General features: G+C 49.8%; 2 protein-coding genes across 4 annotated transcripts; one reads left to right on the top strand and one right to left on the bottom strand.

Moving 5' to 3' along the window:
* Positions 1 to 4,381: 4,381 nt before the first annotated feature.
* Positions 4,382 to 13,358, top strand: PPP1R14D (protein phosphatase 1 regulatory inhibitor subunit 14D). 2 transcript variants are annotated; one of them, XM_069949801.1, is made up of 4 exons: positions 4,382 to 4,703; positions 6,833 to 6,922; positions 9,985 to 10,017; positions 10,332 to 10,389. In XM_069949801.1, exons 1-4 carry the CDS (start codon positions 4,521 to 4,523, stop codon positions 10,338 to 10,340), a joined length of 315 nt encoding a protein of 104 aa, XP_069805902.1. In that variant the 5' UTR covers positions 4,382 to 4,520; the 3' UTR covers positions 10,341 to 10,389. The 2 variants fall into 2 exon arrangements, with proteins under 2 accessions (XP_069805902.1, XP_069805901.1); XM_069949800.1 differs by lacking the exon at positions 10,332 to 10,389 and adding an exon at positions 13,028 to 13,358 and having other exon boundaries at positions 4,387 to 4,703.
* A 7,276-nt stretch (positions 13,359 to 20,634) lies between these two features.
* ZFYVE19 (zinc finger FYVE-type containing 19) lies at positions 20,635 to 44,247 on the bottom strand. Of its 2 annotated transcripts, none has more exons than XM_069950371.1 (11): positions 44,144 to 44,247; positions 28,748 to 28,869; positions 28,174 to 28,230; positions 27,831 to 27,976; positions 27,588 to 27,736; positions 27,298 to 27,409; positions 26,918 to 27,136; positions 25,293 to 25,369; positions 23,140 to 23,259; positions 21,887 to 22,038; positions 20,635 to 21,275 (listed from the first exon to the last, which is right to left on the bottom strand). In XM_069950371.1, exons 1-11 carry the CDS (start codon positions 44,171 to 44,173, stop codon positions 21,197 to 21,199), a joined length of 1,263 nt encoding a protein of 420 aa, XP_069806472.1. In that variant the 5' UTR covers positions 44,174 to 44,247; the 3' UTR covers positions 20,635 to 21,196. The 2 variants fall into 2 exon arrangements, with proteins under 2 accessions (XP_069806472.1, XP_069806471.1); XM_069950370.1 differs by lacking the exon at positions 44,144 to 44,247 and adding an exon at positions 32,592 to 32,728.
* Positions 44,248 to 64,489: the final 20,242 nt, after the last annotated feature.

Below are 64,489 nucleotides of genomic sequence, written 5' to 3'. Positions count from 1 at the left end.
GACTGCTTTATTGCACCTTTTGTCTTTTACTATGGCAGATGGTAGGTGACTCAGACGGAGGTGCTCGCTGCTGCCCCCTCTGGTGGACGGCGTTATCCTAGTTTACATCCCAGAATAACCTAGAAATTTCTAGTAAAAAAGGAGGAGTTAGTCTAATTAGCTTCCAACATATACCCGGCTTTCCCTGACCTCATGATCTCGAGATTTTAAGGGTGCGTTTACACAGATTTATAGGACAGATTTTTGAAGCCAAAGCCAGGAACGCATTTGAGAAGAGGAGAAATCTCAGGCTTTCCTTTATGACCTGTTCCCTGTTTATAGTCTGTTCCTGGCTTTGCACGCGTTCATGCGGCTATTTTAATGTATTGCTATCGGCCGCACATCCTCTTTTTACACACGGCCAATAGCGATAATTTTAGAAGGCGCATGAACGATGCGATCAGCCAATGAGCGGACGTTTCCCTGCTCCTCAGCTGATCGCTGACACTCTCACATGGGCCGGTTATCAGCTGTGTAAAAGGACTGTAGCGTAGAGTTGCTGTATTTAAAGGGAATGTGTCACCTAAATCTTCTTTCACTCATCAGCCTGGCTTCACACTATGTTTTTGCAAACTGTTTTTTTTCATCTGCTTTATACAAAAAAAAAAATGACGAAAAAACAGATGAATTTGTGTGAATCCGTTTTGATCAGTTTTTTCATTAACTTATAGGAGTATAGGATATACAAAGGAATCATGGTGAGAAGGCCATCCGCCTGAGGCTACAGAAGGTGGACACAGAGACCATCCCAACAAGGAACAGCAGGGGGCGCTACCACTGACATAGATGTAAGCTATCTCATAGCAGAAATAGAATGTATTTATAGCTATGGATGAAACATTTCTTTTCCTTCATACCCCCTTTAATTTCCTCTGATGTTATAATAATAGGGACCAGGTATCCCCCTCTCTGTAGGGATCATGGTGGTGGGGACTTCACCTGTACGTATAGGTCAGAGGCTTCTTGTGTCTCACTGTAGTAAAAGCCTGCAGGTCTCATCCGTAAATCTAGTCAGTTCTGTGCCTGAGGGGAGCAGCCGTAGATAATCTAAATTCTTGTTAGTCTCATTCCTTTAAGCCAATGGGTGTTGTTCAGCGACCTCCCCCTCCCCAACACAGCGACATTCCTTTACTGCCCAATTTCATGGGGTCCCTGCTCCTCTGTAGACAGGAGGGATGACGTCCCTGCAAACACCAACCCACCATTGTCTAGTGTGACAAAATCTGCCAGATTTGTGGAATGACCTCTGTGAAGGTCGCAGGGTATGCCCAGTGTGGTTTCCCCCCATTAGGGCAGTTTCTGTCCCTTGTTGCCCATGTTCGCGGGGCTGACTGTAAAGCAGAATAGAAATGGACAATAGGTTAGAAAAGAACAGGCTCTAGTGTCTGTAATCAGTAAAACATATCGAGGTGATGCATCCCCTGTCATCACTTTCATGTTGTCTGAACCACTAGTCATCAGGGCGATCCCCATGGCTTATCCCCACCCTGCCAGCATTGATGAATGGATCTCCTCCTATAGACAGACAGGGACAGGTCGATCAGCCAAGGCTGGTGGGGTGCAGAGAAGCCACCAGGGATGGTTCTGATGACTTGTGGTTCAGGTATAGGCCGTCCTGTAAGATCAATGAATGAGGTCCAGGAGCACGTCCTTCATCTAAACAGTTATGCACTTGTGTGAGGCACAGGAGCAATGATAAATCCTGTGCCTGTGTGTCTACCCTAGTTTACAACTTATGTCATTATCGACATGAAAACTGCCTTGTGTATGCTTTCCTCCCTATCTTAAGTCTATATGAGCTGCTCTCCATGTATGCTCTCCTCACTATCTACAGCCCATGTAAGCTGCTCTCCATGTATGCTCTCCTCACTATCTACAGCCCATATAAGCTGCTCTCCATGTATGCTCTCCTCACTATCTACAGCCCATGTAAGCTGCTCTCCATGTATGCTCTCCTCACTATCTACAGCCCATGTAAGCTGCTCTCCATGTATGCTCTCCTCACTCTCTGCAGCCTTTATGTATGCCCACCTGCGTTAGGTGCCCACCATGTATGATATCCTTCCTATCTACATTCTGTGAGCTGTTCTTCATGTATGCTCACCTCCCTATCTATATCCTATGTGAGCTGCCCTCCATGTGTGATCTCCTCAATATCTACATCCTGTGTGAGCTTCCCTCCATTTATGATCTCCTCAATATCTCCAGACTCTGTGAGCTGCCCTTTATGTATGCCCACCTCCCTATCTACACCCTCTTTGAGCTGCCCTTGAAGGAATTTTCTCCCTGTGATGGGGCAATTGCCATCTGCCTCATAGGGGTTGTCGCCTTCCCCAGGACCAACACAGTAGGGTTTCCCTAGGTTGAACCTCTTAGGTTGTCTTCTCTTAACCGTTACTATGGATGATCTCCTCCCTATTTACAGCCTGTGTGAGCTGTTCTCCATGTATGCTCTTCTCACTATCTAAAGCCTGTGTTAGCTGTCCTCAATGTATGCTCTCCTCCCTATCTACAGCCCGTGTGAGCTGCCCTCCATGAATAATCTCCTCTCAATCTACAGCCTGTGTGAGCTGTTCTCCATGTATGCTTTCCTCACTATCTACAGCCCATGTTAGCTGCCCTCCATGTATGATCTCCTCAATATCTCCAGACTGTGTGAGCTGCCCTTTCTATATGCCCATCTCCCTATCTACAGCCTGCGTGAGGTGCCCACCATGTATGATATCCTTCCTATCTACATTCTGTGAGCTGTTCTTCATGTATGCTCACCTCCCTATCTATATCCTGCGTGAGGTGTCCACCATGTATGATCTCCTTCCTATTTTCTGTCTGAGCCATTCTCCGTGTAGGCTCACCTCACTATCTACAGTTTGAGCTGCCCGCCATGTGTAATCTGCAACATATCTACATTCTGTGTGAGCTGCCCTCTATGTATACTGATTTCAGACTGTGATCTTCAGACTGTTGAAGCTGCTCTTTATGTATGTTCTCTTCACTATCTTCAGACTGTGCTAGGTGCCCTCCATGTATACTCTATTCACTATATACAGCCTGTGTGAGCTGCCCTCCATGTACGCTCTCTTCACTATCTTCAGACTATGTTAGGTGCCCTCCATGTATACTCTCTTCACTCTCTACAGCCTGTGTGAGCTGCCCACTGTGGAAGCTGCTCTTTATGTATGCTCTCTTCACTATCTTCAGACTGTGGGAGTTGCTCTTCATGTACGCTCTCTTCACTATCTTCAGACTGTGGGAGTTGCTCTTTATGTATGCTCTCTTCACTATCTTCAGACTGTGGGAGTTGCTCTTCATGTATGCTCTCTTCACTATCTTCAGACTGTGGGAGTTGCTCTTCATGTATGCTCTCTTCACTATCTTCAGACTGTGGGAGTTGCTCTTCATGTATGCTCTCTTCACTATCTTCAGACTGTGGGAGTTGCTCTTCATGTATGCTCTCTTCACTATCTTCAGACTGTGGGAGTTGCTCTTCATGTATGCCCACCTTCCTTTCTTTAAGCAGTGAGCTGCAGCCTCCATGGATCAGACTTGTTTCTCCAGCACATCCTACTATATGTATTGGCTGCTGTCGGTCCAGTCTGGGAAGCGGCCTACAGTACATGGCTGATCATAATGACCATGTGTAGTACCCAGCTTCATCTTACCAGGTTATTACATTAGTGCAGTCATTCTGTACTCTACACAACCCTGATCTCAGCAGAGTCTGCAGGTGCCGGGACTTGTACTCTGTTTCCTGCTGCATTTACAGCCGGACCTTGGTTGATGTTTTACTCTCTATTTCTGAAATGATTAAACACGGCTTGTCTGTTAAAGGGGAACTTCGGCAAAAGAAACACATTCTTTCAAATCAACTGGTGTCAGAAAGTTATATTGATTTGTAATTTACTTCTATTTAAAAATCTCCAGTCTTCCAGTACTTATCAGCTGCTGTATGTCCTACAGGAAGTGGTGTATTCTCTCCAGTCTGACACAGTGCTCTCTGCTGCCACCTCTGTCCATGTCAGGAACTGTCCAGAGCAGGAGAGGTTTTCTATGGGGATTTTCTACTACTCTGGACAGAGGTGGCAGCAGAGAGCACTGTGTCAGACTGGAGAGAATACACCACTTCCTGCAGGACATACAGCAGCTGATAAGTACTGGAAGTAATTTACAAATCTGTATAACTTTCTGCTCTCTAGCAGCCCCCCACCATAGCGCCCCCCTCTTTCTGAATGAATGGGTGTAGTAGAGGTGAAGCCTTATCTGGTGTCACGTCTCACATGTGATAAGATAATCCGTGAACATTTGATCCCTATCCGCACCGGGATAGTGAAACTGAAGAAGCAGCCAGGGACTCTGCTTCCTCGTAGCCGCTCCTCTTGTACTTTTGTCCCAGTTGTTTTTTGTCCCTGGTCGGATCACATCCCTCCTGATCCTCGCCCGTCCCCGGAGACCCTGTTGTGTCGGGAGAAGGGGGGGCGACTATGGCTACCGGCGACAGCCATCCGGCTCAAGTCACCTTCCTGGCTGTGGAAAAACAAGACGACAACGTGACACCGAAGAAGCTGGGGAAACTCACCGTGAAATATAACCGCAAAGAGCTGCAACGCCGCATCAAACTGGAGGAGTGGATCGACGCGCAAATCCAGGAGCTTTACCAGAGCCAGGTGAGTGCTGATCCGTGTATTACTGAGACTACCGGCAATATGAGGCTGTGTACCCACTTGGGCCAGGTTCACACTGTGTTTTTGCAATCCATTTTATGCAAAAAAAAAAAAAACGATTAAAAAAAAACAGGTGCATTTGTGTCCATTTTTCCATTGACTTCCATCATAAAAAAAAACCCCAGATCAAAACGCCTCCTTTTTTTTAGCATACACAAAAACATGGTCGACCACATTTTTGCGTATGCTAAAATAAGGATGCGTTTTGATCTGTTTTTTTTTTTTTTTATCATGGAATCACTAGAAAACGATCAAATTGGATGCATCTGGGTTGTTGTTTTTTTTGCTTAAAACATTTGAGAAAAATCAATTGCAAAAATGCAGTGTGAACCTGGCCTATCCCTCCCATTGCCTCCATCACATAATGATTTATACATATTTAGTGTACGTCACTTTCTTATATTTTTTTATTGTAGTCTTATTTTTTTATTTGTATTTAGTGTTTTTGGCATTTAAATTGTTTCAATAATAATTCTGACAAATGAATGAATTATAGCTCCAAAATATCAGCTACTAGAATGAAGGGTAACCTGTTTTACAAGTGCCAGAGATTTGTAGTTTACTTCTATTAAAAAATTCCCAGCCTTCCAGTACTTATCAGCTGCTGTACGTCCTGCAGGAAGTAGTGTATTCTTTTCAGCCTGGAGAGGTTTTCTATGGGGATTTTCTGCTGCTCTCAACAGTTCCTGACATGGACAGAGGTGGCAGCAGAGAGACTGAGATGAAAAGACCACTTCCTGCAGGACATACAGCAGCTAATAGGTACTAGAAGACTGGAGACATTTATATAGAAGTAAATTACAAATCTATATAACTTTCTTACACCAGTTGATTTGAAAGATTTTTTATTTTTATTTTTTTTGGTTGAACTACCCCTTTAAACAAGTTTTTCTGATCTACAAAAGAGAGAGAATACAAAAACAGTTGGCTGTTTTATGCAAATTTTGTGTGACTTCCATTGACATTGATGGGAGCTGTGTTATTGATGGAGCACCAGGAACTTCCTGCATATGACTGCAGTGACAGTGACCGATTTCCTGTATCGATCCTCACAGCGATGCAGAAGCCCTTGTAGCGGCCTGACTTCATCTATGACAGCATGTGCACTAATGCACCCAGCCATCCTACAGTCATTGTCCCCAGTGCAGTTTACTATACTATTTCATCCAAGGGATCCTTTAAAAAAAACATATATACATTAAAGGGGCACTCCGGCGAAAATATTTTTCTTACAATTCGACTGGTTTCAGAAAGTTATTTAGATTTGTAATTTACTTCTATTAAAAATTCTCAACACTTCCCGTACTTATCAGCTGCTGTATGTCCTGCAGGAAGTGGTGTATTCTCTGCAGTCTGACACAGTGCTCTCTGCTGCCACCTCTGTCCGTATCAGGAACTGTCCAGAGCAGCAGCAAATCCCCATAGAAAACCTCCCCTGCTCTGCACAGCTCTTCTCGGAACGCCCAACAAGTGGTGATGAGATTCTATAAACCTCTATGGGTCTTTCTGCAGATCTGTACACTGCGAGCCACACAGAAAGGGAGGAGGAGCGCTTCTGCCCATCATGTAGTGACTGGTGGGAGTCTCAGCTCCCGGGACCCCAGGACCGAGACCTCTGACATATCACTGTAAACGCTGGGTCCCTTTAAGAGGTCCACACCAGCTCATGCATGTTCAACTTTGCTCTCTCTTTATCTGAGCCCCATGAACTATAGTGTTTTTTCTCGATTTTACTTCCTCACTGTTGGTAAAGTAAATGGAGCTGTTATTGGGGTGTGGGGGGGGGGGCATAGAATATTACTAAATATAACATGAAGCCATAACATTCTGGTTGCCATCTGCTCAGTTCCACTGATGTTGATGGAGCTGAATTGCAATACCTCACACAACCATGGGTGGTGCTGTTTTTGCAAGAAAGTGGCTGTGCTTTCTGTAATTCTAAATAGCCCCTTTAAGGCCCCAAATTATCAAAAATATGTATCATTAATGGTTTCCTTACCTATAACCTATAGCTAAGAGTATACGTTCCTCCAGGATAGTAATGACATGTCTGCTTATATGTCCTATAACAGGAGGATCTGCGGGATGAAGCCGCTGAGCCCGACATTGAGATCGATGATCTACTGGATCTTTCATTTGAGGAGCAAAAATCCAGACTTCAGGTACCAGATCTGTAGATTCTGTGTGATAATGTAAAATACGGGACATTTACATGTTATATTATATCCCACAATGTCAGATATACAGAATACAGCTGTTATCCAAGTGCCAATGCTAACCATAGGTTACAGGAGAAGTGGCTGTCCTGAGAGAAGTTATCGTGTAATAGGGCCTTAAAGTGAATATACCATTAGATGTTTTTTTACATGAATAGACCGGTGTGGGGATGAACATGGCCGGTCAGATGGATCCAGATCTCTGTGGAGAAACATGGCCGGTCAGATGGATCCAGATCTCTGTGGAGAAACATGGCCGGTCAGATGGATCCAGATCTCTGTGGAGAAACACGGCCGGTCAGATGGATCCAGATCTCTGTGGAGAAACATGGCCGGTGAGATGGATCCAGATCTCTGTAGAGAAACATGGCCGGTCAGATGGATCCAGATCTCTGTGGAGAAACATGGCCGGTCAGGTGGATCCAGATCTCTGTGGAGAAACATGGCCGGTCAGATGAATCCAGTTCTCTATAAAGAAACATGGCCGGTCAGATGGATCCAGATCTCTGTGGAGAAACATGGCCGGTCAGATGGATCCAGATCTCTGTGGAGGAACATGGCCGGTCAGATGGATCCAGATCTCTGTGGAGAAACATGGCCGGTCAGATGGATCCAGATCTCTGTGGAGGAACATGGTGGTCAGATGGATCCAGATCTCTGTGGAGAAACATGGCCGGTCAGATGGATCCAGATCTCTGGGGAGAAACATGGCCGGTCAGGTGGATCCAGATCTCTGTGGAGAAACATGGCCGGTCAGATGGATCCAGATCTCTGTGGAGAAACATGGACGGTCAGATGGATCCAGATCTCTGTGAAGAAACATGGCCGGTCAGATGGATCCAGATCTCTGTGGAGGAACATGGCCGGTCAGATGGATCCAGATCTCTGTGGAGAAACATGGCCGGTCAGATGGATCCAGATCTCTGTGGGGAAACATGGCCGGTCAGATGGATCCAGATCTCTGTGGAGGAACATGGTGGTCAGATGGATCCAGATCTCTGTGGAGAAACATGGCCGGTCAGATGGATCCAGATCTCTGGGGAGAAACATGGCCGGTCAGGTGGATCCAGATCTCTGTGGAGAAACATGGCCGGTCAGGTGGATCCAGATCTCTGTGGAGAAACATGGACGGTCAGATGGATCCAGATCTCTGTGGAGAAACATGGACGGTCAGATGGATCCAGATCTCTGTGGAGAAACATGGCCGGTCAGATGCAGGATAACACTGTCAGTAGGACAGTGCACTATGCCTCATTCACTTTCCCCCTACTGTTGTCTCCAGTTGGGCGGGGTTTTGAAACTCAGTTCCATTGAAGTAAATGGAACTTAATTGCAAACTGCACCTGAACTGGAGACAACAGTAGGGGGAAAAGTGGCCATGTTTTTGTAGCGCTGGATAACCCCTTTAAGCTCCATTTAATTCAATGGAACTGAGCAGACAAACCCTGCCCAAGCTGGAGACAAGAGCGGTGCTGTCTCTGGAAGGAAGTGGCCATGTTTTTGTAGCGCTGGAGAACCCCTTTAACCCCCAGACGACCCTGGACGTACCGGTACGTCCTGAGCTATGAAGCGCGCTCCGGAGCGGAGCGCGCTTCATAGCAGGTGGGGGCCGGCTGCAATCAGCAGCCGGGACCTCACCGGTAATGACACACTGCAGCGATCGCGCTGCCGCGTGTCATTAACCCCTTAAACGCCGCGATCGCGGCACGATCGCGGCGCGACCGCGGCGTTTAAGTGTAATTGACAGGGGGAGTCCCCTGTCACTTACCGATCGGGACCCCCGCAGTGTGACTGCGGGGGTCCCGATCGGTAAAACGGACGCCGGAGGTCTCTTACCTTCCTCCGTGCGGTCCGATCGGCGATCTGCTACACTCAGCCTGCACAGGCAGGCTCAATGAGCAGATCGCCGATAACACTGATCAATGCTGTGCCTATGGCATAGCAATCATCAGTGTCTAAAATAAAAGTAATGTATGTACAAGTCCCCCAAAGGGACTTAAACTGTATAAAAAAAAAGTTAAAAACACCAACACACAACCCCAAAGCCCCTCCCCCAATATAAGTTTAAATCACCCCCCCCATTTCCCATTATATAAATAAAACATAAAAATAAATAAATAAACATATAATATACCGTAGCGTGCGTAATTGTCCGATCTATTAAACTATAACAAGCGTCATTGCGAACGGCGTACACGAAAAGAGGGGAAAAAGTGCGCGGATTACCGATTTTATGTTACATTATATATAAAAAAAATTTATAAAAAGTGATCAAAACGTTCGATCTTCAAAAATATGGTATTAATAAAAACTAGAGATCATGGCGGAAAAAATGACTCCCCATACAGCCCCGTAGGTGAAAAAATAAAACGGTTATAAGCGTCACAATAGGCCCATTTTATTAATATTTAATTGCCAAAAAAAAAAGGATTTCATTAAAAATACATATATAACATTAGAGAATCTGTGTAACCTGCATATGGTTGTGTTCGGACTGACCTATAGAATAATAGTATCATGTCGCTGTTACCATATAGTGCATTACGTAGACACAGGAACCCCCCAAACGTTACCATATTGCATTCTTTTTTACGATTTCACCTATTTATATCTTCATAAATAATATATTTGGGGTTCCATCATACATGTTATGGTAAAATGAATGACGCCATTACACAGTACAACTATTCCTGTAAAAAACAAGCACTTACATGGCCTGTAGGTAGAAAACTGAGAGTGCTAGAGCCTAGAAGGGGAGGAGGGAAAAACGAAAGTGCAAAGATCAAAATTTGCGCGGTCCACTGGGTCATTTTGGGCCTGGTCCTCAAAGGGTTAATACATGACTGTAGACAGCTGAGAAGTAGATCACATTGATGGCAGTGTCCCGTGAGGTTGCATAGAAGCGCTCTACAATCTATTAGTATTATTTTGCCTATAGCTCCTTCAATGTGTAAATCTGTCCCATCATTCTGTATTATCTGATCTCTTCCTTATATTTGTATTCTCAGGATATCCTCCAGGACTGTACCAGACCCACAGAAGTAAGTCACCTATTCTGTAGATTATTATTATTCTCTATATCTACACTGCGCATTACTGGAATATAGGGGCCCAGATCCGCTGCCATGATGAGCAGTGATCAGCGAGATCAGTACGCGGCCCAACCAATCCTGGGGACGGGCTGTATGACCATCACCATAGCTGGCCGCACATTCCCCTTTATGCAGGAAGATGTGCGGCTGATGATTTAAAGCTCATACAAAAGATAGAGGTGACGGACATTACACTGTATCACATGACACAGTCCCCGTACTCCTTATACTAATGTGGGACGAACCTTTATTAAATTTAATAGGGTCTGTGAAGTTTCTGGCATCTTACCAGATAAGCAGAGCATGCTGCACCTGACTGAGCCCCCAACCCAGGTGTGTATTAAACTTCATAGAAGCGTAGCTACCTCCCATGGATCCTTAAAGGGGTACTCTGGTGAAAATCTTTTTCTTTCAAATCAATTGGTTTCAGAAAAGTATATAAATTTGTAATGTACTTCTATTTAAAAATCTCCAGTCTTCCAGTACCTATCAGCTGCTTTATGTCCTGCAGGAAGTCGTGTATTCTTTCCAGTTTGACACAGTGCTCTCTGTTGCCACCTCTGTCCATGTCAGGAACTGTCCAGAGCAGCAGCAAATCCCTATAGAAAACCTTGATATCCCTATTGAAACGTAACCAATCCTAAGTAGTATGCTTTATAATATACAATACATATCTGTATATGGATATTTTACTTTTACATTAAAATTTTTGTTCTTAAGTCTTTGATATGGTGGGACGCAGGACTCCCTCCCCTCCCCACTTCCCTCTCTTCTCCTTTGTTTCTTATACAACTTCCCCCTCCCTCTCACCTCAGACCCTCTATATTTTATATCTAGAAAAGACTGTTATGACTGTAACCTATATCTACATTATGTATTAGGGTACAAACCCACTTGCCGGATCTGCAGCGAGTCCCCTCGCTGCGTATTTGCAGCGAGACTCGCTGCAGATCCCGGCCCTATACTTTCAATGCCAGACAAACTCGCAGCAGGGATGTACATCCCTGCTGCGAGTTTGTCCGCAGCCCGCTCCGTTAACCCCCTGGCGGCTGGACACTATACATTACCGAGTCCCCGCTCCTGCTTGCTTCGGGGCTCCCGGTGTCTGCACATCCCGCTCGGCCAATCAGTGCGCTGCGGCGGGGCAGCGCACTGATTGGCCGGGCAGGAAGTGCCGGGAACCGCCGAAGCAAGCAGGAGCGGGGGACCCGGTAATGGGGGTTAACGGGGCGGGCTGCGCGAGTTTGTCTGGCATTGAAAGTATAGGGCTGGGACCTGCAGCGAGTCTCGCTGCAAATACGCAGCGAGGGGACTAGCTGCAAATCCGGCAAGTGGGTTTGTAGCCTTATAGCATGTACAGTTTTGAACTGAATCTATAATGGGGTCCCGACATCAGACACGGCAGCGCCAAAAATGGCAGCGCCAGACACGGCAGCGCCAAAAATGGCAGCGCCAGACACGGCAGAATACATTACAAGGATTATGCAAATCAGAAAATGAGGAATGGAAAATTCACAGCGAGCCTACTACATATGAGCCTGCCCTCGTAGTGCCAGAAGAAGAAACAGCAGCCAAAATAGATGATGTGGATTATTCCAATCATTTTAATATCCATGAGTCACTATTCTCACCTTCTTCTAATAACTTCATGCCATCATAGGGTGAGGCCGAAATCTGAAATCCCAAGGTTATAGGATATCGCTAGCAAACCCAGTGACCGACGCATTTCACCCAGAATTAAAGAACACCCCTGATCAATCCAAAAAATAGTTTTTTTTATGTTTATCACATCACCTTCTTGCTATACTCCCCAGTTACCAAGATATAGGGGGTGTCGCTGTTTGGTTGACTACCTGTACCTCTCACTGTATAGTCAGATGGGCGGGAACTTTATGTCAAAATGGGTGAAAATATTAGGCTGGGGGAGGGGTGTATATGAGGGGGCAGGAATAATGCTCATAAAGCTCCTAATCCCACCCTATAATCCTAGTGTTCACATCTTATTTTGCAGTCAAGTTCCCGTCTATCTGACTATTAGGTGAAACGTACAAATATGCAAAAAAAGGGTCCGTGGAGCCTCAGTTACAGGTCTTAAAACACGGGAATAGCCAGATATCCCTGCAGGGAAGGGAGCCTGTTGCCAAGGGGGTGACTCCTAGTGGGGAGATCACCAAAGGCCCCTTAAGTCCCCACTCTGTGGTGAGTATTGTGACATGACAAGGGTTACCAAGCCAGGCATCCATTTGCAGACAGCTGTTTCAGGATATTGCCCCTCATCAGTGTGGAGTAGGATTCTGGCTAATGGGGGCAATGAGAAATAGACCATATTACATATTTAAATTTAAAGGGGGCAATGTATCAGTGGAAACTCTTGAGTAAGTACTCCACTGGATTTTTTGAGTTCAGTGATTGCTGTGATTGAAACGTACAAATAGTCAACCAAACAGTAAACCTACTATATCTTGGTAATGGGGGGGAAAGTAAATACATTATCATTCTAGGCTACCAGGTCACCCCATCTGGTAATCCCAAACTACTAGGTCACCCCATGTCACCCCTATCAAGACACCCCAGGCTACCCTATCGGGTCATTCCAGGCAACCAGGTGATCCCAGGCCACCTCAGGTTACCCCATCAGGTCAACCCAGGTCCAATGGCCACCATGTCACCCCAGGCTACCAGGTCATCGCAGGTTAAAAAAACATTCCTACCACTCAGTGCAACTAAAGGCCGTCTTACTCTGCCACATCAGGCTGATATCTCCCTGTGTAATAGATCCAGCAGTCGGCTGGTCGCTGACTTTCACCGTCTGGCTGTACAATTATCCGGCCATGTAATAGGCTCAGTAAGTGAGCACTGATTTAGCAGATCCCTTACGCGGCAGGTCAGGCCTTTAGTATGGTGAACACCTGGAGAGTCGGCATGGTAAGGATGCTACATATCATGGTTTGTATTGCAGGAGTTTATGGCGGAGCTGCTGGAGCGTCTAAAAGGATTGCGGAAAATATCGGACTTACAGCACAAATGACGGACAACAAACTTTCAGACCGGGATCAGAATTGTGGACGGGAGGATCAGCAGTATATAGCTTTATGGTGTAAGACTGACAGATGGGACCTACGATAAAATATACAGAATATAGCGAGATGTTACATAGAGGCACAATAATGTGTGTATGGCAGGACTGCAGTCTTCTTATTAGTCTCCATCAGTACCTCACCTCCAGGATGTATTAAAGGGGTACTCCAGCATCAGGTAAAAATATATAAATATTTGCTTTCAGGGTCTTAGTTCTGTATTCTTGGTTTTACTTCCTAATTCTTCAATTGCTCAGTACTAAAACTCCCAGAATGCACTGCTTTCCCTCAGGTCTCTATCCATTAGCACTCCTGCCAATTCCTCACCAGAGTGGCTGCAGAACATCTCATATCACAGCAGACTATCACACAATCAGGGAGGATGCTCATTCCCTGTCTGCTATGTTGTAATCGCACCTTATTCTCTTTACCTGCCTGTTTGATCTTAGTTATTAGGTCACTGGGTCAATCTGCATTACCAGACAAAGGTGTTGTCTTTGGGAAATATTACCACCCTTTCTATTATATATCCACAATTTGTTACTACCATTGGCTCTATTTCCCTAGTAGTTATACGGGTGGTGGAGACAGCGGGAGCTCATGCCATTGTCCATGCTTGTGGAAATAAAAGGCTGTTAAAAAAAAAGCCACAATATGTTGAAAATCTATTATAATCTGAAAGCATCATGTTATAGAGCAGGAAGAGCCATGCAGATTGATATATAGCTTTGTGACAAAATATTCAGTAGAACTTGTAATTTATTCATTTAAATCTCAGCTTATTCTGAGCTTAGGAGTCCAGTGGGCGGTCTCAGTTGTCAGGACTGCCCACTGGACTCCTAAGCTCAGCAGGAGAAGTGTAAATGCATAAATGAGAAGTTATATTGTCATATATATCATACTACTCAGCTCCTCTTGCTCTATAACATGGCGCCTACACATAGGACTGTGTTTTTGCATTACGAGTTTCCTTTAAATCCAACATTAGGCTACAATCTCCTAAAGTGTGACTCACTGCATTGTATAGCAGGAAATATAAATGTGACTGATAAAACGACCAATGTAATTGGACATAACAGGAATTATTGGAGAAAGAGACTGATTATTGGACAATTTTGCAAGGCCCTATAGATAATGAACACTACAATAATAGATACATTGTTGTACATTTCTTTTAATGACCTTATATTTCAAAATAATTTAACTTTATTACAGCTGTGGGTACAATTTTTTTTTATACATTGTCACTCTACAGAGTGCCCCTTCAAATGGTACCTTTCATTTAACATGTCCTGAGGACAGCAACTGATGACTAGCTGGAGCGAGGTCTATGTGAGCGAGATGGTCCTATAGACTTACATTAGGAGACCGCCTCAATCAGGTGACAGCCCGGCGGCTTCTCTCTGCGTGTTTGGGGTCTAAACACTCCCCTGAGCGATCATAACTATGGAGCCATGCAGTTTGCAGTGCCTTTGGTGGGAACGATCAGTCTTGTTGATCACGAATAATCCCTGAATCAGGCACTTTGATCAGGCTCCTCGGATGATCGCCGACACCTTTACACAGAGCTGATTATCAGCTAAAGGCGCATTTCTAGCAACACTCGATAATCGCCCCTTAAACAACTGCAGTGTAAACAGGCTAAGCTCCCCCACGTCTGGTGTTAGCAACCACAACCACATGGCTTTACTGTGTCCCTATATCCTGGTGTATACAGCCACAAGGCTTTACTGTGTCACCATATCCTGGTGTATACAGCCACAAGGCTTTACTGTGTCCCTATATCCTGGTGTATACAGCCACAAGGCTTTACTGTGTCACCATATCCTGGTGTATACAGCCACAAGGCCTTTACTGTGTAAGGGCGGGTTCACACTACGGAATTCTCGCGGACAATGCACGCCGAATTCCGTCAGCTGTCCGCCCGCACATCTGGGTGCCTTTCCGCCGGCCCCATAGACACCATTCTATGGGCCGGCGTATTCCGCTATACGCTGAAAGAAGTGTCATGTCACTTCTTTCAGCAGATCGCGGAATACGCCAGCCCATAGAATGGTGTCTATGGAGCCGGCGGAAAAGCGTGTGCCCGTGCGGGCGGACAGCTGACTCAATTCCGTGGACATTGTCCGCGAGAATTCCGTAGTGTGAACCCGCCCTAACATGTCACCATATCCTGGTGTATACAGCCGTACGGCTTTAGGCTATGTTCACACTACGTATATGCGGCCGGACATTTACGTGTAAAACTCGTTGCGGCCGGCTACGTACGGTCCGCGAACTTACAACCGCAAGCTACGTACGCTTCCCGAGCGGCGTACGTAGCAATCTGACAGCAGTCTTTTACTTGGAAACCTTCGCCTAGCCCCAGACACCCCACAGAACCTTTTGGATCGGCACAAAATGCTTTAAAAATGAAGAAATCACCACTCCGTACGGGACCGCATGTTACGCTACGGGCGTAAGTTACAGCATTTCCGTGCCGAAACAACGGTCTGGTTCATTTTTTACGGCGCCGCGTACGATCCAGGCGTAAGTTCGTACGTAGTGTGAACTGTGCGGCCGTAGATCGCATACTTTCCATTGTACGCAAACTACGTAAATCTCCAGCCGCTTATTCACGGAGCGGCCGGAAACTTACGTAGTGTGAACGTAGCCTTACTGTGTTACCATATCCTGGTGTATACAACCACATGGCTACTATCTACTGTGTAATGCTGCGTTTACACCAAGCGATAATACGCCCAATCGATCATTTAACGATTTTAAAGCAACAATTTGGTTTTTATAACGATCAGCGTTTAGACGAACAAATCGTTAGAAAATTTGTAAAAAAAAATTGTTATTGCGAACGTTTTTAAGATCGCTTAAGCCCATCTTTCACATAGGGTGAATGTTTGAAAGGCTATTTACACTAAGCGATTTTTGAATTTTTATCAAACGACGATTTGAGAACGTTAAAAGATCAAAATGAACGATTTCTTGTTCGTCGCTTGATTGTTTGCGATTATCGCTCAAATGCGATCGGAATTGCGAAAATTCTAACGATAATCGTTCTATGTAAATGCAGCATAACATGTCACCATATCCTATTGTATACCAGCACCGGAACATGATGAAGACAGGGCCCAAAACTGGCTATACCCACAACCAGACAATGTGATGTGTACGGGGATCTCCCGACTCTCCCCGGATAAGCAGATATTGGTGAGAGAAATCGGCCATGTTACAATTGCACCATCTTTCTGTTGTTGGGAACATAAGAAGCTGCAAGCACTATTCCTATCTATCACTATCTATACATGCACGCTCAGCTAAGCTGAGAGCACACTACAAGCATGACATCCATAGAGATTTAGTAGTGGATTTTAGCATGCCCCTTTGACATGACATGACATGCTGCAGACCTTATCCAGGATTAGAAATCACCATTGGCAAACAAGCATTTGGCTGCCAGCTGTCCGACATGCATGGCCGACGTATTTCCTGACTATCCTATGATCAGCGGTGAATCATGGATTTTATAAGGCAGAGGAGTAATCACCAATGCTTTGTCCTGAGAGGAATATTCATAGCAGACAGCGGACGTCACCTGAATAATGAATGTTTGTATCTGTGTCCTGTGCTAGTGACTAACGTCTATAGAGAACAACAGCCCTGGGACTGACTAAGCGCTCCGGCCTGCCAAACAAGTCTGTGCGACCAGCCGAGCCGACGCGTCTCAACAGGTAAAGAATCTGCTCCGTGCCGTCCCATCGTGTCCAGAGCGGCTTCCTGCAGGTGTCCTGTTATAAGGCCCAAAATAATATGGATGATGGTTATAAGGCTAACCTAGGACCCCCGCCACTGTGACGGCATCCAATACCCCACCTGTCATTCTCCATCCTATGAGTTACCTCAGCAGGGATCGCCCGCAGCAGCGTCCCACCTCAGTCAGTATCTGGTCCGCGGGCCGTCACTGCTGAGACAAGGGTCTTGGAAGAAGAGTAATAAGTAGAAGGGGCCGGATGACATCACAGCAGGAGAAGCTACAGACTGAGGGTGCGTGCACACTATGGAACCCACACAGAAAACCTGTTGTGGATTCTGTCGCTCATCTCAGTCTGTGCCATAGACTCCATTCTATGGCCCGGCCGATTCCACCGTCTGCTGAAAGCATTGACATGTCAATTCTTTCGGCGGATGGCGGAATCGGCTGGGCCATAGAATGGAGCCTATGGCACAGACGGAGATGCGCGCCGCCGCGAGCGGGGATGAGCAACAGGGTCCACAACGGGTTTTCGGTGCGGATTCAGTAGTGTGCACACACCCTCAGGAGAAATAACCAGAAGCACCATAGGATGAATCTGCAGACAGGATCGGTGAATGTAACCAAGGCCTCGGATATACTCACCTATGGATGTTGTGCCAAGGACACAGCATCTACTCCAGCAGTATAATAGTGGTCTCACTGTGAGTGGACATCCAGGGCCGTGAACCAGCCCCTGGGTATAGCATAGTGAAGTTACATGATGCCGGGTGTTGGACTGTACCGAAGCGGAGACTTGTGCAAAGAAGATGGACATCGGCAAGTAATATATAATCAATAATTTATTGCATCTCAGAGACAACGTGTTTCGAGGTCACATGGGGCCTCTTTGTCAAGTAAGAAGAGACGTCTCCTGACTTATCGTGTCTCTCCTGATTCGACAGAGGCCCCATGTGACCTCAGAAATGTCTGAGATGCAATAAATTATAGATTATATACAGACGTCCATCTTCTCTCTGCTTCAGTATGGTCTAACACCCGACATTGTGAAACTTTACTACGTTCTACCCGGGAGCTGGTGTAGTTCCTGGCCCTGGATGTCCGCTCGCAGTGAGACCACCAAGTAGATGGTTTGCCCTTAGCGCAACATCGATAGGAGAGTATATACGAGGCTTTGGTTTGTTGTTACCAATCCCGAAGAACATCTTCTCTTAGCGCCAAGTCTCTGCTTCCACGCTATCCAACATCCTGCACAGTACATCTTCACTATCATAGCAGGGACTGCAGAGATGACTTACCTATCCATGTGACATGTCATAGGGACATGTCAGGGGTCCAAATGCCAAGAACCCCCACCCTTTGGAAGACCTGTACAAGTGGTCTACACATTGAATGAAAGACTCCGAGAAACAAGTGGTCTTTGCTATTAGTATGACCCTTGCTGTTCTCTACATTAAGGGGTTGTCCAGAAAGCAGAAAACATATGACTGGTTTTTTTCCCCTGACCATCCCTTTAGGTAGCAGTGTACAGAAAGTGTATCTTCTTGAGTGAGCTGCTTTGTGTGATGGTTGTGCGGGGGAGGGGAGTATAAGTCAGGTAAACATCATGGTTCCTCTGTTCTTCTCCCCGACAGGTGTGTGGCTTTCTGTGAATAGACACTTTGTTATCTCACGGATTGCTCAGTTAGGGTAAAATATGCTGGAGCTCTCCGTGGGAAATCTTGTTCCGTTTCAGGATTTTTACCCCTGACATAAGGCTGGGGGCTACACGTGGCGATTCCCAGTCAGTGACCCCATAAGCATGTCATCCATACTGGGTTTATATAGGGCGCAGGTAGGGCTGGGTGATATGGCCAAAAATGAAATCTCTATTTTTTTCTTGATTTCAATCTTGACTTTTTATTTATTTTTTTTGCTTAGTATGATGGGTGTTGTAGTAGAGGCATAGTGGTTAAGGGGTGTAATAACAGTAGAAGCATAGAATATAAGGGGTGTATTAGTAGTATCAGCAGTGAGGGTAGTGGTAGCAATGGTAGATGGTGAAGTATTGGGGGTAGTAGTAGAGCAGTATTAGGAGTAGTATTGGGGGGGTGGCAGTAGTAGGGCACTATTGGGGGTAGTAATAGAGCAGTATTAGGAGTGGTATTGGGGGTAGTAGTAGAGCAGTATTAGGAGTAGTAGTAGAGCAGTATTAGGAGTGGTATTGGGGGTAGTAGTAGAGCAGTATTAGGAGGAGTAGTATTGGGGGTAGTAGTAGAGCAGTATTAGGAGTAGTATTGGGGGTAGTAGTAGAGCAGTATTGGGAGTAGTATTGGGGGTAGTAGTAGAGCAGTATTGGGAGTAGCATTGGGGGTAGTAGTAGAGCAGTATTAGGAGTAGTATTGGGGGTAGTAGTAGAGCAGTATTAGGAGTAGTAGTAGAGCAGTATTAGGAGTAGTATTGGGGGTAGTAGTAGAGCAGTATTAGGAGGAGTAGTATTGGGGGTAGTAGTAGAGCAGTATTAGGAGGAGTAGTATTGGGGGTAGTAGTAGAGCAGTATTGGGAGTAGTATTGGGGGTAGTAGTAGAGCAGTATAAGGAGTAGTATTGGGGGTAGTAGAGCAGTATTAGGAGTAGTAGTAGAGCAGTATTAGGAGTAGTATTGGGGGTAGTAGTAGAGCAGTATTAGGAGTAGTAGTAGAGCAGTATTAGGAGTAGTATTGGGGGTAGTAGTAGAGCAGTATGGGGGTAGTAGTAGAGCAGCATTAGGAGGAGTAGTAGAGCAGCATTAGGAGTAGTATTGGGGGGTGGTAGTAGTAGGGCACTATTGGGGGTAGTAGTAGAGCAGTATTAGGAGTGGTATTGGGGGTAGTAGTAGAGCAGTATTAGGAGGAGTAGTAGAGCAGTATTAGGAGTAGTATTGGGGGGTGGTAGTAGTAGGGCACTATTGGGGGTAGTAGTAGAGCAGTATTAGGAGTGGTATTGGGGGTAGTAGTAGAGCAGTATTAGGAGGAGTAGTAGAGCAGTATTAGGAGTAGTATTGGGGGTAGTAGTAGAGCAGTATTGGGAGTAGTATTGGGGGTAGCAGTAGAGCAGTATTGGGAGCAGTATTGGGGGTAGTAGTAGAGCAGTATTAGGAGTAGTATTGGGGGTAGTAGTGGGGGTAGTAGTAGAGCAGTAAATGCGGTCCTCTGGGTGTGGGCCAGCGGGGATCTTATAGGTGGGTGGTTGTTATGGGGGCGGGTGGCGGCTACGGTCCCACTCTGACCTGCAGGAAGAGCAGCTTGCCCGGAGCACCACTGCTCTCCCTGGAGGTTGGTGGGCATTTTTTTTTCTTTTCTTTGAAAATCGAAATTACGATTTTCAAAGAAATTGAAATCGATTCTCAAAATCTAGGCGAATCAATTTGATTAATCACCCAGTCCTAGGCACATATGTTAATATAGGCTCTCTGTTACAAAACTACAATTCCCATCATGCTGTCCAGGCATGATGGGAATAGTAGTTTTGCAACAGCTGGGGGGCCTGAGTTTGGCACCTATGATATAGGGGTTTCCATCTCAAGTTCTCTCTCTCTTTCGATAAGCTGCATTCCTCTTTGCAGCTGCCACTTGACACTGAGTGTAATATTATTACTGTGCCCTATGTAGTCACTGATATTACTATATACCCGCCCCAGCCGGCAGCTTATGGAAGTTGTTCTCGGCCTTATACAGCAGCTCTCCCTCCATCCAGCATGATCTATAAATGCCGCTCAGACATGAGGCCTTCTCTATCATATAGGTTTATTGCACACGGTGTCTCCACCCTCACAGCCGGCGTCACAGCTGGTAAACCTGGGTGGTGCCCGCAGGCGTTCTTTGATGTAAATCTTTCCTATACGCCGCGTACAGTCACATGACTGTCAGTTATAAATAGTTATAGGACGGTCATGAATACATCGCTGAAACACTGTACCAACACCGCAGCGCGAGACAATACAAAATCCCAATACAGAGAGAACAGACTGACTGTAGTAATAGACGCACATGGCACAGATGGAGACTAGGACCCGGCTGCCGGCTCTCACACAGCTACATCTCCCAGCAGATGTTGGGACATGCTGAAAGTTGTAGTTCTGTAAGAGCGAGAGCGAGAGCACCGTACATTAAAGACAGCCAGGTTAGTAGATTTTTTTTTTATATATATATATATATATATATATATATATATATATATATATATACACATACATACATACATATACACACACACACACACATACACTCCAGTACGAGGCATTGATGGAGCGTTACGTAAACAGGTTGTGTCTATGAGCAATAGTCTCTTTATCTCCCCTTCTTTTTTCGAGGGGGGCGATAAACTGAGGTGCGATGCTCCTTCCGGTCAAATTCATCATGTCCTTCCCTGAAATAGAGAGAAAGAGACTAGTCACTAAGATGCGGGCTGTAAGAACACCATAAGCAATGGCTAAAGGACCATTACAACTTATGTATCCACAGCACAGGTGATAAATATTTGATCGTGAGGGTCAGTCCCTTGTCCTCCAAAAGGAAGGGCAGCCCACATGCCTGACCACCGCTCCATTCACTGTCCATAGGGATAGACAGTGACTCTGTGCTGCTGCTGATCCCTTCACCTGGTGGGATGAGGACCCATATTCCTGTGAGCAGTCAGACACCCCACCAATCAAATAATACGTATGAGTAGGTGATAAGTTATCATTATTTACACTTAATTTTTAAACATACTGCGCCCCTTGCTGGACCCTTTAGATATAGGTTAAATGGCCGCACAAAAGATCCCATCAGCCAATGAATGAGCGTCTATTGGGGGCGGACTATTGAGAACCAGCATTCATCCTGTGTATAAAGGCCTATAAGACTCTGATAGTAGTCAGTCTCCTGCGGCAAGCACAGAGAACACACTCCGTGAGCGCTTCTCCTAGCTCTGGCAAAGGTGGGGGGTCTGAACACCTAGGACATAGGACAGCTAGCTGTCAGAGGAGCAGCCCCTACCTGAAGCATCTCTTACAGTAGAGGTCATCATCGCAGTCGTGACATCGTATGGCGGCGTCCTCATTACAGATACAGCACCAGGGCAGCTCCTCCTCCTCATCGACGTCCACCCCTCCTCCTCCTCTAATACTGGGCCGGATCTGTGCTGCAGGCTTATATAGGAACATGAGGATAGATTGTAACCAAACAAGACAATTCCAGAATTTCTCCCCTCTACCTGACCTGGCAGAACATCTAATTGCCTTTGCCTTCCATTAGATTGAGCCTTAAAGGGGTACTCCGGTGTAAATATTTTTCTTTCAAATCAACTGGTGTCAGAAAGTTATATAGATGTAGAATTTACATCTAATTTAAAAGCTCCAGTCTTCCAGTACTTATCAGCTGCTGTATGACCTGTAGGAAGTGGTGTATTCTTTCCAGTCTGACACAGTGCTCTCTGCTGCCACCTCTGTCCATGTCAGGAAATGTCCAGAGCAGCAGCAAATCCCCAATAGAAGTTCGACTGTCCAGAGCAGGAGCAGTTCCTGACATGGACAGAGGTGGCAGCAGAGAGCAGTGTGTCAGACTGGAGAGAATACACCACTCCCTGCAGGACATACAGCAGCTGAAACGTACTGGAAGACTTGGGATTTTTAAATATAAGTAAAATAACAAATCTATATAACTCTCTGAAATCAGTTGTCTTGAAAGAAAAAATTTTTCGCTGGAGTACCCCTTAAAAGTAACCCCTTCCCAATAGAGGCCATAGATGCACACGCTAATGTCGGGAAGGCTACATACAGTGGACTGAGGATCACAGACCACATCATACACAGTGGGTGCTGGTTGAGTTTTACACCCACAAGTAATAGAGATAACTCAGATCCTGGCTGTTTAACCCCCTAGATGGTACGGTCACCAGCGACTGCAGCATCTAAGGGGTTAGACACCATATGGTGGCCTACTCAACCTCCCGACCACCCTTTTCTTATAATGTGATTTCCGGGTTGAGCATTTAGTCTCTTATCCAGGGGTCGGCCATCTTAGTTCTCCTAGTGCACAGTGTACTAATTGAGCGCAGTCACGGCTATGCCCTGTAACACTATTAGTCTCTTATCCAGGGGTCGGCCATCTTAATTCTCCTAGCGCACAGTGTACTAATTGAGCGCAGTCACGACTAGGCCCTGTAATACTAGGAGAATATTCTAGGACTACTCTCTCCACTTCCATAACTTCCCCAGCTTTTCCTATATAAGACGGCGTTCCTGACATACCCTGGGTGCTGGTGGCGGTATGTTTCCCGGTTTTACTTCTTTGCTGTTATGGGCGGTTCTGCTCGGATCGGAGAGATCATTGTAGCCGCTTGCTTCATCTAGGACTGCTTCTTCAGAGAGCTGTGAATGGTAACGTCATTGGACGTGGTCAATAGGCCCGTATTTCGTATAGTCTCAGACAGCCTGCTTAGCCCTGTTCTCCCCATACACGTGCACGCTCACCCCACCTGTGCATGCATGCTACATGGGGAAAGGTGTGAAAGCAGCTACCAAATACCCTTTATGTCCCTGAGAACAACAGGATAAGGCAGATAAAATCCAACATGGCGGATCATTCTATACTGATATCAGGAGGCCCCAGGTTTGGCCGATCCCATCAAAATCAGCAGATTTGGTCAGCTTTAATGGTGCGTTCACACAGACAGATTTATCTGAAAGATTTTTGAAGCCGAAGCCAGGAACAGACTATAAACCAAGAACAGGTCATAAAGGAAAGACTGAGATTTCTCATCTTTTCAAATCCATTCCTGGTTTTGGCTTCAAAAATCTGTGTAAGCGCACCATTACTTAATGTGCATGGACAGCTTGAGACATCCATGGAGTGTGAGACGTCACATTGTGAGACCGCTATCACATGTATATATGAAGTAATAAGGCCGGATGTGAGCGGTAATGCCACCACAGAGCCGAGCAGAAGTAACATACAGTAGGAGGAACTAATCTGCACAGTATAAGGCCCTGTTCACATGGCGTATGAGACCGGCCGTTCCCTGACCTGGCCGGGTCACGGAGCGGCCGGTCTCTGCAAAGATCATCCCGGCCGGTACTGCAGTAACAGCCGGATGATCTTTCGGGCGCATCAGCGCGCGCTTGCATCAGAACTCCTCATAGCACACAATGAAGCTTGCGGCCGCATCCGCTCGCTTCATAGTGTGCACTGACTTGGTTTGCTACGGCAGCTATTCACTGAATTGCAGCCGCAAAAAACTGACATGTCAGTTCTTTGCGGCGCCGTGTGGAATCCCGGCCGGAGCGTATACTATGAGTATATGCTCCGGCCGGGATCCCATAGAAGAACATGCAACAACGGCCGTACTTTTACGCTGTGTGAACAAAGCCTAAAGCAGTATATACAGTATAGGGCAGGCTATACAGTATAGAGCAGTATATACAGTATATAGCAGTATAGGGCTGTATATATCAGTATATAAAGTAAAGGGGAGTATATAGCCAGGGCCGTATTTACCACTAGGCACCCGTGGTCCGGTGCCTAGGGCAGCACCTTGCAGGGGGGCAGCACCAGGGAGCAGGGGGACAGAAAAAACGAATTTTTTTGTTTTTATTTTTTTAGTTTCCTTCTCCCGTTCAGACTTGCCAGTAAATCTGGTGTCTTTTCCAGGGGGGGGGGGGGGGGGGTGGGTATGGTGGTATTGGTCAGGTCTGGTATCGCCAATAGGTGCGTGTAGATGGGGTGTCTTCAGGTTCTGTGCCTAGGGCAGCAGCAGCTGTTAATTCAGCCCTGTATATAGCAGTACATACACTATAGGGCAGTATATAGAGTATAAAGCAGTATATGTAGTATAGGGCAGTATAATGCAGTATATAGCAGTACATACACTATAGGGCAGTATATACAGTATAGGGTAGTATATAGCAGCACACATTTTATTTCTCTCCTCTGCTCCAGGGGCACATCCCAAACAACCACCGCAGATGATGTCAGAGGTCACCCCTCCTTATAGAGGATACAGGAATGCTCGGCCATGACAAACACTGCAGTGTATTGGGGGGGGGGGGGCGAAGACATAACTGAGTGGGTGTGTGGCCACAAGGTGCCATCAGGCCCCGCAGTTCTTTATCACCCCTTACACAAGCAGTTATACCTATATGGCAGAGAGAGGACTCAGGACAAGCTGTGATACACTGCCCCCATCTGCTGGTTATGGAGCAGCCTGACACCTGCTGGCAGTGGATGGGACTGTTGGTAACTCTGATTCTGGTTGTTGCGGGGGTGGAGGTTGTGCGGCAGACCTACGGAAGACTCCAGGCCTGACATGATATTACCGATATTACCTGACATTGTGTAACAAGAGATCAATAAAACAGTATGTGCTTTCCAGAAATGTATAAATGTCCCCATTAATGGATCTGACCTGCTTTAGTATCCTCTGGATGGCTTCCTCCTCCGTCTCTTCATCGCTGTCCGGTAGTTTGATGTTGTCTGTAGTTACTGGAAGGGGATGAAAAAAAATGAATGACTGCAGCCTGATATAGTGAGAGTTATAGAGAGTGAGAGCTATAGTGAGAGAGCTATAGAGTGCTATAGTCAGAGTTATAGAGAGTGAGAGCTATAGAGTGCTATAGTGGGAGTTATAGAGAGTGAGAGCTATAGAGTGCTATAGTGAGAGTTATAGAGAGTGAGAGCTATAGTGAGAGTTATAGAGAGTGAGAGCTATAGTGAGAGAGCTATAGAGTGCTATAGTGGGAGTTATAGAGAGTGAGAGCTATAGTGAGAGTTATAGAGAGTGAGAGCTATAGTGAGAGCTATAGTAGGAGTTATAAAGAGTGAGAGCTATAGTGAGAGAGCTATAGAGTGCTATAGTGGGAGTTATAGAGAGTGAGAGCTATAGTGAGAGAGCTATAGAGTGCTATAGTGGGAGTTATAGAGAGTGAGAGCTATAGAGAGCTATAGTGAGAGTTATAGAGAGTGAGAGCTATAGTGAGAGTTATAGAGAGTGAGAGCTATAGTGAGAGAGCTATAGAGTGCTATAGTGGGAGTTATAGAGAGTGAGAGCTATAGAGTGCTATAGTGGGAGTTATAGAGAGTGAGAGCTATAGAGTGCTATAGTAGGAGTTATAGAGAGTGAGAGCTATAGAGTATATAGTAGGAGTTATAGAGACTACTAGATACCATAGTACAATCAGAGGACAGTGTTGGGGTCGGCTGCCGGTCACTACAGACGGCTCCATTACTGAATCCCAGGATATAATCCATCCTCAGTCACAGAGCAGGAGGCCGCGCTCCTCATCCAGTCTCATCACCTCCATATGTCAGACACAGCTTACACTTCTCATACATCGCATAGAAAACTCATTCGGAAACTTGAACTTGAGACCTTACGTGAAACCTGAGGCTTTGTGACCCCGCGGGCTCCGCACCCCGGCTGTCACTGTAACCAGAGAGCCTACCACACCACCGACATAGAGGGAGACAATGGCCGATAACAAGAGCGGAAAAAACATGGGGATGTACAGAATCTATCACTGCCAGATAGCTGATGGTTATACTATGATAGTACTATTATACTAGCCTGATAAGTGAGGATCCTAGAGGCGGGAGATCAGGCCCCCCCCCTTATGATATATATATGTCTGTATACACCTGTCTCCGGATCCCTCCTTATGATATATATAAGATGTCTGTATATACCTGTCTCCGGATCCCTCCTTATGTTATATATGATGTCTGTATATACCTGTCTCCGGATCCCTCCTTATGAGATATATATATATATATATATATATCTCATAAGGAGGGATCCGGAGACAGGTATATACAGACATCATATATAACATAAGGAGGGATCCGGAGACAGGTATATACAGACATCATATATATATCATAAGGAGGGATCCGGAGACCGGTATATACAGACATCATATATATATCATAAGGAGGGGTCCGGAGACAGGTATATACAGACATCATATATAATGTCTGTATATACCTGTCTCCGGATCCCTCCTTATGATATATATATATGATGTCTGTATATACCTGTCTCCGGATCCCTCCCTTGTAGCGCCGCCAGCCTCTTCGCTATCTCCAGCATCTTCTCTTGCCTCGTGTTTTCGTCCTGTAGTTCTGCTGCCGCTTCGCTCAGGATCTTTTCTTTTTCCCTTTCCAGCTGTGCGGCGTCCAGTTCGGTATAGGAGCCGCTCCAGCCGTCCGCAACGTCCGCTTTACTCAGGTCTGTGCCCGGCCGAGGGGGGAGGTCTGGAAATATAGACATGGCGGCCGTCAGTATAACCAGGGATCATGGTTACTGTGTTATATCTAGCTCAGACAGGGAGCATGTCATACAGCTGAGAACCACTGTCAGCGCTGGGATGGGAGATCTTCATCCCACAAGTGCAGTTATGGGGGAGTTCTATTACCTTGTGGAGAATCGGGCTGAAGCGTCTGATCTATGGCCACCTCCTCCCTCAGCTGGGTCAGCAGGTCATCCGCCTTCTGGGTCTGGCTTCTGGTATCGGGTGGCTGATGCTGCTACAAAGTAAGGAAGAACGATTGCAAATACATTGATACACTGAAGACAGACACAGAGCCACAACATAGTGAAAAGAAAGAGAAGCAGACAGCGCCATACACTGTATAGTGGCCATGCTGGGTTGCTGCAGCCCACCACTCATTTACACTGGCGTCTCAAAAGAAAACTTATTACTACCGGTTTGGCAGCTCTAGATGGCGGGAGCCTCCCCTGTAATGCAGCCAGCCGATCCTCCATTTCTTGCAAGGATGGGGCAGGCGCTTGGGTGTCCTTACGTAAAGCTTCTATCCTGGACTCTATTTCAGCCGTGGAAGGGACGGGCGCTTCTATAACATAGGAGAGAAATGTCTGCTAGAATAATGGATTAGACAATAAATATTACCGCCTGGGTGCACGGATCCCGCAATGGCCGCTACTCACTGGGTTTGGTTTCCTGCTGGAGCCTGGCCAGCCGCTCAGCTATAGCGCGGTCTTCTGGCGACAGCCCCTGATACCTGGTGGTGCCCACAACCTGCGACGCTCCGTGACCTCTCTGCATCTGCTTGGCTTCCAAGGCCGCCATTCTCCTGAAACAAAGAAAAACCGAATAAAGGGGAGCCCCGAGTTCATCACGACCCGGTCTATACCTGAAGCGTCCAGGAGGGGGCGCAGTATATGGAGAAGTTACATGTAAACAATGATAACATCTTTTCCATGTAATTTCTACATAAGCCTATACGGCAGGAAAGCTCTTCTACAGTACAATACATAGGGTGAGACTTACTTCTTGTAATTCTCCGGTGGAGACCATTTGGATGCGTCGTTCCTCGGCACATTGGTGCTTCAAAAAAATAAAGAAGAAAAAAAAAAAAAAGCTGTCACCCAAGTATATGGCGTCATAATATATTATCACAGCTACAATATGGCCACTAATCCTGCCCCACATCAGAGATTTAAAGGGGACGTCAACATAGATTTTATATGAATGTGAATAAAAGCTGTAGACTCCTCCCCTGCCAAGAGCGACAGATAAGCTTCAAAGAACGGGTGACCCCTCTCCATCAGCTGCTTAAAGGGGCTGCAGAGCTTGTACAGTGTGTCCACCCACTGTGCTATTAGTAGGAGGGGTGCGATACTCTGCAGGGTTGTGTCAGTCAACTCCTTGCACCGTGGCCAATAATAGTACAGTGTATGCAGGAACATGACGACTAAGGAGGCTGCCGGACTCCTCTGCCAATCTAATATTACAGCCCGAATGACCCCCCAATTATAATGTAAGAGGCTGGATGACCCCCCCCCCATAACGTAACAGCCCGGATGACCCCTTTAGTGTAATGTCTCTCCCTGTCTATACTCACTTGCTGATAGCGTCGTGACATTTCTTGCAAATCTTCTGCTTGGCGCTTCCGTGTGCAGGTAACACGGCCGTAAAGGGGAGGCATCCAGCACAGAAGGAACGGCCGCACGACTTACAGCCACACTAAGTAGGAGAGAGGATACAGATCACATGTTATATCACATAAGATTCTCTTACACACACACACAACCTGGCAATTACAGGGGGATGTATGGTGGTCTCATCCCTAAAGCAGACGTGGAGGAAGAGAAGGATCGGCCAAGAAAAGACTAATGGCCGCTCCCCCCACCCCTCTCCACTATAAGCACATGCACGCTCCCCCCCTCTCCACTATAAGCACATGCTCCCCCCCCACCCCCTCCCCTCTCCACTATAAGCACATGCACGCTCTCCCACCCCTCTCCACTATAAGCACATGCACGCTCCCCCCACACCTCTCCACTATAAGCACATGCACGCTCCCCCCACCCCTCTCCACTATAGGCACATGCACGCTCCCCCACCCCTCTCCACTATAAGCACATGCACGCTCCCCCCACCCCCCTCCACTATAAGCACATGCACGCTCCCCCCTCCACTATAAGCACATGCACGCTCCCCCACCCCTCTCCACTATAAGCACATGCACTCTCCCCCACCCCTCTCCACTATAAGCACATGCACGCTCCCCACCCCTCTCCACTATAAGCACATGCACGCTCCCCCACCCCTCTCCACTATAAGCACATGCACGCTCCCCCACCCCTCTCCACTATAAGCACATGCACGCTCCCCCCACCCCCCTCCACTATAAGCACATGCACGCTCCCCCCACCCCCCTCCACTATAAGCACATGCACTCTCCCCCACCCCTCTCCACTATAAGCACATGCACGCTCCCCCACCCCTCTCCACTATAAGCACATGCAAGCTCCCCGCAACCCCTCTACATGTGACCTAGCTATCTAACGTATATGGTGGCTTACAGGGAATATACCAGGAGTATATCTGACCATGGGGGTCCGACCACTGGGACCCCATGATCATGAGAACCGAGGTCATCTGCTGCCCAGAGTGCCCAGTGCTGCCCCCTGCCTAGACTAGCTGCATGGTGTTACTGCATACAATACCTGGCAGTGCTCCCTGTACCTGTCCTCCATATACCTGCCTGTACTACCTGGGCTGCTGCTATGTCTGGCCTCCTTACCATCTGCGCGCGTGGCGGCCTGTGCTAGCTGGGCCATCTGCGCGCGTGGCGGCCTGTGCTAGCTGGGCCATCTGCGCGCGTGGCGGCCTGTGCTAGCTGGGCCATCTGCGCGCGTGGCGGCCTGTGCTAGCTGGGCCATCTGCGCGCGTGGCGGCCTGTGCTAGCTGGGCCATCTGCGCGCGTGGCGGCCTGTGCTAGCTGGGCCATCTGCGCGCGTGGCGGCCTGTGCTAGCTGGGCCATCTGCGCGCGTGGCGGCCTGTGCTAGCTGGGCCATCTGCGCGCGTGGCGGCCTGTGCTAGCTGGGCCATCTGCGCGCGTGGCGGCCTGTGCTAGCTGGGCCATCTGCGCGCGTGGCGGCCTGTGCTAGCTGGGCCATCTGCGCGCGTGGCGGCCTGTGCTAGCTGGGCCATCTGCGCGCGTGGCGGCCTGTGCTAGCTGGGCCATCTGCGCGCGTGGCGGCCTGTGCTAGCTGGGCCATCTGCGCGCGTGGCGGCCTGTGCTAGCTGGGCCATCTGCGCGCGTGGCGGCCTGTGCTAGCTGGGCCATCTGCGCGCGTGGCGGCCTGTGCTAGCTGGGCCATCTGCGCGCGTGGCGGCCTGTGCTAGCTGGGCCATCTGCGCGCGTGGCGGCCTGTGCTAGCTGGGCCATCTGCGCGCGTGGCGGCCTGTGCTAGCTGGGCCATCTGCGCGCGTGGCGGCCTGTGCTAGCTGGGCCATCTGCGCGCGTGGCGGCCTGTGCTAGCTGGGCCATCTGCGCGCGTGGCGGCCTGTGCTAGCTGGGCCATCTGCGCGCGTGGCGGCCTGTGCTAGCTGGGCCATCTGCGCGCGTGGCGGCCTGTGCTAGCTGGGCCATCTGCGCGCGTGGCGGCCTGTGCTAGCTGGGCCATCTGCGCGCGTGGCGGCCTGTGCTAGCTGGGCCATCTGCGCGCGTGGCGGCCTGTGCTAGCTGGGCCATCTGCGCGCGTGGCGGCCTGTGCTAGCTGGGCCATCTGCGCGCGTGCGGCCTGTGCTAGCTGGGCCATCTGCGCGCGTGGCGGCCTGTGCTAGCTGGGCCATCTGCGCGCGTGGCGGCCTGTGCTAGCTGGGCCATCTGCGCGCGTGGCGGCCTGTGCTAGCTGGGCCATCTGCGCGCGTGGCGGCCTGTGCTAGCTGGGCCATCTGCGCGCGTGGCGGCCTGTGCTAGCTGGGCCATCTGCGCGCGTGGCGGCCTGTGCTAGCTGGGCCATCTGCGCGCGTGGCGGCCTGTGCTAGCTGGGCCATCTGCGCGCGTGGCGGCCTGTGCTAGCTGGGCCATCTGCGCGCGTGGCGGCCTGTGCTAGCTGGGCCATCTGCGCGCGTGGCGGCCTGTGCTAGCTGGGCCATCTGCGCGCGTGGCGGCCTGTGCTAGCTGGGCCATCTGCGCGCGTGGCGGCCTGTGCTAGCTGGGCCATCTGCGCGCGTGGCGGCCTGTGCTAGCTGGGCCATCTGCGCGCGTGGCGGCCTGTGCTAGCTGGGCCATCTGCGCGCCTGTGCTAGCTGGGCCATCTGCGCGCCTGTATTACCTGGGCTATCTGCGCGTGTGGCGGCCTGTATTACCTGGGCTATCTGCGCGTGTGGCGGCCTGTATTACCTGGGCTATCTGCGCGTGTGGCGGCCTGTATTACCTGGGCTATCTGCGCGTGTGGCGGCCTGTATTAGCTGGGCTATCTGCGCGTGTGGCGGCCTGTATTAGCTGGGCTATCTGCGCGTGTGGCGGCCTGTATTAGCTGGGCTATCTGCGCGTGTGGCGGCCTGTATTAGCTGGGCTATCTGCGCGTGTGGCGGCCTGTATTAGCTGGGCTATCTGCGCGTGTGGCGGCCTGTATTAGCTGGGCTATCTGCGCGTGTGGCGGCCTGTATTAGCTGGGCTATCTGCGCGTGTGGCGGCCTGTATTAGCTGGGCTATCTGCGCGTGTGGCGGCCTGTATTAGCTGGGCTATCTGCGCGTGTGGCGGCCTGTATTAGCTGGGCTATCTGCGCGTGTGGCGGCCTGTATTACCTGGGCTATCTGCGCGTGTGGCGGCCTGTATTACCTGGGCTATCTGTGTGTATGGCGGCCTGTATTACCTGGGCTATCTGTGTGTGTGGCGGCCTGTATTACCTGGGCTATCTGTGTGTGTGGCGGCCTGTATTACCTGGGCTATCTGTGTGTGTGGCGGCCTGTATTACCTGGGCTATCTGTGTGTGTGGCGGCCTGTATTACCTGGGCTATCTGCGCGTGTGGCGGCCTGCATTACCTGGGCTATCTGTGTGTGTGGCGGCCTGTATTACCTGGGCTATCTGTGTGTGTGGCGGCCTGTATTACCTGGGCTATCTGTGTGTATGGCGGCCTGTATTACCTGGGCTATCTGTGTGTGTGGCGGCCTGTATTACCTGGGCTATCTGTGTGTGTGGCGGCCTGTATTACCTGGGCTATCTGTGTGTGTGGCGGCCTGTATTACCTGGGCTATCTGTGTGTATGGCGGCCTGTATTACCTGGGCTACCTTCAGGAAGCTGCCTGCAGTACCTGTGCTCTCCATGTGGGGGCGCTGCTGAGGAGGAGTGTCCCAGGTCACAGCTGTGGGCTCTCGGGCTCAGCACCAGGTACAGCAGTGATCACACAATGCACATGGATGCCGCCACTGACACCATCACACTCACCTCTTTCTTAAATAAAGTAAATTTGGCCGCACAGCTGTAGCACCTGCCGTCCATGTCGGCTGTCACCTAGAGACATCACCTCAGCTCCCCGCTACAGCCCTCAGCACTCCTCTACTCGCAACTTCAGGAAGTATCCGGGGCTCGCGGCATGCTGGGAAATGTAGTCCGAGTGCTGTTCTCTTTCCAGCTAATACACGAGCCCCTAGACTACATTTACCAGGATGCAACGCGCAGCAAGCGCTAAGCGAACCATGACTCCAAGCCGCATTGCCTCCTGGGAGTTATAGTTCTTCTTTGTGACGCTGTGTACACTCTGTACGGGAGTAAGTCACTCATAAACACTACATATCCCAGCAGTACGTGAGTGCAGGGAGAGTAGATGCTAAAGTGCAAGTGTGATGTGAAAGGAGGGGCGGAGTTGTTTTAGACCTATAGCAGTAAGTAATAAGCAGTAAGTAGCTGTGAGCTGCTGTACCGGTCACTCCTGCAGAAACAGAGAGAAGGAAGCGCCAATATCCACAGTAACATAGAGGGGTATACAGGGGAGAGGACTGGTCTGTGGGGTCTGTATACAGGGGAGAGGACTGGTCTGTGGGGTCTGTATACAGGGGAGAGGACTGGTGTGTGTGGTCTGTATACAGGGGAGAGGACTGGTGTGTGGGGTCTGTATACAGGGGAGAGGACTGGTGTGTGGGGTCTGTATACAGGGGAGAGGACTGGTGTGTGGGGTCTGTATACAGGGGAGAGGACTGGTGTGTGGGGTCTGTATACAGGGGAGAGGACTGGTGTGTGGGGTCTGTATACAGGGGAGAGGACTGGTGTGTGGGGTCTGTATACAGGGGAGAGGACTGGTGTGTGGGGTCTGTATACAGGGGAGAGGACTGATGTGTGGTGTCTGTATACAGGGGAGAGGACTGGTGTGTGGGGTCTGTATACAGGGGAGAGGACTGGTGTGTGCGGTCTGTATACAGGGGAGAGGACTGGTGTGTGGGGTCTGTATACAGGGGAGAGGACTGGTGTGTGGGGTCTGTATACAGGGGAGAGGACTGGTGTGTGGGGTCTGTATACAGGGGGAGAGGACTGGTGTGTGTGGGGTCTGTATACAGGGGAGAGGACTGATGTGTGGTGTCTGTATACAGGGGAGAGGACTGGTGTGTGGGGTCTGTATACAGGGGAGAGGACTGGTGTGTGGGGCCTGTATACAGGGGGAGACGACTGGTGTGTGTGGGGGGTGTATACAGGGGAGAGGACTGGTGTGTGGGGTCTGTATACAGGGGAGAGGACTGGTGTGTGGGGTCTGTATACAGGGGAGAGGACTGGTGTGTAGGGTCTGTATACAGGGGAGAGGACTGGTGTGTGTGTGTGGGGTCTGTATACAGGGGAGAGGACTGGTGTGTGGGGTCTGTATACAGAGGGAGAGGACTGGTGTGTGGGGTCTGTATACAGGAGGAGAGGACTGATGTGTGGGGTCTGTATACAGGGGAGAGGACTGGTGTGTGGGGGGTCTGTATACAGGGGGAGAGGACTGGTGTGTGGGGTCTGTATACAGGGGGAGAGGACTGGTGTGTGTGGGGTCTGTATACGGGGAGAGGACTGGTGTGTGGGGGTCTGTATACAGGGGGAGAGGACTGGTGTGTGGGGTCTGTATACAGGGGGAGAGGACTGGTGTGTGGGGTCTGTATACAGGGGAGAGGACTGGTGTGTGGGGTCTGTATACAGGGGAGAGGACTGGTGTGTGGGGTCTGTATACAGGAGGAGAGGACTGGTGTGTGGGGTCTGTATACAGGGGGAGAGGACTGGTGTGTGGGGGGTCTGTATACAGAGGAGAGGACTGGTGTGTGGGGGGTCTGTATACAGAGGAGAGGACTGGTGTGTGGGGTCTGTATACAGGGGGAGAGGACTGGTGTGTGTGGTCTGTATACAGGGGAGAGGACTGGTGTGTGGGGTCTGTATACAGGGGGAGAGGACTGGTGTGTGGGGTCTGTATACAGGGGGAGAGGACTGGTGTGTGGGGTCTGTATACAGGGGGAGAGGACTGGTGTGTGGGGTCTGTATACAGGGGAGAGGACTGGTGTGTGTGGTCTGTATACAGGGGGAGAGGACTGGTGTGTGTGGTCTGTATACAGGGGAGAGGACTGGTGTGTGGGGTCTGTATACAGGGGGAGAGGATTGGTGTGTGGGGTCTGTATACAGGGGGAGAGGACTGGTGTGTGTGGTCTGTATACAGGGGAGAGGACTGGTGTGTGGGGTCTGTATACAGGGGGAGAGGACTGGTGTGTGGGGTCTGTATACAGGGGAGAGGACTGGTGTGTGTGGGGGGTCTGTATACAGGGGGAGAGGACTGGTGTGTGGGGTCTGTATACAGGGGGAGAGGACTGGTGTGTGGGGTCTGTATACAGGGGGAGAGGACTGGTGTGTGGGGGGTCTGTATACAGGGGGAGAGGACTGGTGTGTGTGTGTGTGGGGGTCTGTATACAGGGGGAGAGGACTGGTGTGTGTGTGTGTGGGGGTCTGTATACAGGGGGAGAGGACTGGTGTGTGTGTGTGTGGGGGTCTGTATACAGGGGGAGAGGACTGGTGTGTGTGTGGGGGTCTGTATACAGGGGGAGAGGACTGGTGTGTGTGTGTGTGGGGGTCTGTATACAGGGGGAGAGGACTGGTGTGTGTGTGTGGGGGGGTCTGTATACAGGGGGAGAGGACTGGTGTGTGTGTGTGGGGGTCTGTATACAGGGGGAGAGGACTGGTGTGTGTGTGTGTGGGGGTCTGTATACAGGGGGAGAGGACTGGTGTGTGTGTGTGTGGGGGTCTGTATACAGGGGGAGAGGACTGGTGTGTGTGTGTGTGGGGGTCTGTATACAGGGGGAGAGGACGTGTGTGTGTGGGGGTCTGTATACAGGGGGAGAGGACTGGTGTGTGTGTGTGTGGGGGTCTGTATACAGGGGGAGAGGACTGGTGTGTGTGTGTGTGTGGGTCTGTATACAGGGGGAGAGGACTGGTGTGTGTGTGTGTGTGTGTGTGGGTCTGTATACAGGGGGAGAGGACTGGTGTGTGTGTGTGTGTGGGGGGGTCTGTATACAGGGGGAGAGGACTGGTGTGTGTGTGTGGGGGTCTGTATACAGGGGGAGAGGACTGGTGTGTGTGTGTGGGGGGGGGTCTGTATACAGGGGGAGTGGACTGGTGTGTGTGTGTGGGGGTCTGTATACAGGGGGAGAGGACTGGTGTGTGTGTGTGTGGGGGTCTGTATACAGGGGGAGAGGACTGGTGTGTGTGTGTGTGTGGGGGTCTGTATACAGGGGGAGAGGACTGGTGTGTGTGTGTGGGGGTCTGTATACAGGGGGAGAGGACTGGTGTGTGTGTGTGTGGGGGTCTGTATACAGGGGGAGAGGACTGGTATGTGTGTGTGGGGGTCTGTATACAGGGGGAGAGGACTGGTGTGTGTGTGTGTGTGTGGGGGTCTGTATACAGGGGGAGTGGACTGGTGTGTGTGGGTCTGTATACAGGGGGAGTGGACTGGTGTGTGTGTGTGGGGGTCTGTATACAGGGGGAGTGGACTGGTGTGTGTGTGTGTGTGGGGGTCTGTATACAGGGGGAGTGGACTGGTGTGTGTGTGTGTGTGGGTCTGTATACAGGGGGAGTGTGTGTGTGTGTGTGTGTGTGTGTGTGGGTCTGTATACAGGGGGAGAGGACTGGTGTGTGTGTGTGTGGGGGTCTGTATACAGGGGGAGTGTGTGTGTGTGTGGGTGGGCCTGTATACAGGGGGAGTGTGTGTGTGTGTGTGTGTGTGTGTGTGTGTGTGTGTGTGTGTGTGTGTGTGTGTGTGTGTGTGTGTGTGTGTGTGTGTGTGTGTGTGTGTGTGTGTGTGTGTGTGTGTGTGTGTGTGTGTGTGTGTGTGTGTGTGTGTGTGTGTGTGTGTGTGTGTGTGTGTATATGTATATGTATACAGGGGGAGAGGACTGGTGTCTTTCTCAGGCTATAAAATGAATGTAGATAAATGGCAGCTCTGTTCTCTGTCCCAGAATCCTCACACATGGTATACCACCTCTCTCCCTTTGGGTATGGGGGTCTCCCTGAGACGTGTCGGCGTGATTTTAATGTCATTTTGACAATAAAGTTTTGATTGTTTTTCTTCTCTGGAGCTGTGGATTCTATTCATCTATCTGTTCTTTCCAGCTATAACCTATGATCCCCCAATCATCAGGCCGAGTGACTAGTTGTCCTGTTTTGGTGCCTCATCTCCCTCCACCCCTCCCCTCTCCATAGAAGATCATGAAGACAGGGGGGAGAGCTTCAAACTGCTTTTTCATGATAAAAATGCATATTTCAGCTAATAAACCCAATTACAAAGATTTTTAAAATTGCCTGGACTATTGATTTCTGCAAAAAAAAAAAAAATTATTTAAACGACAGTTTACATGGCAGAGTAAGGGTCCATTTACACAGAAAGATTATTTGACAGATTATCTGCCAAAGATTTGAAGCCAAAGACAGAAATGGATTTGAAAAGAGGAGAAATCTCAGGCTTTCCTTTATGATCTGATCTCTGTTTATAGTCTGTTTCTGGCTTTGGCTTCAAATCATTGGCAGATAATCTGTCTGTGTAAATGGACACTTAGGGGGGCATTTATTATGTCCGGCGTTTTTTACGCCGGACTTATAAGTGCTCCGGCATACTGGCGTACTCGGCGGAAAGTGCCGATTTGCGAATATTTTATTCGCAGATCGGCCATTTGCGTATAAAAAAATACGCAAATCGGCACTTTCCGCCGAAAATCATCTGATCGCCGGATGATACATGTGGCCCTTAGTGATGCAGGATTGCTTATGCATCTGTCTCCCCCAATGTGGCGGTGGGGCCAAGGTCATATAAGATGGCGGCTGTTTCGTCCAGGCAGCCATAGAGGAGAATGGTGGTCTGCTGCAGCTCCTATAGGACGGAGTGACGGCCGCAGATCGCTGCTATCTAGATCTTTGATGTTTCCACATATTAAAAAGACAACGATCAGCCGACATTGTGAGCGCCATCTGATCGCTGTCTTCTATTACACAAAGCAATTATTGTCCGTAATGGCCGATAATCGCTTAGTGTAATAGGGCCATAAGATTTGTCCATAGAGCTACATCCTCTTTCTCCCTGGTGCCGATCTGCTAATGGTTGGATGGAATTTTAAGCTTATATCAACAAAAAAACTTTATTTAAATAATTACTCTCACTTCATGACATTGGTGGACAGTGTCACCTAAGCGGGGCTTCATTACTCTGTGTCACCTAGGCGGGGCTTCATTACATCGGTGTCACCTAGGCGGGGCTTCATTACACTGGTGGACAGTGTCACCTAGGCGGGGCTTCATAACGTCGGTGGACAGTCACCTAGGCGGGGCTTCATTACGTTGGTGGACAGTGTCTCTTAGGTGGGGCTTTATTACATCTGTGTCACCTAGGCGGGGCTTCATTACGTCAGTGGACAGTGTCACCTAGGTGAGGCTTCATTACATTAGTGTCACCTAGGTGGGGCTTCACGGTGGTCAGTCCCCATCTCCTGGCTGGGATGAAATGAAAGGATTTTAGAGCAGAAGGCAGACAGAGACAAGTGTTATACAGGTATATATCACATGTACAGCGGCAACTAAGGGCCGTGTTACAGGAAGCCATAATTGGCTGAATCCGGCAGATTATCTCTCTGTGTAATAGAAACAACAATCACGGCTGATGGCGTCAAATGGTCCAACGCCAAAATTGACTGCTGACCGCACAATACGTGTAATAGTGATGCACGGCCGACGGCTAATGACTGATTAACCTGTTACACATCACCTCTCCCCGCTCTTCTCCTGCCCTCTGCTCTCTTCCCAGAGCCGCGTCTGACGCTTTAGAGCGGCCTGTCAGCTCAGACACCGCTCCTAACCCGCAGCCACAGCTACGGGAAGAGAGCAGAGAGAAGAGCAGGGAGAGGAGAAGAGCGGGGAGAGGTGATGGATGAGCAGTCCTCATGGAGATTTGTGCTCCTATAGAGAATATCACAAGCCGCTGCCGTCCAGGAGAAGGGGGACAGAAGTGTGTACGGGGAGGGAATACACTGTGCTCCTCCGCTGATGGGAGGGGGACAGAGGTGTGTACGGGGAGGGAATACACTGTGCTCCTCCGCTGATGGGAGGGGGACAGAGGTGTATATGGGCAGGGGATACACTGTGCTCCTCCGCTGATGGGAGGGGGACAGAGGTGTGTACGGGGAGGGGATACACTGTGCTCCTCCGCTGATGGGAGGGGGACAGAGGTGTGTATGGGGAGGGGATACACTGTGCTCCTCCGCTGATGGGAGGGGGATACATGGCGGCCACATCGGGGTCACTGAAGCAGATGGATGTCACATGTACAATACACACAGGGGAACTTACTTCTTGGAGACCATTTAGAGGCCCCACATCACAAATTTAAAGGGCTTGTTCACCAAGAAATGTTTTCTTTAAAATCATTCAGTGCTAGAAATTTGTAATTTACTTCTATTAAAAAATTTCCAGTCTTCCAGTACTTATCAGCTGCTGTATGTCCTGCAGGAAGTGGTGTATTCTCTCCAGTCTGACACAGTGCTCTCTGCTGCCACCTCTGTCCATGTCAGGAAGTGTCCGGAGCAGCAGCAAATCCCCATAGAAAACCTCTCCTGCTCTGGACAGTTCCTGACATGGACAGAGGTGGCAGCAGAGAGCACTGTGTCAGACTGGAGAGAATACACCACTTCCTGCAGAACATACAGCAGCTGATAAGTACTGAAAAACTCAAGATGTTTTAATAGAAGTAAATTACAAATTTCTGGAACCAGCTGATTTGCAAGAACTGTTTTGGTGACTTCCCCTGTAATCGTGTTATTATGTCTGGGCTGTCGGATCGGTGTGAGGTGTGCGGTTACTCCCCCTGCTGGACAGTCACAGCTCGGGGGACATTGTGTCAGGGAGATGTAGAAGCTGTGGATGTCACACAGAGATTATCTGTCCACGTCCGCCATCAATCACCTGGCGAGGAGGACGGGAGACACAGCTGTGACAGTGGAGGTGACCCCATTAACGTCAGGAGACAGCAAATGCCCAGCAGCCGTCCAGGGATATAAATCTGTCGCTAGCAGCACCTCAACATAGATTGTATATAAACCCCCAACAAATAAGGAACGAGCGCCCCCTCTCCATCATCGGCTTACAGGGGCTGCGGAGCTTGTACAGTGTGTCCCCCCCGCTCTGCTACTATTAGGGGGGGGGGTGCGATACTCTGCAGGGTTGTGTCAGTCACCTCCCTCTACAGTGTATGCAGCAACATGACGACTAAGGAGGCTGCCGGACTCGTCTGGCAATCTAATATTATAGGGGGTTATCCGGGCTGTCATCTGGATGCTCCCCCCCCCCCCCCCGCCCCAATGATATAACCGCCATTGCCCTGAGCCCCGCCTCTCTCGGTCTATACTCACTTGCTGACTTGTCTCCTTCCTAACGCAGATGTGGAGGGAGAGAAGTATCGGCCATGTTGTGTCCTCAGGGAGAAGAGAGGAGACTGAAGGCCCCCACCCCTCTCCACTATAAGCACATGCACGCTCCCCCACCCCTCTCCACTATAAGCACATGCACGCTCCCCCACCCCTCTCCACTATAAGCACATGCACGCTCCCCCACCCCGCTCCACTATAAGCACATGCACGCTCCCCCACCCCTCTCCACTATAAGCACATGCACGCTCCCCCACCCCTCTCCACTATAAGCACATGCACGCTCCCCCCACCCCTCTCCACTATAAGCACATGCACGCTCCCCCACCCCTCCCCACTATAAGCACATACACGCTCCCCACCCCTCTCCACTATAAGCACATGCACGCTCCCCCCACCCCTCTCCACTATAAGCACATGCACGCTCCCCCACCCCTCCCCACTATAAGCACATGCACGCTCCCCACCCCTCTCCACTATAAGCACATGCACGCTCCCCCCTCTCCACTATAAGCACATGCACGCTCCCCCCTCTCCACTATAAGCACATGCACGCTCCCCCACCCCTCCCCACTATAAGCACATGCACGCTCCCCCACCCCCCTCCACTATAAGCACATGCACGCTCCCCCACCCCTCTCCACTATAAGCACATGCACGCTCCCCCACCCCTCCCCACTATAAGCACATGCACGCACGCCACCCCTCTCCACTATAAGCACATGCACGCTCCCCCACCCCTCTCCACTATAAGCACATGTACGCTCCCCCACCCCTCTGCATATAAGCACATGCACGCTCCCCCACCCCTCTCCACTATAAGCACATGCACGCTCCCCACCGCTCTCCACTATAAGCACATGCACGCTCCCCACCCCTCTCCACTATAAGTACATGCATGCTCCCCCCACCCCTCTCCACTATAAGCACATGCACGCTCCTCACCCCTCTCCACTATAAACACATGCACGCTCCCCCACCCCTCTGCACTATAAGCACATGCACGCTCCCCCACCCCTCTCCACTATAAGCACATGCACGCTCCTCCACCCTTCTCCACTATAAGCACATGCACGCTCCCTCCACCCCTCTCCACTATAAGCACATGCACGCTCCCCCACCCCTCTCCACTATAAGCACATGCACGCTCCCCCACCCCTCTCCACTATAAGCACATGCACGCTCTACCACCCCTCTCCTCTATAAGCACATGCACGCTCCCCCACCCCTCTCCACTATAAGCACATGCACGCTCCCCCACCCCTTTCCACTATAAGCACATGTACGCTCCCCCACCCCTCTGCATATAAGCACATGCACGCTCCCCCACCCCTCTCCACTATAAGCACATGCACGCTCCCCCCACCCCTCTCCACTATAAGCACATGCACGCTCCCCCACCCCTCTCCACTATAAGCACATGCACGCTCCCCCACCCCTCTCCACTATAAGCACATGCATGCTCCCCCCACCCCTCTCCACTATAAGCACATGCACGCTCCCCCCTCTCCACTATAAGCACATGCACGCTCCCACCTCTCCACTATAAGCACATGCACGCTCTCCCACCCCTCTCCACTATAAGCACATGCACGCTCCCCCACCCCTCTCCACTATAAGCACATGCACGCTCCCCCACCCCTCTCCACTATAAGTACATGTACGCTCCCCCAACCCTCTCCACTATAAGCACATGCACGCTCCCCACCCCTCCCACTATAAGCACATGCACGCTCCCCACCCCTCTCCACTATAAGCACATACACGCTCCCTCCACCCCTCTCCACTATAAGCACATGCATGCTCCCCCACCCCTCTCCACTATAAGTACATGTACGCTCCCCCACCCCTCTGCATATAAGCACATGCACGCTCCCCCACCCCTCTCCACTATAAGCACATGCACGCTCCCCACCCCTCTCCACTATAAGCACATACACGCTCCCCACCCCTCCCCACTATAAGCACATGCACGCTCCCCCACCCCCCTCCACTATAAGCACATGCACGCTCCCCCACCCCTCCCCACTATAAGCACATGCACACTCCCCCACCCCCCTCCACTATAAGCACATGCACGCTCCCCCCACCCCTCTCCACTATATATGCACATGCACGCTCCCCCCTCTCCACTATAAGCACATGCATGCTCCCCCTCCCCACTATAAGCACATGCACGCTCCCCCCACCCCTCTCCACTATAAGCACATGCACGCTCCCCCCACCCCTCTCCACTATAAGCACATGTACGCTCCCCCACCCCTCTGCATATAAGCACATGCACGCTCCCCCACCCCCCTCCACTATAAGCACATGCACGCTCCTCCACCCCTCTCCACTATAAGCACATGCACGCTCCCCACCCCTCTCCACTATAAGCACATGCACGCTCCCCACCCCTCTCCACTATAAGCACATGCACGCTCCCCCACCCCTCTCCACTATAAGCACATGCACGCTCCCCACCCCTCTCCACTATAAGCACATGCACGCTCCCCACCCCTCTCCACTATAAGCACATGCTCGCTCCCCCACCCCTCTCCACTATAAGCACATGCACGCTCCCCCACCCTTCTCCACTATAAGCACATGCACGCTCCCCCCACCCCTCTCCACTATAAGAACATGCACGCTCCCCCACCCCTCTCCACTATAAGCACATGCACGCTACCCCCTCTCCACTATAAGCACATGCACGCTACCCCCTCTCCACTATAAGCACATGCACGCTCCCCCACCCCTATAAGCACATGCACGCTCCCCCACCCCGCTCCACTATAAGCACATGCACGCTCCCCCCACCCCTCTCCACTATAAGCACATGCACGCTCCCCCACCCCTCTCCACTATAAGCACATGCACGCTCCCCCACCCCTCTCCACTATAAGCACATGCACGCTCCCCCACCCCTCTCCACTATAAGCACATGCACGCTCTACCACCCCTCTCCTCTATAAGCACATGCACGCTCCCCCACCCCTCTCCACTATAAGCACATGCACGCTCCCCCACCCCTTTCCACTATAAGCACATGTACGCTCCCCCACCCCTCTGCATATAAGCACATGCACGCTCCCCCACCCCTCTCCACTATAAGCACATGCACGCTCCCCCCACCCCTCTCCACTATAAGCACATGCACGCTCCCCCACCCCTCTCCACTATAAGCACATGCACGCTCCCCCACCCCTCTCCACTATAAGCACATGCATGCTCCCCCCACCCCTCTCCACTATAAGCACATGCACGCTCCCCCCTCTCCACTATAAGCACATGCACGCTCCCACCTCTCCACTATAAGCACATGCACGCTCTCCCACCCCTCTCCACTATAAGCACATGCACGCTCCCCCACCCCTCTCCACTATAAGCACATGCACGCTCCCCCACCCCTCTCCACTATAAGTACATGTACGCTCCCCCACCCCTCTCCACTATAAGCACATGCACGCTCCCCACCCCTCCCACTATAAGCACATGCACGCTCCCCACCCCTCTCCACTATAAGCACATACACGCTCCTTCCACCCCTCTCCACTATAAGCACATGCACGCTCCCCCACCCCTCTCCACTATAAGCACATGCACGCTCCCCACCCCTCTCCACTATAAGCACATACACGCTCCCCACCCCTCCCCACTATAAGCACATGCACGCTCCCCCACCCCCCTCCACTATAAGCACATGCACGCTCCCCCACCCCTCCCCACTATAAGGACATGCACGCTCCCCCCACCCCTCTCCACTATAAGCACATGCACGCTCCCCCCAGTCCTCTCCACTATAAGCACATGCACGCTCCCCCCAGTCCTCCCCCCCTGTATACAGTGTATACAGCATCATACACCTGTATATAAGAACATAGGGGGAGATTTATCAAACATGGTGTAAAGTGAAACTGGCTCAGTCGCCCCCGGCAACCAATCAGATTCCACTTTTTATTCCTCACAGACTCTTTGGAAAATTAAATGTGGAATCTGATTGGTTGCTAGGGGCAACTGGGCCAGTTTCACTTTACACCATGTCACCTCTATACAGATCACTGGTCACCACATATGGTATATACTATATACTGCTCCATACACCTGTATATAAGAGCTGCAGGCAGGCAGCATCTCCCATTACACATAGGTCCCGGCTCCCGGCAGCCTCCTCTCTCCCCTCAGGCTCTCTAGCTGCAGGAGTGTCCTCCCTGCCAGGCCCTGGAGCTGGGAGGAGAGAGCGGCCTCTAGTGGCTGCAGGGAGAATATACTGGAGCTGGGAGGAGAGAGCGGCCTCTAGTGGCTGCAGGGAGAATATACTGGAGCTGGGAGGAGAGAGCGGCCTCTAGTGGCTGCAGGGAGAATATACTGGAGCTGGGAGGAGAGAGCGGCCTCTAGTGGCTGCAGGGAGAATATACTGGAGCTGGGAGGAGAGAGCGGCCTCTAGTGGCTGCAGGGAGAATATACAGCCTGCAGCTATACCTGCCACAGTACATTGCTTCTATCTATATGTCTCTGCTTCTATGCATGGGGGCGGGGATATGGGCGGGGCGTCGCGGGGGCGGGGTTTTTCTGGGACACTGTAGTATATAGAGCAGAGTGATGTATGTGTGGATTATATAGAGGGGCAGTATACAGTGTCATCATACATAGGAGATTGCACATCTATTATCTGTCATATTCACTATTAGGGCTGACACTGTCTCCGCATTGCACTAATACTTGTCTCTCCATTGGATTGGCTGTACCATGTCATGTGGAGGTTGTTGGCCCCTCCCCCGCAGATGATGACATCACTGGCTATTGTTGGCCCCTCCCCCGCACATGATGACATCACAAAAGGCTCCTGTATAGGTCATGATGACATCACACACTGTATATAAGCAGCTGCAGAGCTCTAGAATCTCCAGAGGTGTTTAGTGGTTGGTGGAGGTAAGTCTGCTGTGTCCTTCCTTCTCTTCTATAATATAGGAGGAAACTATTGCTACAATATCCTCATCCCTACAGGTATATACTATATTATATATGATGGGATTACCCCTCTATTCTGATCCCTACAGGTATATACTATAATATATATGACAGGTTCCCCATTGAGTAACTCCTGACTGTTCTTCTTTATTTGTAGGAGAGAGAAAAGCGAGCAGAAGAGTTGGTGTTGTCGGTGGAGGAGGTAGTGTCGGAGGAGGAGGAGGTAGTGTCGGAGGAGGAGGAGATGGCGGAGGAGGAGGTAGTGTTGGTGGAGGAGGAGATGGCGGGGGTAGTGGTGGAGGATGTGATCATGCTGATGGCGGATGTAGTTGTTGTGGTGGACGATTTTGTTGTGGAAGGATTGTTGGTGAGAGTGGTGAGAGAGGTGTTGGTGCAGATGGTGATGGCGGTGAGGCGTGTGGTAGTGGATGGAGCGGTAGTGCTGGTGGAGGTGATAGTGATGGTAGTGGATGAGATGGTGGTGATGGAGGCAGTGATGGTGCTGGAGGAGGTGGAGGAGGAAGGGCTACAGCTGGAGGAGATGGTGGAAGTGGAGGAGGAGGTGATGGAAGTGCAGGAGGAGGAGGAGGTGGTTGTGAAGGAGGAGGAGGAGGTCGTGGAGGAGGAGGAAGCGGTCGTGGAGGAGGAGGAGGTGGTCGTGGAGGAGGTGGTCGTGGAGGAGGAGGAGGTGGTCGTGGAGGAGGAGGAAGCGGTCGTGGAGGAGGTGGTCGTGGAGGAGGAGGAAGCGGTCGTGGAGGAGGAGGAGGTGGTCGTGGAGGAGGAGGAAGCGGTCGCGGAGGAGGAGGTAGTGGAGGAGGAGGTGAGGAGGAGAGGGTGGTGGAGGAGAGTGTCCAGATGGTTGATGAGGTGCTGGAGGAGCGGCTGTTGTGGAGGAGGAGAGGATGAAGGTGATGGATGAGGTGAGATAGTTGGGGGGGGGGGGTGCTCTGCCTGTGGGAGGATGTGTTTCACCACTAACCAATTTTGGGTCTTTATCGGGGTAAAGGTTCTATACCTAGTCCTCGCTCTCCTATTTGCCCAGATTAGTTTATTCAGGGTAACCTCCAGGACTGCCGGCATCCCATTGCACCTTGGCTATCTTGCTACTTAATTACACACTGACAACTGTTTGTTCTTTATAAATGCGTGGGGGTAGGCCACAGCTTTTTTAATTTTCTTAAAACTATTTTAAACTTTAAAACATATATTTGTGTAATGTGAGGATAGGACCTTGCGCTGTCGCCTTCCTGGCGAGGACACCGGAATGCCAGGCCACGGCTCCGGCGGTGGGCATGTCTTAGTTGTTCTGCCGGGTGCCTCGCCGATGCTTCTCCTTCCTCCTCTGCAAGGTCCCCCCCAGCGCCAAGCTGTGACAACAGTATTAACAGTAAATAAACACATACAAACAAATAAACTTCTTCCACAGAAAAACATTAGGGAGGGTGGGTGGGAAAGCTGTTTAACCTCTGCCTGTCACGCTGGTGTGGTGTTCTGCCACTTCCTGCCAGTTACTTTTGTTAGCCTATTTCCCCGCCCCCCAGACCGCCCCCAACATGGACCGCCTTCTAGGTGCTTGCTACGCCCCTGTCCCCGTCAGTCACAGTCACCGGCTGCTTAGCCAGCACCAGTGACCCACTCCCTGAAGTATTTGTCTGGGATTCGACACTAACTCCATTGTTGGGCGGAGGTAGGCCACAGCTTTATTATTATTGTTATATAAACAACTTCCTAACATAACCACACAGGAGGTGTACCAACAAGGGGTGTGCCGGCCGTAAACTTCAACGGGCACGGCCAACTTCATTCCCCCATTTCCTCAGACATCACACCGCCCGCTGTGGCCTGATTTCTTGCATCTACGGTGAGATACATGTCAGTAAAACAAAACAAGAAAAGCGCAGGTAACAAACGTCAGGGACGGAGGGTGGGAATCCGGCTCAGATCAAGCAGGGGCCAGTGCTGACTATATATACCCCACCTAAGCCAGAAGCAGATAGGCTGCTTTAGATCACATGCTACCCCACATGGTTCAGGCATCAATACTCATAAGGGGAGGTACTGAGGTTATGTTGGGCAGGTAACCCTTTGTATGCCATTAACCTGCCCCTGCAGTCCCGTATGCCTGCCTTATACTTCTGGCATATTCACCCCACTGTAAAGTCCGCGACAGTCTCTAAAGTCTCTAGCAGAAGGGTGGACGGGTGGGAGCTTCTTCCTCCAGGCGATCCGTGGCGACTGAGCTGGGAGCAACCTCTTTAAGATGGAATCCGGATTCCCGCTCAGACGTTGGCAGCCAGTCACAAAGTGTTCCACTTGGGTTCTGTGCCAACGGTTCAATCAGCTGCTGGTCCCCACAAGCCAGAAGAATCCTCTAAGAACCACTTATAAGGGGCAGAAAATGGGTGGAGGAGGGGTGAGAACTGGTAATGGGACAGACCAAGTGTGTCCCTACTACAGCATATAGTGGGAAAGGGGGGAGGCTGCAAATCTGTGTGTGTCCCTATTTATATGGGGGGGCTCCTACCGGAACTGTCCCTGCCAAGGGGCCCCTAATCCAAGTGCAACAATTGGAACAAAAACCACACAGATAAATAGAATAAGGGTGGGAGGGTGGCATCGTGCTGTGTGCTGTGTCTCTGGCCGGGCGACCTGCCCATTATACACATAAACCACGCCCCTGTAACCCCTCGCCTGCTCACTACCTCCCCCAGGTGTTCCCGCAGCATACTAATGCCGCCATTGTTCCTACCCAAAGCCCCTAGCTGACCCCCCTGTCCTCATCAGTACATGCAGAGTGGACACCTCATGATGTTCCTCTCCTACGGCCATTTTTCTTTTTCATGATTGATGTTAATGTGGAGGCGGCATCTCTGCGTGTGTTCCAGGTGTAAACGGCGTCTGTCCGCTGGTCTCCCCAATCCCGGGCACATTTATCCCACCAGAGTTTGTTTCCTGTATCAAGTAGATTTTGCGGTCTCTGCATGGTGTCTGTAAGCGCGGAGTCTGAGCTTTCTCCTTGCTGGGTGAAGATTTCAGCCATTATAGATAGGCTTCCATCACAGTCTTCTATAGGTTTTAGGCTGACACAGCTAGATAGTGTGGAGGTATCTTTAGCTCAGAAGCAGGTGAAGCGTTCCAGTCTCCGCATGTTCATTCACCGCTACCCCTTCAGGCCTTCGGGCCTAGCCACATGTGTCCCTTGCATGTAGTATAGATCCGGCCACTAGAGGGGGTGCGTGCGCTTCCTTCTCAGAGTTTAGGCTTTGTGCCTTAATTATTCCGCACCTGTGTCTTGGGTATTTAAGGAGGCTTCTTGCACATGTGCTCTGCCTGAGCGTTGAGGTCCTTTGGTCCTGCAGAAACGTATCTGTGGTTGCTTTGCCTTACTGCTTCCTGTTACAGTGTTCCTGTCCTACCTGGTTCCTGTGTTCCTGCTGTCTTAACCTACAGTCCCAGTGTCTCCCAGTATACCTGAGGTAGCGACCTGGCGTATCCTCTGGGAAAGTCTATCTCCACCATCAGGAGTATCTCGTGAAGAACAGAGGATGCGCTTAGACAACGCCCTTATGGATAGACGAGCACATGACACAATGGGCTTACATTCCGCTGATCCTGACAGTATGGACTTCAGAGCTGGCAGACGTGTTGGAGCACAGAAAGAACTCCTGCAAAGAATATAGAAAGAACGTCCAAGCTCACCACACCTGATTCCAAATTTACTCCACCCGGTGCTCGAATGATGGGAATTCACAGGAAAATAAGAAAGGAGAAGGAGCAGGAGATCGTGGACAAGGATCAGGTGCAAAAGATGAAGAGTGATGAGGAGGAGGACTACCCACCTGAAGAGTAAGTATATCACTGTAAAGTTGTTTTTATTATAGGTGACTGATTTTATAGGGTTATAAAGCTTACAGTACATTAAGTGTTGTGGTTGCTATGGACAACTGCTCCATAGAATAGTCCTAACTTGGATACATCCTGTTTCTCTCCACAGGTGGAAAGAGAGAGTGCAGCGCTCCAAGAGGCCAGTTCTGTAAGTACACCATAGAACTAACACTGCTGACATCATCATCACCACCACCGGGGGGTGCCAGTCATGTAGACTCTTATAGGGGGATATATGGGCACATATGGGGCAGCTCCAGTTATATGAATTGTCTTTTCTTTTATAGGATAAGAACAATGAAGGGACTGAGCATCCTGCAGACTCTGGAGACCATGTAAGTGTATAAACCTGAGCTGACAATGCTGGAGTATTGGGGGGAGGGGGGGCACAAACCTATTGTATGATGGCCGACCACCAATTCTCCCCAATCTCCTTACAATCTGCCCCAACAGTGGTGAGAATAATACACTGATTTACTAATATATATATCATTTATCTTCTATGTCTAACAGTGAGGAAGACAGAGCTGGAGACAGAGGAAGGACAGAGGAGGTGAGTACAGAGATGAAGAGACCATTATAGACAGACAGACGGACGGATGGGACAGACGGAAGGGATTGATCTCTGTGCTTTCTATTACAGTGACAGAGAAGATAGGCCACGATACCTGGGTAACAGATGGACATCTCTCTGCCAGGAAAGCGGCACTACTATATGTCCCTTATGGAATCGGGCCCTGATAGGTGTCACTGAGGGATCATGGTGAGGTAACAGAGAGACCATTTCCAGCCATCCACCCATCACCTTAGGTTGGATTGTAAGAGACACGGCCATTACTTCATATACGTCCGTCCTCTTCTTTCATACACAGGAAATTCCATGAAAGTCGGACCAGGGACCCAGGCCACAACATAGAGCAAGAAAAGCCGCCCTCATCCGAGGAATCAGTGGGGATCCAGGAGGCCCAGTAAGTATATAGAACACTGCAGGAGGAGCCCAGGGGTCACATACTTTTTTTTGCATTCATCTCTTCCTCACTGAGTCTCCTCTCAATGTATAGACTCCTATAGACTGATCCTGGAATCATCACATTTCTCTTTTCTTTAGGTGCAGACAGAGATTCTCCTGGATCCCCAAGTGTCTGAGGAGGAAGAGGAACAAGTGAGTGATAATTCACCTGATGCTTCTGCCACTAGAGGGAGCTCACTGCACAGGGATGTATACAGCTTCTACTGATCTGTATAGTAGAGCAATATACAGTGAGCGCCCCCTAGTGGTTGCAGGGATATAATAGCTATATATAGACCCTACTCCCCCATCCTGTCCCCCAGTATAGACCTTACTCACCCTAACTCTGCTCTTCTTTCCTTTAGAGTCAGATGTCTTCTATGCTGCTTCAGCACTGACAATGTGGAGTGAAGAACCCTGAAAAACCCAACTATACAGAGAAAATAAATTGTTTTTTAAAAAATAACTTGTCACAGGCAGTATGTAACTAGTGATAAATATAACTCTGCATGATCCCTCTTCCCTCCTGTAACATACAGTCCCATGATGCTAATTGTCGGAGGGGATTCCCTACAGGGGATGTCTACATGGTGAAATCTATATACTGGGGGGCTTATTACTGGAGAGTTACCTACAGGAGGATGCCTGCCTACCAGGGAAACTACCTACAGGGGGCCTAACCACTATATTGATACACAGAGGGGGTCTAGACTATATTGGTGCATAGACTGAAATAACTACTTTACTGAGACAGGGCGGTCCAACTACTATATGGGGGCACAAATAGGGCCTAACTACTACATGGGGGCACAGGGGGACATAACTATTATATAGGAGCAAAGACAGCAACTATAATATATGGAGGCACAGAAGGGTCTAACTACTATATGTGAGGATGGAGAGGCCTAACTACTGTATGGGGTACATAGGGGTTTAGCTACAATATGATTGCACAAAGGGGGGCCTGATTACTATATGAGCGCACAAAGGGGCCAAACTACTATACGGAGACAGAGTGGCCGAGCTACTATATAGGACACAGAGAGGCCAGAATTCTATTTGGGGCACACTGGGGGCTTATCTTCTACATGGAATCACAGAGAGGCCTGACTACTATATGAGAGGACGGATGAAAGCCTTACTATTAGATGAGGGCGTAGAGGGGCCTAAGTACTATTTTAGGGCTTTAGGCTATGTTCACACTACGTAAAACTACGGCCGTAGTTCTCACCGCAGAACTACGGCCGTAGTTTTACGGGGTGGGACATAGCTTTATTTTTCAAGGGATCCCGGCCGGAGTGTACACACATCGTATGCACTCCGGCCTGGATCCCGTGCAGCGCCGGAAAAAACTGACATGTCAGTTTTCTGCGGCCGGAATTCAGTGAATTGCGGCCGCAGAAAGCCCTGTCAGTTTAGTTTAGCCAGTGAAGTAAGCGGCTTCGGCCGCTTGCTTCACTGTGTGCCATGGGAAGCTCTGATGCGAGCACGCGCTAATGCGCCCGCATCAGAGCTCTGCGGCCGGAAAGATCAGCCGGCCGGTACTTAAGTACCGGCCGGGATGATCGGGGCTAAGACTGGAACGGCCGGATGTTCACGTAAAGTAGAAACCCATAGGGGAGGTAAATGCTCTGCTGTTTGGAGAATTATGAACTCAGTAACTTTTCCCATGAATTTTCCTGTGATCCGTCCCTAATTGTAACTAGAGTTGTAGTAAAAATAAACAGCAGAGACAGGTGATTGCACATTGATTACAACGGCCCCATTTACACGGCTCTGGATTCATTACACAAGCCTCAGCCAAGACGCCATGCGGATGAGTATGGGACATATTGTGCATTTTTGGCCTCTTATTGACAATCACATACGAGTGGAGGGAGAAAACCCCTATGAGGCAAATGACAATTGCTCCATCACAGGGAGAAAATTCCCTCCCGACTCCAATGGCGATCAGAATAATCCCTGGATCAGCGTCTCACCGGAAATCTAATGCCCATAACTATTATATTTTTCAAGAAAAGCATCCGGGCCTCCCTCAAACTCATTGAAAGCGGCACTATCAGCAGGTTTATTAATACCATATTTGTGAAGATCGGACGTTTTGATCACTTTTTATTAACTTTTTTTTATATAATGTAAGAAAAAATCGGTAATCCTGGCACTTCTTTCCCTCTTTTCGTTTACGCCGTTCACCGTCAGTGATGACGATTGTTAGATTGGACAATTATGCACGCTATAGTATATTATATGTTTATTTTTTATTTATTTATGGATGAATGGTAAAGCTCAGCCCAGGCTCCCAGCGCCAATTTGCAAACTATAGCAGTGAGCAGCCTACTGTCCTGGATTCCTGATCGGCATTCAAGCGCCAGAAGAGCGTCCCCCACACTGTCCGACCAGCTCGGCCCACCCCCTCCCAGCCTGGAATGCTCTTCTGGCGCTTGAATGCCGATCAGGAGCCCAGGACAGTAGGCTGCTCACTGCTATAGTTTGCAAATAGCAAGAACGTGATTGGCGCTGGGAGCCTGGGCTGAGCTTTACCATCCAGCACAACCCAGGCTCCCAGCGCTGATCACACTCCTGCTATCTGCAAACTGTAGCAGTGAGCACCCTGCTGTCCTGGGGTCCTGACCGGCTGTCATACAACATGAGAAAGGGTGGGCTAATGCTGGCTGTGCTAGCTAAACTGGAGGGGGCGGTACAGATGGGGGCGGACTGGGCAGGGCGGGGTGGTGCTCCCGGACCCAGGTGACGCCGCAAATGCTCTTAAAGGAAAACTCCGGGCAAAATGTATTTTTTAAATGTTATTACATAGAAAGTTAGACAAATTTCTAATATACACTAATTATGGGAAATATACATAAAGGACTTTTCCCCTCAATTTAGTAGATTAGACAGGCTCAATTTTCCTAATAAACCGGTGACGTCACGAATCAGAGCAGGGCTTGGTGTAATTCCTATGAAGTGTCCAGCAGGGGGCGCAGTGAATGAAGAAATTACATAGTAAGAATAACTATATCTCAAGTGCCAGCAGCCTCATCCACGGCACATAGGAAGGGGCTGCTGGCACTTGTGCGGCTAACCCAGCGCCAGCAGCCCCCCAGTGAACACCCCCACCCCCTAAACACCCCTGAACTAACCCCATCACAGGTGCCAGCAGCCCTGCATAGGGCTGCTGGCACTTGCAGTGCGGCTGCCCCGCGTGGCAGCAGACCCCAGACCAGCGCCCCCACCGCGTGACAGCAGACCCAAGACCAGCGCCCCCCTGCCCCACGCGACAGCAGACCCCAGACCAGCGCCCCCCCAGCCCCCTAAGGACCCCATAGCTTTCCCCCAGCACACCCCCTTCCCCCGGGTGCCCCCGAACCGCACAGAGTAGAGGTGCCGTCGTGCGGGGAGGGGGTGACGCTGGTCTGGGGTCTGCCGTCGTGTGAGGAGGGGGTGACGCTGGTCTGGGGTCTGCCACCGCGCGGGGAGGGGGTGACGCTGGTCTGGGGTCTGCTGTCGCGCGAGGTGGGGTGAGGGTGTTCACTGGGGGCTGCTGTCACACGGGGGAGCAGCCACACCACAAGTGCCAGCAGCCCCATCCTATGTGCCGAGGATGGGGCTGCTGGCACTTGTGGTATACAGTTATTTTTACTATGTAATTTCTCCATACACTGCGCCCCCTGCTGGACGCTTCATAGGAATTATACCCAGCCCTGCTCTGATTCTCAATGTCACCGTTTTTTTTAGGAAAATTGAGCCTGTTTGATCTACTAAATTGAGGGAAGTTGTACTTTATGTGCATTTCCCATAATTAGTGTATATTAGAAATCTGTCCAACTTTCTATATGTAATAACATTAAAAATTACTTTTGCCTGAACTTCTCCTTTAAGCCCCATATTTGCAGAAGGGCAATTAGCGAATTTACAAAGAGTGCGGAGGTGCAGAAGAGCGTTTCTAACAGCAATCATCATGCTGATGGTGAAATCTTCTTTCCTCTAGACGTAGAGGATGCCCCCTTGTCATGGTTACAGACCTAGGAGTAAAAAGACCACTACAAAGATCTCTGTACTGTCCATTCATATATTTGTACATTGTGATCAGATCGCCCCTAAGACGTCTTTTTTCTAGTGTAAATAACCCCAAGCTTGATAACCTGTCCTGGTCCTGTAACCCACCCATTCCCTTAATGACCTTTGTTGCCCTCCTCTGCACCCGCTCCAGTTCAGCTGTGTCCTTCCTATATACCAGTGCCCGGTGCTGTACACAGTATATACCATGTGTGGTCTGACCAGTGATTTATAAAGAGGCAAAAATATGTTCTCATCTTTAGCATCTATACCTCTTTTGATGCATCCCATTATTTTATTAGCCTTGGCAGCTGCTGCCTGGCACTGATTACTAAAGTTGAGTTTACCATCCACCAATACCCCCAGGTCCTTTTCGGAAGCAGTGTTACCCAGAGTTTTATTATTTAGCACATAACTGTACTTATTATTTCTACGGCCCAAGTGCATAATCTTACATTTATCCACATTAAACTTAATTTGCCATTTCTCCGCCCAAGCCTCCAGCTTCTCCAAATCCCTTTGTAATATGATATTATCCTCCTCTGTGCTGATTACTTTACCCATTTTAGTATCATCTGCAAACATGGAGATTCTACTCTGTAGCCCCTCTACAAGATCTTTAATAAAAATATTAAAAAGAAGTGGACCCAACACTGACCGCTGTGGTACCCCACTAGTAACTAAAACCCAATCTGAATATGTTCCATCAATGACCACCCTGTTTTCTATCACACAACCAGTTACTTACCAATTTGCATACGTTTTCCCCTAATCCCAGCCTCCCCATTTTATAGACCATCCTTTCATGCGGCACAGTATCAAATGCCTTGGAAAAGTCCAGATACACAACATCCACAGCCTCCCCCAGGTCCAGTCTATAACTTACCTCTTCATAGAAGCCGATCAGATTAGTCTGGCAGGATCGATCCCTCATAAATCCATGCTGGTGCTGCGTCAAAAGATTATTTTCATGAAGATACACTAGTATAGCATTTCTTACAAACCCCTCAAATACTTTACCTACTATAGATGTTAGACTTACAGGCCTGTAGTTTCCAGGATCACTCTTTGATCCCTCCTTGAATATTGGTACCACATTAGCTAGTCATTCTGGAATGTTTAACCTCTTAAGGACCCATGCCGTACCGGTACGTCATGGATCCCTGTCACGATCAGGGGAGATGGCCTGCTATAATGCATCTCTCCCTGTTGGCATGGGGGGTGGTTTACACCCCCCGTGCTGACGATCGCTGCTATTGGCTGATCAGTTCAGATCAGCCAATAACAGTGATATTCGGCTTTCCGGGTCATTGGTGACCCGGAAAGCAATGGTGGTTGGTGCTGTCCGATACAGCACCAACCGCCATTACTGTTACAATATATGTGTAAAAAAAGTGTAATACCTGCATCTGAACACCTCAGCTAGGTAGCTGAGGTGTTCAGAGCAGTTATTTGCCTATACTCACCTGATCCAGGCGTCCGGAGCAATGTCTTACGGGACCCACAGCGCCCTCTTCTTCCCCGTCGTCTATCTTCGTCTTTTTCCGTCTCCTCATCATCTATCTTCGGCTTTATTTCGGCTGTTTTCTTTCTACTGCCCCCTAGCGGCTGATAAGTGTATATAATCCACTTATCAGCAGCTATAGGGTTGTAGGCAGTGTGTTTTTTTTTTTTAATGCACCCTACCGCCGCTGAATGCTGATCAGCAACTCCTCCTTTTTGGCGTAGGGGCTTCCCCCTTCCCCCCCCCCCCCTACTACATTACACCACACTACAAAAAAAAATAAAGTTTTACACTACACTACATTAAACACTTACATACCCCATATACTCATCCCTGTATAAAGATGGACCCCAGAGTGTTTTCGGCAGAGGAGGCATACGCTATTATTACCTCCGACACCGAAACAGCCAGTGAGGATGAATGGGGGGATCCTTTTTTCCTCCATTCATCCTCATCATCATCATCCAGTGATGATGAATATCCACCTAGGCGTCCAAGGAGGTTGCCTCGGGCTGCCCCCAAGACACGTCATCTCAATAAGAGATGACCGTATGGCGTGAAATTCTACAAACTGTGAGAGTACCTCAGGGTACACTTACAGATTTAGGCTATGTTCACACTGTGTATGAATCCGTCCGCAGTTCTTACGCCGCCGTACATGTGCGGCTGAAACTACGGGCGTGGGAAAAATCGACATGCGCCGGATGCGTACGCACCGCGAACATACAGTACAGTTATGCTTCCCTAGCTTGTTTTGAAGCGATCTGAGGCAGGTCATTTACTTGGAAATCTTCTCCCAGCCCCGTAAACCACACAGAACCTTTTGGATCGAAAAATCAAGTTCAATTTGGCTGAAATAAGTACTCCGTACGGGACCGCATGGAAATCCACGGCCGTGAGTTTCAACATTTCCGTCCTCAAACAATGGTCTTGTTCATTTTTCACGGCGCCGTATACGATCCGGCCGTAAGCTCATACGTAGTGTGCATTGTGCGGCCGTATATCGTATACTTCCCAGCGAACGCATCAACCTCAAAACTACGTGCGTATATTCGTGGTTCGCTCTACGGACGGATTCATACGCAGTGTGAACATAGCCCACGGGTACGTGCACACTGCGGAATGGCGATGGATAACCCGTTGCGCATTCTGCAGTTGGCACCTGCCGGCAGACTGATGGGGGCGCGAGCGTCATACACTTCCTTCTATGCACGGGCGAATTCTGTCGTCCATCCAAATAATAAAAGAATGAACACGTTCATTCTTTGGACGGAGGGCGGAATCCACCTGTGCATAGAATGGAGTCTATGAGATGTGCAGAGACGCCTGCGCCCGCATCAGTTTGCCGGCGGGTGCCAGCTGCGGAATGCGCGATGGGTTATCCGTCGCCATTCCCCAGTGTGCATGTACCCTTAAGAGTGTAGGAACGAAGGGACACCCGAATCCAGCCCCCAGATGCCCCCCACCCCCACCCCATCCTCGGAGTTAGTGGGAGGATCGTGGGATAACTTTTATACCAGCACCCCCTCTTCCGGTCCCTCGCTGCCCGAGCTACTGTAGCTTGCGGCACGATCCGAAAATATCAGAACTAGTAATTAGAGCCCTAATATTTAGCAGCCATGGAGCGGACCCAGCGCTTCTGGATATGAAGGACCCCGTATGGCACCAGGGCAACATTTTCCAGGTGACGTCCCCCACACTGGAGAAAGGGAGACCCCAGAAGAAGTGCAGAGTGTGGGGTAATGGGGGATCAGGAAGGAACTGATGCCACCTGTCCTGATCACCCCGGCCTCTGCATACTGGATCGCTTCAAGGCGTACCACACGTCATCGGAGTTCTAAATTATCTAAACTCTTTTCCTTATTCCTATTTCAGGGGTCACGTTGATCCAGGGATTATTCTGATCGCCATTATGGAGTCGGGAAGGAATTTTTTCGTGAGGCTTCTGTTGTCTGCCTCACGAGGGTTTTTTCCTTCCTCTGGATCAACAAAGGTTAAATTTGACTCCTGTCCTTTTCAACCTTATAAACTAATAATTGACCTAATACCCATAAATAAATTAAAATTGTCCCTTTTCCCCAACTAAATAGGCATGGCCGCCATTCCCATTAGAGACTTGCCATGTTGCATTTACAAAGTCCCTGTGCTGCCAGGACAATGGACCCCCTCCCCCCCCCACCCCACAAGTGACCCCATTCTGGAAACTATACCCCATAAGGATCTAACAGGGGGGCAGTGGGGATATGGACCCCTTGGTGACGGGCACATATGTGCTGTGAAAATGAAAAAAATTGTATTTTTCATTTTCACAGCACATGTTCTTCATATGTGGCCGTCACCAGTGGGGTCCATATGCTCACTGCACCCCTCGTTAGATTCCTTATGGGGTGTAATTTCCAGAATGGGGTCACTTGTGGGGGGTTTCTACTGTCCTGGTAGCACAGGGGCTTTGTAATTGCGACATGGCCTCCATCCTCCATTCCAGCCTCTAAATGGCGCTCTGTCTCTTTGGTGGCTTGCCCTGTGCCCATATGGCACATTATGTCCAAATGTGGGGTATTTTCGTACTCCGGGGTAACTACCCTACACATTTTGCATTTATATTCTCTTTTAACCCCTTGTGGAAATTAAAAAAAAAATCAAGGCTAGACCAACATTTAGTGTAAAAATCTTTTAATTTTTATACTAAATCATTGATCTTGACTTGATTTTTTCATTTTCAAGTGTAGAGCAATTTCCCCTGAGTACGGAAATACCCGACATGTGGACATAAAGCGCCATGTGGGCGCAGGGCAAGCCTCCAAAGGAAGGAGCGCAGTTTGGCTTTTGGAGGCTGGATTTGGCTAGAGTGGATGATGAACGCCATGTCGCATTTACAGAGCCCTCGAGCTGCCAACACACTGGAAACCCCCCACAAGTGACCCCATTCTGGAAACTACACCCCTCAGGGAATCTAACAAGGGGTGCAGTGAGGATATGGACCCCACTGGTGACGGCCACATTTGTGCTGTGAAAGTGAAAAAATTTAAATTTTCACTTTCACGTCACATGGTTCCACATTTGTGGCCGTCACCAGTGGGGTCCATATGCTCACTGCCCCCCTTGTTAGGTTCCTTAAGGGGTGTAATTTCCAGAATGGGGTCACTTGTGGGGGATTTCCAATGTTTTGGCTGTATGGGGGCTTTGTAAATGCAACATGGCCCTTGAAATCTGTTCCAGTCAAATCCAGCTTCCAAAAGCCAATTGGCGCACTTAGCTTTTATTTATGTGACTCACCTAAAGGGTTAAAACACTTTCTAGGTGTTTTTTGCACAGTTTGGGGGGGGGGGGTGCAGTTTCTGAAATGAGGTGCTTTGTGGAGCTTTCTAATACCCGTTAAACCTGAACAGGTCCCTAAAATGATCCGATTTTGAAATTTTACTGAAAATTTTAAAAATTGCTGCTAACGTTCTAAACTTTCTATTGTCTAAAAAAATGGAAAGAAAGTTTAATAAAAGCCGCCAACATAAAGTAGACATATTGCTAATGATTCCATGAGTAGCATACACACATAAATCCAATGCTTGCACATTTATTATCTTCAGCCAACTTAAGTTACATAGTTATCAAAAACTTCACCACTGAGAGATAGTAGAAAGATTGCACTGATGAGAGAACCTCAGCCAATAATATGGAAACGTCCACCGCCCAGCCGGGCTGATCCAAGTTCACATAGGACGCCGGGACACTCACGGAACAGATGGAGAGTTCACGTCTGCAACGTTTCGGAGCTAGCGCTTCTTTCTTGCAATGTTGCTAGTGATATTTAATATATAATTTATGTGGCAAAACCTTTTTCTGTACAAGCAGAAAAGTTTCAAAGTTAAAAAAATTTAATTTTTCACGTTATTTTATTTTTTTCATAAAGATTTGATGCAAGTATGGATTCCAATTTACCAGAAATGTAAAGTACCATATGTCACGAGAAAACAATCTCAGAATCAGCCGGATAGGTAAAAGCATCCCAAGTTATTAATGAATAAAGTGACATAGGTCATATTCATAAAATTTATCTGTGTGTTTTTTTCTTTTTTGCAGAAATCAATATTCCAGGTGATTTTAAGAAACTTTGTAATTAGGTTTATTAGGCAAATATGCCATTATCTGCACTCAAAAAGCCTTTCCCCAGGTCCCCCCCTCCCTCCTCTCTCATCCACTGCTCATTATCAGGAAATCTCGACTCTTTTACATCAGTCGAGCCCTGTGTAACCTATGGAGATACCTTTGAAGATTTAATGTGCTGTAATAAAGTTTGGATTGTTTTTCTTCACTGGAGCTGTGGATTCCATTCATTTCCTTCTGTAACCTAAATGATCCCCCGATCATCAGGCGGAGTGAAAGTGAATGAACTAGTCGCTCCTCTCTCCCTCTTCTCCTTCTCAGGCCGTATTCATTTACTTAAAGGACAACTCCTACGAAGTTCTACAAAGTTGTAAACACATTACAAAGTTCTATAACTTTGTAATGTGTTTAAATAAGCGGTCTGGCCCCCCTCCCCCATTTTCGGACCTGATTGGCTGAGCTTGCTGGAAGCCATGTGATGCGCTCCAGCCAATGAAAAGGCTGTCGGTGCGCAAGCGCACTGGCAGCCTTTTCTCTCCTATGGACCTGGAAGTGAGGGAGATCGCAGGACGGCGCCCGGAGGTGACGGAGACACGGACGGCGGGCGATTCAAGTGGCGATCCTCACCGGAGGGATGGTGAGTATGGTGTCTGTGTTTTTTTTCACCTCCCGTGGGAGTTGTCCTTTAAGAAGATTTCTTTTCCCCAGTTGTTCTATCCGATGCAAACAGTCCCCCTTCTCATCCGGCACACCGATTATACCAAACCATTACATTTATATGGCAGGGTAAGGGTCCGTTTACACAGACAGATTATCTGCCAAAGATTTGAAGCCAAAGCCAGGAATGGATTTAAAAAGAGGAAAAATCTCAAGCTTTCCTTTATGACCTGATCTCTGTTTATAGTCTGTTTCTGGCTTTGGCTTCAAACCTTTCTGTGTGAATGGACCCTTAGCGCTGCAGGATTGCTTATGAATCTGTCTCCCCCAATGTGACGGTGGGGCCAAGGTCATATAAGATGGCGGCTGTTTCTCCAGGCAGCCATAGAGGAGAATGGTGGTCTGCTGCAGCTCCTATAGGACGGAGCGACGGCCGCAGATCACTGCTATCCAGATCTTTGATGTTTCCACATATTGAAAAGACAACGATCAGCTGACATCATGCATGCCCATTGTCTTCTATTACACAAAGCAATTATTGTCCGTAATGGCCGATAATCGCTTAGTGTAATAGGGCCATAAGATTTGTCCATAGAGCTACTTCTGCTTTCTACATTGTGTACAGGGAGGGGACCGTTCTCCATCACACCCAATGTCCCAGGTGTAAGCTCCCTGGTGCCGACCTGATTGCGTCTCACCTTCCAATGGTTGGATAAAATTTAAGCTTATGTCAACAAAAACACCTTTATTGAAAAAAATTACTCTTGCTTCATTACATCGGTGGACAGTGTCATCTAGGCGGGGCTTCATGACATCGGTGTCACCTAGGCGGGGCTTCATGACATCGGTGTCACCTGGGCGCGGCTTCATAACATCGGTGGACAGTGTCACCTAGGCGGGGCATCATGACATCGGTGTAATCTAGGCGGGGCTTCATTACATTGGTGTAATCTAGGCGGGGCTTCATTACATTAGTGTCACCTAGGTGGGGCTTCACGGTGGTCGGTCCCCATCTCCTGGCTGGGATGAAATGAAAGGATTTTAGAGCAGAAGGCAGACAGAGACAAGTGTTATACAGGTATATATCACATGTACAGCGGCAACTAAGGGCCGTGTTACAGGAAGCCATAATTGGCTGAATCCGGCAGATTATCTCTCTGTGTTAGGGTACAAACACACACAGCAGATACGCAGCAGATTTGATACTGTGTTCAGTTATTTAGATCTAATCTGCTGCGTATCTGCTGCGTATCGCAGCAGTAAATACGCAACGTATAAGCCGTGTGTGTTTGTACCCTAAGGGTGCGTTCAGACTACGGAATTCTCGCTGATAAATTTGTCTGGATTCCGTAGCTCGTATCCGCTCACGGTTGCGCGCCTCTCCGCCCGTGCCATAGACACCATTCTATGCACGGGAGGATTCCGCATTCCGCCAAAAGAATTGACACGCCAATTCTTTCGGCGGATAGTGGAATCAGCCGGCCCATAGAATGCTGTCTATGGCACGGGCAGAGAGGCGCGCAGCCATGAGCGGATATGAGCTACGGAATCCGGACGAGTTTATCCACGAGAATTCCAGAGTCTGAACACACCCTAAATGAGACAATTGCGGCTGATGGCATCAAATGGCCCGACGCCAAAATCATCGGCCTCCAACTGCGAAGTGCGTGTAATAGTGATACACGGCCGACGGCTAATGACTGAGCAGGAGAAGAGCGGGGAGAGGTGATGGATGAACAGTCTTCATGGAGATTTGTGCTCCTATAGAGAATATCACAAGCCGCTGCCGTCCAGGAGAAGGGGGACAGAGGTGTATATGGGCAGGGGATACACTGTGCTCCTCCGCTGATGGGAGGGGGACAGAGGTGTGTACGGGGAGAGGATACACTGTGCTCCTCCGCTGATGGGAGGGGGACAGAGGTGTGTACGGGCAGGGGATACACTGTGCTCCTCCGCTGATGGGAAGGGGATACACTGTGCTCCTCCGCTGATGGGAGGGGGACAGAGGTGTGTACGGGGAGGGGATACACTGTGCTCCTCCGCTGATGGGAGGGGGATACACAGCGGCCTGTATTTAGAGTTCATGCTGCCCTAGGCACTTTGCAAGCTGAGCCCCCCCCCCGGCACTGGCAGGTTACATGCATGGTGTATGCCCTGGCACCCCAGCACCCAGTACCTGGTACTACTGAGCGGCTTCCCCCATCTTTCAGTAGTACTGGGTGCTGGGGCGCTCTGCTTGATACCCGCTCTTCTCATCAAACAGACGTGATGGAGGAAGGAGGCCGGGGACGTCTAAGTTCGGGGACCGCTTCTGTCCAGTGTCGGACTGGGGTACCTGGGGCCCACCAGAGGAAATGATCCTTGGGGACACCAATAAAGAACCAGTGAGACACGACATGCTGACCCCGTCCTTTCCTGGATTCATCTGTATCTGTGACAAATCCCTACATTTATACAGCTCTCAGGGTATGCTGGGAGTTGTAGTCTCTGAGAGGACAACCCTGTAATAAATCACTGTGTGCAGAGTCTCCTGGTGGCTGCAATCTGTGGGTGACAACCATCAGCCCTGAAGGTCCAGCAATACATCTGTCTACACTGTACTACAACTCCCAGCATATCCTGAGGGCTGCAGACTGTCAGTACATGCTGGGAGTTGTAGTGCCTGCAGCTGTTATAGTTGGGTCCTATACACTGGATGATTTGTGGCATATAAGTATACATAGATCTGTGGGGGCTCAGTATATAGAAGTGACCCCAGAACATCACTAATAGGGATGGGGGAGATGGTTTTGTTCTGTCCCCTATTAGTGCTGTTCTGGGGTCACTTCCCTACACTGAGCCCCCACAGATCTATGTATTCTTATATGCCACAAAGCATCCAGTGTATAATGCACCTAGGGCCCAACTACAACAGCTGCAGGCACTACAACTCCCAGCATGTACTGACAGTCTGCAGCCCTCAGGATATGTGGGACTGTGTCAGTACACTACCGCAAACAATACACTGACCCATTTAGACCCCAATGGTACACAGGCTCTGCACACTAATGGTGCCTTTACACAGAGAGATTAATCTGACAGATTTTTTAAGCCAAAACCAAGAACAGACTATAAACAGGGTGCAGGTCATAAAGGAAACACTGAGATTACCTGTTTTTTTAAGTCCATTCCTGACTTTGGCTTCCAAAATTGGTCAGATAAATCTGCCTGTGTAAACGCACCATATAGAAGTGATTACAGTGCATCTACTAATGACTCGCAGGTGACGTCTTCTCGAATTGCCGTTGCTCACTTTTTGCTTTCTTCTGCATCTGGTGCAGCATCATGAAGACTTCTCCAAACACAACTCGTCTGCAGGTGGGCAGCTGGGGGTGACTGGGGAAGGGAGGCAGCTGGGGGTGACTGGGAAAGGGAGGCAGCTGGGGGTGACTGGGGAAGGGAGGCAGCTGGGGGTGGCAAGGGGAGCAGCTGGGGGTGACTGGGGAAGGGAGGCAGCTGGGGATGGCAAGGGGAGCAGCTGGGGGTGACTGGGGAAGGGAGGCAGCTGGGGGTGGCAAGGGGAGCAGCTGGGGTGGCTGGGGAAGGGAGGCAGCTGGGGTGGCTGGGGAAGGGAGGCAGCTGGGGTGGCTGGGGAAGGGAGGCAGCTGGGGTGGCTGGGGAAGGGAGGCAGCTGGGGGTGGCAAGGGGAGCAGCTGGGGGTGACTGGGGAAGGGAGGCAGCTGGGGGTGACTGGGGAAGGGAGGCAGCTGGGGGTGACTGGGGAAGGGAGGCAGCTGGGGGTGACTGGGGAAGGGAGGCAGCTGGGGGTGGCAAGGGGAGCAGCTGGGGGTGACTGGGGAAGGGAGGCAGCTGGGGGTGACTGGGGAAGGGAGGCAGCTGGGGGTGACAGGGGGAGAAGCTGGGGGTGACAGGGGGAGCAGCTGGGGTGACACAGGGAGGGGGAAAAGCTGGGGGGCAGGGGAAACAACTGGGGTGACTGGGGAAGGGAGGCAGCTGGGGGTGGCAGGGCGGGCAGCTGGGGTGACAGGGACAGGGGGAGAAAGAACAGTTGGGGTGACAGGGGGAGAAAATGGGGTGACAGAGGGAGAAGCTGGGACAGCCTTTCACGCATGCCGGAAGTTCACGGCCGCAGCCCCGAACTTCTCCCCTGCTTGTGACGTCATTGCGCTGGCGCCGAGCAGGAGAGGAGTTCGGGTACTGCGGGGCTGCGGCTGTGAGCTTCCGGCCCGTGTGACAGGCTGTCTATGGCGGAAGCTGCACCCCGGCA

Source organism: Dendropsophus ebraccatus, chromosome 13, assembly GCF_027789765.1.
Source record: "Dendropsophus ebraccatus isolate aDenEbr1 chromosome 13, aDenEbr1.pat, whole genome shotgun sequence".
Taxonomy (NCBI): domain Eukaryota; kingdom Metazoa; phylum Chordata; class Amphibia; order Anura; family Hylidae; genus Dendropsophus; species Dendropsophus ebraccatus.
Note: the sequence above shows the minus strand (reverse complement) of the source record. Positions and strands in the feature narration are given on the sequence as shown.

Bases quoted from the DNA above. Each gene is read 5' to 3' on its own strand.
- ZFYVE19 (XM_069950370.1), bottom strand. From the start codon at position 32,645: ATGGACGGCAGGTGCTACAGCTGTGCGGCCAAATTTACTTTATTTAAG. The intron at 23,260-25,292 runs GTCAGATCCATT...TACCATTCACAG, and splicing joins TCCAGAGGATACTAAAGCAG to CTCTCTGAAGAAGCAGTCCT. The intron at 22,039-23,139 runs GTATGTCAGGAA...TTCCTATATAAG, and splicing joins TACCGCCACCAGCACCCAGG to CCTGCAGCACAGATCCGGCC.
- PPP1R14D (XM_069949800.1), top strand. From the start codon at position 4,521: ATGGCTACCGGCGACAGCCATCCGGCTCAAGTCACCTTCCTGGCTGTG. The intron at 4,704-6,832 runs GTGAGTGCTGAT...GTCCTATAACAG, and splicing joins AGGAGCTTTACCAGAGCCAG to GAGGATCTGCGGGATGAAGC. The intron at 6,923-9,984 runs GTACCAGATCTG...TTGTATTCTCAG, and splicing joins AGCAAAAATCCAGACTTCAG to GATATCCTCCAGGACTGTAC.